Raw genomic sequence first — 72,089 nt, 5'->3', positions numbered from 1 at the left:
TATATCAATTCTACATATACAGTGGCAGTCATTCCCTTGGTGATTGGCACACCTAGTTTATTCTGTCAGTTCTGTATGTACTATGGCAGTCATCTTCTCAGTGATTGGCACATCTGATTAATTGTTGTTAGCAATTTTGTAAATATTATTTGAATTACTTATCAATTTTGCATGTCCTGGCACTTTATCAGTCATCGGTTGGTGATTGGCACATTGAAAACTATTTCCGCAGTTATTTCCTGAAAACTATGCTCACAGGTATCCTTGCAGTCCCTAACCAATTTAGGTTTTTTTGTATTAAGTAATTGTTTAACCAAATTTGGCAAATTTGTGTAATGGCAAGTATAAAGCCACCTCCATTTTTCCTAACTGAACACTGGGAACCTCCTATACACTGGGATCTGCGGCTTGATATGTTTTATGCTTATGCAGGTGTATTAGAATAGGATGAATGCACAGCGGAAAGATGACTATCTCTACTCTAACATAGATTAGGTGCCATAGGGGAAAGGGAATTTGAGAATGTACCTCTGTTAGAGTTCGCCAATCATATAGATGTGTATAAGTATGCTATTAAACAGGTGCAAAAGAGGTATGGTAGAAAAATGAATGTTGTCTTGGACTGATTAAAATGTTATTCAAGGGCACTAAAGGAGGATGAAACAATTGATGAGATTGCTGCAGCTTTTAGGGGATTGATTGTAATTTATGACGTGTATATGACTTAAGACCAGGTTTTAAGAGATCAGATACTGATGAAGACTAAATCTAAGAAAATACAAGAAAAATTATGGTCAAGTGGGGAAATGACAAGAAGGCAGCTGTGGATGTTGCTAGAAGTATCAGAAAAATCTGTAAAAGCTGTAAGAATGGAAAGTGAATGTTTTGTATCGGTGTCTGCGATTGGAGGGGCAAAAGAACCAAAAGGTAGAGGACAAATGTATAAACCAAAAAGTAGTGAAATAGCGTGCCCTGGAATCAGAGGGTTGTTGTTAAGTTATCATAAAAAATACATTTAGGATTGATTCTGGACTCAAATTGAAGTGAGTGTACTGCTCTCCAGGAAGATGCTACACGATTTGTCACATTTGTGGGCCATCAGAACTCGAAATTCACTACTCTTTGAAATTTTGACAGTTCACTGACCCCTCCATCTCATGGAACATGGTATGTTAGAATAATACTGTCTCATAACTTGGGAAAGTTTGAAATGAACATTCAGTCTGTTACATTATCTACAATGCTCACGTCTGCCAATGTCATGTGCTTACCGCTATTACTCTGTTCTAAAACAATTTATCATCTCTCACTCTCTGGCACAATACAATATCTGCAGCAGAAGGAATAACTCTGTTGTACCTAATGGCTCTGAAGCCGGGTGGCTCTCAAAAGGTTTTCTATTCAACCCTTCCCTCCCTAGCTAATGCAGTCAGCTTCATGATGTTACTCTTGATTATTGTCACTGTCTTCCTATAGCTAATGTTCTCTAATCACCTGTGGCTCTCAGCTTCAACAGCAGCAGCAAAGAAGTAGTGGCCCAAGGCAAAGGACACTGTGGTCGTCTCTGGTCTTCTCGCACTCTCCACTCCCTCGATCTCTCTGTTCCTCTCGAATGAACCCCCTGCTCTTTCCCTAGGACACCTTCTATAATTAGTATGATTGATACAATTGTTAATAAGGGTAAACATTTCTTGAGATGTTGCAGAACTGAACAATGCTTCTCTTGATCAAATGAAGGGGTTGGATACTCGTACTTTCTTTCACATGCATTTGTTTACTTCAGCAAAAACAATTTTACATACATGAGTATGACACTCACTCAATTCCCATTGTTTATTTAATGTTAATGTTTCAAATACAAACAGTCAGCGCATGCCAAAGCAGTTCAGTAGTTGCGTAAGGGTATAAGTAATACTAATTCTATTGTTTTAAGAAAAGATGTAGCATCTTAAAAGTCAAGAAAAGATTATAAAGAAACAATTTATTAGAAATATTTGCCAACCTTGCAAGTTTTGCATATCATGTAGCACAGGTTACATAACGTTCAGAGCATGCTTTTAACATTTAAGCAATAACAGCTTTTCTAGCTAGCAATTCATTCTCATGTTAGTCGTCATTATTATGATATTAATTTCCTATTGGGGGCCTAATCAAGGGCATTATTATGGTGCAGTGTGGGGTTGACCACAGTCTCTCTGCTGCTCTGGCAGAGTGGAGGGCCACTAGTCATATTCTAAATGGTCCAGTTTTCTTTAAATAATGCCTCTAAAAGTACAGCTATATCGAAAATAAAAAGTAGAATACTAACAATTGCATAAACCATTATTAGGAAGGTTTCTTTAAAGGGAAGAAGGAATGCAGATAATGCTGAGTGAGTGGCAGCTGAAAACGAACGAGTTGAAAGGAAGGAAAAGGAGATTGATGAAAAGTATCAATGGAGAGGAGGACCTAAAACAAACCTGTTTGCTTCCTTTACGACCCAAAATCTTGTCTCAGTTATGTTCATCTCCAGTTAGTTTTCTTTATTATATATATCTGATACCAAAAGTAAAGATTTTAGTTCAATGTAGATTAATTGCCTTCTCTGTGTGTTGCACAATTGTTATTTGTTTGGGGCCAAGGTTTAGTTTAGTTTAGTTTAGTTTATAAGATTTGTAAAGCGCATGGTGACCCGAAGGCATCCCAGCGCTAAAAGCAGCAACGCACAAATAGGAGGGGGGATCAATGCTAATTACAGAATAAAAAAGTTTTGAGCTTTTTCCTAAAGAGGTGCTGGGAGGATTCATTACGGAGCTCCAAAGGAAGGGTATTCCAAAGGTGGGAGGCCTTACTGGAAAAATAATTGTTGCCCCAGGCTCTCTTAGATCGAGAAATGTGTGCATACCTAAGAGAGGAGGAACGTAAGTTCCTAGAAGGAGTATGCAGGGAGATCCGTTTCCTTAGAGAGATGGGACCTTTACCATGTAGGGCCCTATGGACAATGCAGAGAGATTTAAAATGGATCCGTTCTTTGATGGGGAGCCAGTGGAGGGTGGAGATAGCCAATTTGGCGGATGAATATTTTGAGGAGTGAGTAAGAAGCCTGGCAGCTGCATTTTGCACTCTTTGCAGCTTCTTTACAACATAAAAAGGGGAGCTAAGGAACAGAGAGTTTCCGTAATCCAGACGGGAAAGAATTAAGGCTTGGATGAGAATTCTTCTGGCTGTAGGAGGAAGAAGAGAGAGAATCTTTCTGAACATGCGCATAAGACCAAAGCAGGTAGAAGAAACTTTACTGGCTTGAGAGTCCATAGTAAGCCTGGGGTCAAGCATCACACCTAGAGTTTTAACCTGAGATTTGGGGGGAGGAAGAGTACTGAAGGCATCTGAGAGCAAGGGAAGGGGAAGAGGGGGGGGACCGTTGCCCAAAACCAGGACTTCCGATTTTCTATCGTTAAATTTGAGTTTGGACTTGGTCATCCATTTGGCGATGTCACTCATACAGCGGGAGAGATTGGTCACCAGCGAGTCTCCAGAGCTGGAGAGGGATACCACTAACTGGGTGTCATCTGCATAGGTGACCAAGGACAGATTATGAGGGGCAACTACTCTAGCTAAAGGTGACAAGTAAACGTTAAAAAGAGTGGGGCTAAGGGACGAGCCCTGGGGGACTCCACATGCCAAGGGGAAAAGGCCAGAAAAGAAGGTCCGGTCCAAGACTTGGAAAGATCTGTCTCTAAGGAAGGAGGAAAACCAAGAGAGGGCGGAACCTCCGACTCCTACATCCGATAGTCTCCGACAGAGAAGATCATGGTCGACAGTGTCGAAAGCTGCACTTAGGTCAAGCAGGATGATGGCTACGTGAGACCCTAGGTCTAAGAGCTGGCGGGCCGTCTCAGTTACTTACTGTGCAAGGCTCTAAAGCCGATTTGGGTGGGATGAAGAAGTTCATTGCTTTCAAGATAGTTGGTTAGTTCAGTGTTGACATGTTTCTCAAGGATTTTTGCGGAGATAGGGAGGAGGGCAATAGGTCTGAAATTTTCCAATAAAGTGGGGTCAAGTTTGGGTTTCTTCAGAAGGGGCTTAACCACAGCATGTTTAAATGACTGGGGAAGGGAGCCCGAGGATAAGGAGCTGTTAAGAATTTTAGTGAGAGGAGGAGCAATGGTGCCTGCTACCTGCAAGAGAGCAGAGGGAGGGGCGGGGTCCAGAGGGGAGACGGATTTAATTTTGGACTGGAAATTAATGGTCACCTCCTCGGTGAGAGGGGGGAAGGAGGTTAGAGAGACTCCTACAGGAAGGGAGTCAGTGTCATTACAAATAGAGGGATCATTCATGTAGACGGGAAACCCAGAGTATATACTGATGACTTTGCCCTGAAAAAAGGATGCCAGTCGATCACTGTGGGAGACGGAGGCTTCCGTCATAGGGGTAGAAATGGGAGGGGAGGTAAGATCTCTAAAAATTTGAAAAATTTCTTTCTGAGGACATGAAGAACATTCTTTTTTTCCACCATAAAAGGTAGACTGGGCAGTTTTAATATTGTGGTGATAGGTTCTGACTGATTGCTTGTAGATCTCTCTGTTAGAGAGACTGTAGTTTTTACGCCACAGTCTCTCAAGTTTTTTACAGTTCTTTTTTAGTTCAAGCAGGTAAGGGGAGAACCAGGGTTTAGATTTGTGGGGTGAGGGAACCACTCTGGTTCTGATGGGTAGAACAACATCCAAGGAGGATGAGATCCATTTATCAAAAGAGTTTGCAGTTTCTGAGGCAGATGAGTGACCGGTTTTGCCATAAGTCAAGAGGGCCTTACGCCATTCTTCCGGGTCCAGTTTTGACCTTTTGCAATTTTCAGTCCACTATTCAGATCAGCCGTTACAGTTTACAATGAGCAAGGGGGATAGAATGCCCCCAGGAATGCATCCTACTTCAGTAGTGGATTTGTGTGAGTACAATCAGAAAGGGATATATTTTTACCATGTTTCTATAAGTTAATTTTGAGCATTAAAGCGTTGCACATAAAAATACAGATAGGGTGCCATGACCCTCTATCAACCCCACTGAAGGCTGACATATGGTCTATAAAACATGCCTAAAGAACGGTCTTGGTATGGGGAGACTGATACAATATTATAACAAGCACCCAAACTTTAACTAAGGTCTGTGGTTAGGAATGAAAACGTCTGATATTTGGGGAAAAAGGGCCCATGACTATTCAAGCCTCCTAAGTCTGCAAAATGATTGCATGTGTAAACCTTTGTCACAATATATAGGAGGGCAATTCATTAATAAATGTGAAGAATGGCAGGAGTTAGGTTTACGGGAGGGTATGAATGTACATTTAACATTAGATAAAAACACAAGTTGAAGCCATGCATTGTAGGAAGACCAGTGGTTCAGAGGTGCTGTAGGAGCAACATGTATTTTCAATTCTTATCTAAATGTTTTCAGTAATTTACAATTGTATCTACTGGGTTCATTTTATCTCTAGATTTGTACTTGACAAAAACAGTTAAAATACAGCCTCTCTGGGAGTTCCAGATCTGCAGCTGCCTCTGCAACTTCTCAATCAACTGATTGTTCGTAATAAAAAACATCAGGATTGTTTAATTTCACCTATGAATATGCTATATGAGGGTGAGCTATAACGCAGAATTAACTAATGTAGATAATATGGGGTGGTCACAGACTCTAACAGTCATGTTCAGATCTTCTCAAATGGAGAAGCTATCATGGTGTGTTTCAATCACCCAACTCCTTAGGCAAACCACAGTCTGTAGAACTTCAGGTAATGTGGTGAGCAGCACAAGAACAGGAGAACAATGGCATCATTGGCATGGCGCATTCTATTATTTCATTTTGCATTAATATATTGTATTTAAATTGGAAGGATTTGTAAAACAGTTACTTGTAGATGTAGTCTTTTGGAATCTAATTAAAAGCCTTTTGTAGGGATTCCAACGTGAAGCACATACCATTTGATTTAATACTCCTGCCACTTTGTAGTGTAAGCGTTGCGCTGGCTCGACTTCGGGCTCTCAGCAAATTAGACCAATACTTTTCCCTCGGCCAATCACGCCTTCATCCCCCAGAATATCTTTCTCTCTTGGGCAAAAGAGAGATTGTACCCAAAATATCCTCGTACATTATTGCTCATCGATATTGTCAGTATAAATGACCTTGGCGGAAGCTTTCAAATGATTGTTTGAAGTCTTGATCCTATCCTTTAAAGCAGGTCTTCTGGCAACCGTGTGCACTTCAGCTGCAGTTGTTGATAAACTAGCAGCCATATTCACAGTCTCTCCCATAATGCCATTTTAACAGGCCATCTGACTTTTGTTTGATGCTAGAAAGACATCTGTGATGGAGACCATTTTGGACATATTTATAGCATCCATGCTTAGTGGGTCATTGTGATCCAGGGGAAAAATCTGAATACACGTGGTGTTTACTCTGTCTCTTCTGGGTATGCACATTTTTACTGGCATTTGTACTCGATGATGGCAATGAGCACAACTATATTTTTAAGGGTATTCACTTGCAAATACAGCCACACAGAAAATGTTATACTATGATTTTCTGTTAAGTGTTTATTACATAGTACATCCCTCACCTTTTTCACAGTCTCTTTGTTTTGCCCGTTCTCTTACAGGGCCTAGAAATAGCTTATGTTGCTCAGATGGAAGGTTCTGTCTCATGAAGGTTCAATGCAGCCTATCACTCTTACTTTTACTATCAGTTATATCAAACCCTTGGAACTTGTACTTGCACTCACACTTGCCCTTGGTTTTATGATCAGCTTGTCTCTATCTCTGTAAGAATACTGTGCATTTCTGCTTCCATACCCCATCTACTCTCAGTATTTGGGTCTTACCTCCATGGATGTCTCCATAGGGAGTCCAGTCTTAAGACTTTCCATAAACACAAATAATCATCATAGTTTATGATATGCATGGCTGTGCAACTGGATCTAGTGCGCTAAATGCATAAGTTTTATCTGTTTTCCTGTTGACATTATAGGCCCCAGGCATATCTTAGTACTTTTTACAGTTTTGCTTCCATTTCCCTTGTATTTTCACTGATCCTGTACAAATGAAGGAGACACACAAAAATGGGTAGGGGTATACTGAGAATAGGTGAATACCCCATTTGGCAGGTCCTGGTAACAAGCAAGAAAACAATGGTGGTTTCAGAGATGATTGTGTGCTTCCTTTTGTCCTAAATGATTGTGTCTATATCTCATAACGTTTTCTTCCCAGTGTCTTTTTTTAATGATCTTTATTGTTTTTTCATATTTAATACCATGATTTACAGAGCAACTGTTTAGACGCAGGCTATTTAGGTTAAACTGTTCAAACATAACAACATAATAATACAATACCCCTTCCGTTCGACACTCTTCCCATACTTGTGCATGACTTTCCCCTATATCGGACTCAGAAACTGTAGGGCAATAATAGAATGACAACATTATTCTACATATTGGGTAAGGACAGTATTAGATGATTGAGCATCAGATCCCGTGGTGTGTGAGTTGTGAAGGTCAACTATCATAGCTCTCCAAGCCTGGAGGCCATCCTCTAGTTTCTTATCCCTGCAAACATGTGTCATGCTAACCTGTTGCCCATTCCAGGAAGTCTCTAAGCCAGTCGGTATATGTCAGGGAGGGCTGCTTTTATCCATTTTATGGCTTTACAGCGTTTTGCCAATGTGATGCCTATTAGGATGCATTTTCTACTAAGGCTTTTGCTTTTGGGGGAAGGGGTCAGTCCTAGTATCACTTGTCATATCTCCAAAGGTATCCTCCATCCAGAGGCCCTATTTAAGTTTTCGAGTACCAAATGCCAATAGGAAGAGAGATCTGCCCAATGCCAGACCATATGTAAGAAGTCAGCCATCAGTTGCTGACACCTGGGGCAATTATTGGAGCGAGTGGGATAGGTTACATTCAGAGTTTTGGGGGATAGATAAGTTTGATGTATATAATTGTACTGTATAAGTTGAAACCTAGTGTTAGAGCTAGTTGTACAAACCACCTCATGAGTGCGCAACCAGTCCCTCTCTGACTTGGGTTCAGGCATGACTATCTCCACCTAGTCTGAATAGGGAGAGTTGCAGTTGGCATGTCCTCTTGTAGTGCCCTGTACAGGTCGGATATCAAACAACCCCCTCCAGCCATTTCCAGCAACATCTCAAGAGTGGCAGATACGGGAAGGGCTTTGGGAAACATGAGCCAGATCCCTCTCGCCGTGGTAGAGAATTTTTGATATTGCAAGAATTTACTGCTGCTGAGTTGGAAAGTCTCTATCACATCGGGATATGTAATGAAATGTCCCCCTGGATATAAATGCCCTAGTGTGGAGCAACTTCCCTAGTGTGGAGCAACCCCCATCTCTCCATCGCTGGAGTGACATAGATTCTGTTATCTCATGAAGAGGCTGTAATAGCCATAGTGGCACGTCTGGTGAGTAGGGGGCTCGATGCAACAGCCTCTTTATAATATCTTCCCATATTGTGGCCACCTGGCGAATCAAGTAAGGTGTCCTGGGGGGACCCATAAGCCGAACATTAATAAGATCGGCAGAGCTCCGTCTGTATGAGTGCACCGGAAGAGGGTTTTCTCCCTACAATCTTCTGCATCCAGCCAATAAATGGCATGCTGTAAGTGAGCACTCCTGTCTTGTCACCCTCCGTGTATAGTCTTTGTCAATATGCAGTGATTTTGTGTTGAGAGAGGCCCACCCATCCAGGGCACAATTACAATCGTCGGGTAGGATAATATCAACTACCAAAAAGGGGGAGACAGCCCTTGCTAGGGTGAAGAGAAAATCCCCACAATCATTATTGGGGGCATAAATATTAATAAGACATATATCTCCCGACCATCTAGGGTCCCATACAGAATCACATATCGACCCTCTGGATCCAGGATATGGTTGCAATGGAGAAAGGGCACCCCTAGAGGCACCCATATCAATACCCCTCAGCCATAACCAGAATAGGTAGTACCGTATATCTGCCCTCTACAGCACTTTTGCAGGGTAGGGGTGCAACTTGCACAGGTATGGGCTTCTTGCAAAAATGCGATAGATGTTTTATAGTGATTTAAATATGCATGGACCCTTCTGTGTTTTTCTAATTGGGCTATGCAGCGAACATTCCATGTTATCAATTTAATGGTTGAATCTTCCATTTGCAACTGGTGATAAATTCTCCCCCACCCGCCGGTGATAGCTCATTTTGTCGTATGCGTCCCATCAGGATATCGTTTCTGAGGTAGCAGATGTGTGTGAAATGCACAAGAATAAACTACAACTTCCCCATTCAACAAACCCATCGAACCATGATAAACATCCAACTTCCCCACGCCACGGACAGCAGTGCCATACCTGCCCAGTTAACAACACGCTGATTGGAGGATGGCAACAGCCGCCCCATTACCCCAAATAACAAAAAATCAGATTAGATCACATTATAAAGAAACGTCACAATAATAATAATCCATGCAGTGCTAGAGGAGTGGTTATAAGAGAGAGTACGAGGTTCGACACCTTCAAGCCTCCTCCCCAAATCACACCAATCTGTCCTAGAGCATCCCTTCTGTTGAATATAATTATAGAATAGGCAGTTTTTTTTACAGTAATGCCACCCATCCATAACGACCTGCCCAGATCAATATGTTCTGCTAAACTATCAGCTCCCAGCAGAAAACAGAGTCTGCCATAGGCTCAATACTAATAATATCAGCCATTATGCCTCTGGACACAATACCACCTTACCATAGTCAATAGTTTGTGTGAGATTCTGAGCTCACTGGCCCATTCGTGTAGTTAGCCTGCATCTGTACTGTCACTAGCAGAGCCCAACATGCTGAGTCTCTGACAAAAGGACTCTCCCGTGTCCTGGATCACCTCCGGGGATCTAAGTGTTCCATCTGGACACACTATGATCCTGCCAGAATGATGAGTGTCCTCCCGGTTTTTCCTTTGCTTCCTCTTCTTCCAGGGCCGTGTGGATTGACACTGGGATGTAAAAGACTGTGGATTTGTATAATATCCCAAGTTCTGCAGGAGAGTATCACACCAGTCATTAGCCTCAGTTGGGTTGAAAAAGTACAGTGCCTACCCCTTATGTTGGCCCCTGAGTTTTGCAGGAAACAGGAGATCATATTTCAGATTAAGAGATTGCAGCATTTACCTGACTGCCGTGAACATTTTCCTTTGTTCTTGTACTCATTGTGTATAATCTGGGAATATCAAAATAGGGTGTCATTGATACAATGGAGGGTCCTGTGTCTGGATACATTGCAGAATAGCATCTCAGTCCCGTAACTTGAAGAGGCGGGCTATCATTGTATGTGGGGGTTTCCCGGCTTCGGCAGAGGGACCAGGGCCCTGTGGGCCCTCGCAATCGAGAAGAACGTGGACAGTCTTTTGGGCTCTAATATTGTTGTGATCCACTCTTTCAGGAAAAGTTCAGCTGATGGACCCTCCATTCTCTCTGGAACCCCAACAAAGTGGAGGTTGTTTCTTCTGGAGTGGCTTTCCAATTCAGCACGTTTATCCTGCAGTGACGTTTTTGCAGATCTACAACTGACACACGGAGGCGACCAACCTCCATTTGAAGTGCTGTGATATCCTGTTCCAGCATCCCCACTCGGACCCGATACCTTATGTAAATCTGCTCGGAGCAGATTGACCTCCACTGCTACTGTGTCAGTTTAGTGGATCACTTCAGTTTTGGAGCCCTGTATTGCCACCATGAGGTCTTTCAAGGAAGAAGGATCTTCCATTCCCTGTTCTAGAGCTTTTGAACCCTGGTCTCCCTACTTCTCTGTCTGTGTTAGGGGCTGTACTGGTTGGATGTAATTAATGATCTTGCTCATATGCAGTCACTTGGATCCCTTATAATTAACCATGGTGGCATCTGATCACCCCTCATCATGAAATTCTCCATATACGCACTATTGGGCATTTGCAGTGCGACTATTTTAAAGGGGTAGCGGTTAGTACGAATGATGCAGCTTACTTTTATAAGCTAATGTTGTTAGCTCTTGTGGCATGATCTTAGGTGTGTGATCTCAGGAGAGGGGTCCGCCTACTCTCACCGTATGGCAGCAATGTCTGTCTGTATGTGGTAATTCGTATTGCACTACAGTTCTGACCCAGGCAACTCGGAGTGTTTATAGGCTGTGTGTTGCCCAGGGACCCGCTGAGGTTGAGATCACCCAGCTGCCTCACCAGTTATGTTTCAGGACTATGAATATGTCTCCAAGGGTCGACTAAACATCAAAGGGTGGAAGTTCTCACCAGGATGCTGTGTTTATCTTTATTCTGATGTTGTCCTTTACAAGTGCAGGTTCAGTCTCCACACCTTGGGGCCTCGGCGCCCATCCCTCCTTGTCTCTCTTAGACAGTGCCTCACATGGTAGGCCCCCTTAGATGGTCTCCCCGTCAACTCACCTCAAGCTCTCCAGTTGTCCGGAGCTTCACAGGTCAGCACTCTGTCCTGCGTTCGGTCCGGATCCAACATCAACTTCTCTCCAGGGCCCCTGGACCTCCATCTATTGTTGTGGGAGTCGGGCACTGCCTCCGGTGTGAATGTCGAATCAGAGGTCGACCTGTGCACTTTCTCAAGCCCGGGGGCTCCGGTGCAGCTCATGGGATCTGGCCATCCCTCTCTCTGCCGGCCAGCACCCACTCAATTCACCGACGGGAGCTGCAGAGACCAGCGAAGCCGGCCCGCGGGAGCCCCAACGGCTCCAACCGCGGCCAGAGCCCAGACGACAGGGGCTGCCGCCAGCTCTCCAGATCATTGTGCACAGATTGATAGGCCACTATCCGCCACCCAGGCATTACTTCCAGCCGGGCCCTTGCACACCTCCTAGGCAGCAGGATATGCCTGAAGGATCCACAGGAGGGGAGGGCACAGGGATCTGGAATTTTCTGCCGTGAGGGGGGCCACACTCCTGGCCACAGACTCTAGTGCGGGTCACAGGAGGCACTCTGCCCATCTCCTTCCTCGCATAGGCCGCTCCCCCCACGAGGCAGGCACTCGTTCTCCGGGCTCACCGCTGTTTTGGGGTTTCAAGTGCATCTCTCAGCCTTTAGTTTTATTCCCGGGCCACTCAGGGATATGCTGGAGCCTTAGATGGGTGTAACACATAACAGGATCCTGTAGGATTAATTAAAACAGAGTGGGAGCTCCAGATGAAGCATCTACTCAGCCATCTTTCTGGTCCCGTCCCTTCACAGTGTCTTAAAATCCTTTGAATTAAAGCCCAGATTGGTTCTGAAACTATATTTACCTGTGTCAGGTCAAGTTAACGTAATGCATAAAGTACCGCAATGTCAATTACGAGAGAACTAGATACTTGGGACTCTCTAAGTGTGTGATTTGTGAATTTCCAGCTTACTCCATACTAAGATGTTTCTAAAAAGGACATGACACCTCACCCACATAAAGTGGCATGCTTCATCACAGGGATTGTTCTTGGTCTGGCACACAAAGGTTGTTTGGTGTAGTACTGTGTCAATACCTTGAAAAGTGTTTCTGCCCTTCTTGGGGCCTGGATAATGTACAAATGTATGCTGGTGGGTTGCGCAAGTCCTTAATACAATTACAAGGTTAAACATTTACATCAGACTTGGGACATTAGGGCATGGTATGTCTCTTTTATTTAGTCATATCAAGTCAAATGATTTGTATAAGGTATTTTGAGATGTCAGGAACCAGACAAACCAAACAAACCATATGACTTCAACCCTCAAAAAAACAGATACATATTCTTAAAGATATCTAGTCTATCCTCAAACCTATAGGGAGCTTATTCTACCACTAACCGCTCACCTCCTTGACCATTTTATCACACCAATTTTCAGCGTAACTCCTGGGATTTTTTTAAAAAGAATATTTTAATTGATATTTTCAACTTGACACCACACATTGCATACCACACATGCTGGGAGAGGTTCCCTCCTTGTCCCACTCTTCAGATGCAATCCATCCCTCACTACTAATTGCCAGAGATGGGGAGTTAACTCCCTGGTGTCTCTTAACAGCCAACAGACCCAAATAGTAAAAAATAATCCCTAGCACAAACATCTCTGATACAGTTAGTGTGCATTATAGTATGTGGCTGTAGGGGCATGGGTGGCTACCCCAGTGCCACTATCTCTGTCTGATGATCGAGACAGATGCAATACACCAAACTCTTGGGAGTTTTAGCAGTCCCTATTCTGAGATCTTGATATACTTCCTTGCACACAAAAGATCGATCTTTCACCGAATGGTGTTTCTTGCTGTAGGTGATGCTTTTAGTACAAGTTATTTCTCAACATGGTATAAGAAGCCAGTGGAATATTTGTATTGCCACCCTACTTATTGCAGCTATCTAAAAAGAATGTAAGAGCATTCATTTAAACAAAGTTTTGTTACTATGGAATTAATTCATGAATTGCTCTTTACCTGCATGGTAAAGCAGGGTGTTACATGTATGAACATTTATACTTATCTAGACAACCCACTGTGCTTCTTATTAGACAACAACATATCGACAAATACATTAAAACTTATAATAGGTTTGGCTATTAATGTCATACAAGTTCAAAACCTTGCTAATCAGCTGATTTAGAGTTTGCAGATGTGTTACTACATCATCAACATGAGAGATTTCCTGTCCGTTCTTATCACAAGTGGAGTTAATGATGGAGTAACTTGTCTGCCAAACTCTAAATCTGTTTCTAAAGGTCTTTAGAATCTGGACTGTTAAATCATTCAGTCATTATTCAGAGTGTAAACCAACCCAAGAAGAAGTGGCACTAGTATATATATTCAAACAATAAAAAAATAGTAAGGGCCATGGTTCAGCTGGGGTTATTAGCTACTTCTGTAATATATTTGTTTTCACACCTATTTTACTGAAATGTTGTTTAAATGCAGAGGTACTGACTACTCGTAATTACATGCAACAGCAATGATTACTGTGATTGCTGAGTGTGTCTTTTACACTTTTCCCCTGGGGAGTGTAAGGTTTCTTCTAGATGTGTATTTCTTTTCATTGCATATGAACAGGGGAAAAAATTAGATGACACTCTACTGTCATCAGATAACATTTCCAAGGATGTCTACTCTGCTCTCGGCTATCAGAGCTTATTTTTCTTGGATCATAATCATGAAAAAGAAATCTTTCCCCATTCAGGTCAGCAGTTTAGTACATTTGGCACTGACAGAGACAGGTCTGACGCCCTCCTAGATAAGACCAGATTTTCACTTGTCTTATTGTAAGAGGCACTAGCTGCTTGCCTTCAGACCTAGGAGGGTGTGAAGTGGCATTAATAGGTCACAGGTACACTGATACACTGACCCAACAGCCCATCTACTGTGGGATAAGTAGAGAAAGTAATTGTATGCAATGTCCTTTTGCTGGAATATGTAGCTGAGACCAAAAAAACACATTGCCCGAAATGGATGGAATGAGATTTTCTGTAATATAGGTTTTTAGTCAATGGACTGGACACATTTTACTCTTGCCTTTGTAATGATTACAACATGCAGTATGAATTTTCCCTCCTAAAAGCAGCTTAAGAAGCAGGTAGGTGAGTGGTTATCACAATCTTCTGAATTTTAGTGCAACCTTTCAACTTAATATGCAGCATCAGTGATTAACTTGAACCAGTAGTTGTAGGTGGTAAGCATCAGCACTTGTTTTTAGTGACCAGAATTTATTTGTAATCATCAGATTTTAATAAAGATCATGAGACATAAAGTCTGAAAAGATGTCATTGAGGAAGAAGTGGAAAATAGGAAAACAGTGACAGAGGGACAAAGCAGGGATGAAAAAGTACCTGCATGAGTGATATAAAGAGACATAGGGGGTCATTCCGACCCCGGCGGTCCTTTGGCGGGAGCACCGCCAACAGACTGGCGGTGCCCCGCAGGGCATTCTGACCGCAGTGGTTTGGCCGCGGTCAGAACAGGAAAACCGGCGGTCTCCCGCCGGTTTTCCGCTGCCCTGGGAATCCCCCGCCGCCATGGGGGATTCCGACCCCCTCACCGCCATCCTGTTCCTGGCGGTTCCGACCGCCAGGAACAGGATGGCGGTGAGGGGTGTCGTGGGGCCCCTGGGGGCCCCTGCAGTGCCCATGCCAATGGCTTGGGCACTGCAGGGGCCCCCGTAAGAGGGCCCCACTTTGTATTTCAGTGTCTGCTTTGCAGACACTGAAATACGCGTCGGGTGCCACTGCACCCGTCGCACATCCTCCCCTCTGCCGGCTCCATTCGGAGCCGGCATCCTCATGGAGGGGTGTTTCCCACTGGGCTGGCGGGCGGCCTTTTGGCGGTCGCCCGCCAGCCCAGTGGGAAACCCAGAATACCCGCGGCGGTTTTTGACCGCGCAGCGGTATTCTGGTGGTTCCCTCCAGGCGGGCGGCTCCCGCCGCCCGCCGGGGTCAGAATGACCCCCATAATCTATACGGTGCTCGAAGAAAGATGAGTGAGGTGTAATCAAAATTAGGCTACCTTCATACTCAACCACCTTAGCATTCTGCAGCATTGCTAGTGCCCCCCTAAAAATATGCTGGGGCCTACATCTATTTTTACAGATTATACACTAACTAGCACGCTAGTGATATGAGTGGCACAATACAATAATAGAAGATAATTTTAAAATGTGGAATTGTGGTGGATCCCTCGTGATCTGGACACCCTAATGTTCATAAAGCCTCTCCTGAAGAGGATCACACTAGGGTTTGTGGATATAGATGGAACCACATTTTTGAATAAAGGACATTATTAATAAAGATACAAGTTTCTATGCTGGATTTCCTTGGGACTTATATTAATGTGATGTCTTGTCAATAGTAGTAATTGAGTGCTTATTTTCAAATTATTTTTTTGCTGCATAAGGTAATGGGTTTTGTGGCTGATTTATGGAGGAAGGGCGGGGCAGAGGACTCGGCCCTTCAAAAGGAAGCAGACCCCTAACACAAACATCAAAGAGTCAGACCCTAATCACATTTAGTAACTGGAAATGGACAATAAGGAGGGGAGCTCAAGGCACCAAAAATTGTCAACTGTCAAGCAGCCAGTTGGGCTGGGCAAGGAAGAGAGGCTCTGCAATATTTCTACTTGTAAGCAGGACTGAGGACCAAAATTCTAAGTTTCCCAGCTGTGTGAGGAGGCATCACCCAGGGAAATCTAAAACTGAATGCTCATGGATCCTGGAGCAGCAGTGCCTGTCTACTTGCCAAGACCAGTGTGCCTGTGAAGATGAGGAGAGCACTGGAGACAGCAAAGTCCATTGTGGGATCCTGGCAAGTGGATCCTGTAGTGAGGTGCTGCTTCAATCAAATTGTCATCTGTATGTATGTAGTTTAAAGTCAGAGACCGCATATGTCAGAGGGGGCTGCAGTGAAGTTAGCTTTAGTTGCACTGATTTGGTTGTTTCCTGTTTGAAAGGTGAAATCAATGTCCTGCATGCCAGAGAGCACCAATGTGAAGATTACTGCCATCCTGAACAGGATGTAGCCTATGTGTGGAGTGAAGTTGGTGACCCCGTGGGTCAGAGGGGCCTGCTGTGAAGATTTCTTCTGTGCAGAGGGGGCCATAACCCATGTGCTGTATGAAGTGGGCAACCATGTACGTCAGAGGGGGCCACCAGAAAGGACAAGGACTGTTGCCTGGTCCAAGCAGAGAGGCTGCCATGGTGACTTGTGGGGCACAATCCTCCAACTGAGGATCAACCCCCCACTTGATGGAAGGATCAGAGGAACATACCATCTGACTGGAGGAAGAGAATTGGATGCCCAGCTGCTGCCCCTGCAAAGCTCTGAGCACTACTCATTAACAGAAGTTGCTGCAGCCCACCGCAATGTCCAACAGTGAAACTCTTTCAAAGTTTCTGGTTGGGTAACGCCTGCAGGAGTGTATTAGACTAGGGGTGGAAGGCCACTGTGAAACATGTTCTTCCACATAGCGCTTCAGGCTCTGGAACCCTTTTGACTTTTAAAAGAGTTGGAGTGGAACTCCTGAGACTCAGGCTACTAGTCAGGCTTAACCTGAATGTCACCTACAAAGAATGGGGAAAGGGTCCCAGGGACCTGACTATCGAACACTAGAGCCCTGAAATCAAGGTACTGTGTCAATTGCTTGTGTAAGCTGTCTTTCACTTTGCGCTTGTATATAAATGCTCTTTTTGTCATAAAAGAAAGTCTTTGTCTGGATAAGCATTTATTAATGCTACTGAACATGTTTTGAGTTGTGAGCTGTATTCATCTCCCTGCATCTACCTCTTCCCTAAGAAACCTTGAACTGCTTGGTCCATGCTACTACTGAGAGTAAAGCGCTGAAGGGGTACTTGTCACAGTTGCTCAGGACCCAAAGTAAGTTGGGCCCCGTTACATCAGGAGCAAAAGGCTTCAAACCCCATGGTTGATAACTTGCCTGCCCTGTGAAAGGGTTTCTGGCAACATCTTTCTGAAGTGGAATTTCTATTGCTATCCAGTTAACTATGTTGATGTCTATCTCCAAGGTTTAAATGTAGAATTATTATTTTATCTCTTACATTTTGATGTATTGTGTGATGTTAATATATCAATGTCCATGTGACCCACAGTGCTTTCTGACTGTAAATTGAACTTAATGAGGTACTCAAGCGAGCAGTGGGGGTAGTGACTTAGTTGTGGGTTCTCCACCTGTTCCAGGTCCTTCTGACAGCTGCTTTGGCACACTTTCTTTGTTCAGGATGCAAATAGTAACAGTGTCTTATCTTCTTTATTGTACTCTGCACCATGCCCACCAGGTTAATTTTCTCCAGGACCTCTTTTCAGATTTTTTTCCTTTGGGAGAATGGAACATTGAATGAGCTCTTCCCAAAAAGCTCATCGTTGTAACCCACACACTCTTCAATTAGCACCTCCAACTACTTCTCACTGAGGGTCATACTTATACTTTTTGGTGCAAAACTGCACTAACGCAGTTTTGCATCAAAAGGTTTTGCACCAGCGTGCACCATTCCTGAGCGTCAGTCAGACACCATATTTATGAGATGGTGCAAGCTGGCGCAAAGGGTAGGCTAATGTAAAACACAATTATGTTAGCAGGGTGGCGGTGGCGGTATGGGAGAAGGGAGGTTTGAACCAAAAAATGATGTTAGGCAGGTTAGAGTATCATTTTCTGATGCAAAACCATCCATACCACATGACTCCTGTCTTAGAAAAGACCACCACCCCAATGGCAAGCACAGGGAACCAGCACTCAGCGCCAGCACTCAGCGCCATGTAGGGGGGCCCATTTCAGGGCCCCCAATGGCACTTTAAAAAAAAAATACTTAACTGTACTTACCTGGGATGGGGGTACCCCATCATCCTCTGTCACTCTGGTGAGGGTGGGGGTGTCCCTGGGGCCTGGGGAGGGCACCTGTGGGCTTATTACATGCTGTTCCACCATGGAAATAGGCCCACAGGTCCCCTAAAGCCTGTCCTGACCCAGGTGTTAAATAATGGTGCAAAACAAGCTTTGCACCATTATTTGACACCTCCTCCCCCGTGAGTGATTTTGCACGGGGGATAAATATGGCGCTAAGACCATGGAGTCATTTTTTGCACGGGAACACCTCCCTTGCATCTCGTTGACGCAAGGTAGGTTTTCACATCCAAAAAATTACTTTAACCCCATAACTTTGGTGCTAGATAGTTCTAGCTCCAAAGTATAAATATGAACTTAGTTTTGCACCGAATTTGCATTGAAAAAATTATAGAAATTCAGCATAAAACAAGTATAAATATGCCCCTGAAGTTGATATTTTCTTTCTTTCTCCACTACTCTTCTCAGCCTCCTCTTGTGACATGGCTGCAAACAGATGAAATGCTATAAAATAAGAACCCGTAGTAGTTTGGTCTGCCTCCCTCTCTGTTGCAAAGGCCTCCACAGAAAGTGTGTTATATCACCTCCTCATTGTGATGTCATCAATCAGGACACAAATGTGACTTTCATAATTTGTGAATACATTCGTAATTTGGTACTGGGGAATTGGTAAATTGCGAATGCGACTCATACTGAAACACAAATAGAGGAAGTGACAGTTGAACAAATATTGAATACCGACTTCCAAAATACAATTCGAATTTTATCATTATTCACCAAATGGTAGTGTACATCTGGTGGTGAAAAGATCTGTTATCAGAGAAGCTAAGGTGTTAAAAATAAGTCGTTGTTTGGTGGTTACCCCATTACCCTGGTTTTTACTGGAACTGCTCTATATGTCTTTTGAAAGTTTTGGGAGCAGCATACTTTTAAGGCAGCGCATATTAATGGGTCTTTGTTATCAGGACCCTTTAACACTTTTCAAACATTGTATTAGTGCTGTAGGGTGCAGTTTCTTCAGGTTAAAGCTTTCATTGATGAGGTTTTATTTTTTAGTACAAACGTTAGCAGATAGGACTTTGCATCAACAAACATGGGTGGTAGCATGGATATCGCTATGGATATGCCAAGGTACCACACATGGAACACCCCATGCTGCCAAAGTAATGCAAAGCAGTGCAAATGCTACTCTGTGTTACTTTAAGGGAGATTTTCATTGCAAAAATATTTTGCACTCGAAAGTGAATAGAAAATCAACACTTTGTGCAGGTTTGTATCAGTTTTAACGACTTTGCATGGTGCGAAGAATTTATAAATGTCCCCCTTCACGTTTTGAGTCGCATTTAATGTAACCATATATTTCCATGCTCTGGTTATGTAGCAGCTGATTCACTCCTTTGGCTTTATTGTTAGCAGGCCGACCTATTGCTTAACAGTCTTCTTGCCAGAAAAAATATTTTACATAGTGTAATAGGAAGTGTAAAAGAATGAAAATGGACCTTGCTTGCCAAAATACTTTAAACGCTTACTTTGAGAGAAAATAAATTGCAAGGATTATATTTTTCAAATTTCGAAAGGAGCAACCATTAATGAGCCATATAAACAAACGTTTTAGATAGGTAAATGGAATAGTTTATGCCAGGTGCGGGTAAATAAGGTGAGTGTTAAAAATATAAGATATGCTTGTGCTGCGACTTACTAAAATGAAGCCATAGAAATGGATTTGAAAGCGAAATTACAATATTGAATTCCAATAATGCATGTGTGCATAGGTAGGGTAGGATTTCCGTGTACTATAGATCACTTCCAGATGTGACCTGGTAAAGACATTTTACTCTTAAAAGACATCTATTTAATTAACAGAACGACTTGTTTTCCATCGGGTCTGGAAACGTGTCAAACTACTAGAAAGTAAAACCATCATACTTCTCCTGAAAAAAAAATATTCTGCTGAAATAGTTTAATGTCAATTTGTAAGTGACACTGTAAGAAAATAGGCCAGCTAATGGCGTCTTCAAGCCTGGTCCAAAAGAAATTAGTACCAAACCCAAGCTTAACTTGTCATCCTGTTAGGAGACAGAAAATAACAATATTTTGGAAACATTGGTCCATCATAATCCAAACTGGCAATTTCATCTTGTCTGAAGATCTAATTTCTAAAATATTTCAGATTATATAAAACTCTTCACTTGGAATAAAAGAAGACACACTGTACTAGTATTGCATTTATATATAGAGAGCAGGATGTATTAAGAAAGTGGTTGCAAAAAGTGACTTTCACTTTCTACCCTGATCCCAAAGAGGCAGATGAATAATAAATAAGATACTATGTCGCACACCTCACGTATAGAAAATGCAGATATTATCCTGTCTGCAGTAAGTAGATGTTGGGTAAAATGATGCACTGCACTACAGGGAAAGGAACAGGCTTTATAAATTGTATTTGGCAAGTTTGCCATGGAGTATCCTATACGCCAAACATGAAATCAAATCATGCATTTAGTCCCACTTTAATCACTGGCCTCACCCACCACCATAAAGTATTTCCAAGAGATGAATTCACTGGATGGAAAGGAAAGAAAACTTGACTTACTTTACTACACTGTAAGGCTAGGCGGGTAGGTAGAACTTTTGATATTGAACAGAGGTGTGCCAATGATCATCAGTTTGTCATGTGACTATTTTGGTTTATTCAATCACTGTTGATGACAAAAGTTGAAATGGAAAAATCTGAACAGGCGGAAAATAAATATGCTATGGGAAACCGTGAAATATATTTCGGAATCACTTCACATGGCAATAAAATGCCAAGAATGTTTTTTTCAATTTGTTGGTAGGCTGGGATGGAGGAACTTACGAAAGAATAAAGGAGTGAAGTACTAAGAGGTGACTGAGAATATATGCTTGATCCAAACCTGATACCAGTTGTGTGGTCGCATTCTGTACTTTCATTAACATTGGCTACATCCAATTTAAATATTCTTGCAGGATTTGGTTTGGGGCTTGTAGAGGGTCTAGTGGTCCATTGTACCCAAGTCAGAATGAAGTGCATAGTTCCAGATTTTCTTAATGTTAGTGACATCAGTTCATTCACATCTTTGGTTCTAAGAAGACTTTTCAATCTCCTTTGACTCCTGTCGTTGGAACTTTGGTATTCCTGGGTTGGGCAAGAAGCAAAAACACTTCTTTAACGGGCTGCAGGCTGGGGAGGATGGGCAGGCTGATCAATTAGTAAAAAGCAGCATTTCCTTGTTTTAGCAGTCTGCTTTCATATTCAATTAAACTGTTCCCGAATTGTGAAGTGCTCTGAGCCTGCAGTGGGATTGTGATCCCCCGCCTGCAACTGCTTCTGTGGGGATTAACAATGGATTTGATGAGCTGGTGAACTAAGTCTAGTAAAAAGTAGATTAGTATATTATGAGACTCCTCGACTTGCAAACGTTCACACATGAGATGATGGAACTAAAGAAAAAATAATGAGAGAAGATTTGTAAGACAGACGGGTAGATAGAAAACAGAAGAAGAAGGGGAAATGTAGGTAGGAATAATAGGTGAAAGGAAGGAAAAATGAAAGGCAAAAGAGTCAAAGGGAGGAAGGGTGGAAAAAAGATTTAAAGGAAAGAAGAGTGAAAGTATGGAGCAAGTTGACGCCGTGAAGGAAGGATAGGGAAGTGGAAGAATTGATAAATGGAATGGTGAAAGGATGGATGGAAGGCTGAATGTGTTGGTGAAAGGAATATTGGGACAAAAGTGAAAGCATGGTCTAGTGGATGGAAGAGTGAAAGGATTGATCTATTACCAAAAAAGTTAATGAGCGGGTAACAGGATGAATGGATGGATGGATAAATAATGGAAAGAAGGATGAAAGGGGGCAGGTATGGATAAATTATTGGATGCCTAGAAGGGATGTTGTAAAGGAGAAATGGTGGCTGGATGTGATAACGCGTCCCTTCCTAGGTAATATACTTATTCTGGGACTTGTTTTAGGCCAATGAATCTTTTGACGCTGATTGGAGACACCTTAAGACGAGATAACTAATGAGCATGTCAATCAATAGATCAATAACCTCATCAATATTCACAATAGCAAATCAATCAAATTAGTTAATGACATCAATAAGAATCAAAACACACCATGACCTTTCAGTCATGAATAACCACACGAAATCTGTGAGAGTTATGATATTTATTCTCTATTGATTACACTCTACTAGCAAGTTTATTAGTCTCAAAACCAGAAAACACATTAACAATTCACAATATGGCAACTCGAATAAGATTTCATCAAAGCAAAGATCCTAAACATTAGAACAAAGCACAACGTCAACATGGATTAACTTTAGCAGAGTATCATTAGCGCATTATTCCACATAGCATCGATTCAGTCATTTGTCTATTTGAGTCCGTTTAGTGAACCCCTTAACTAACCTCGAATTAGCATTAGCATGTTGGGCTTTTTGCAAAACAATTTGACGACACAAATTTAGAAAACATCTAACTATGGTCTCTATCAAAAGGAAGCAGTTGGTACCTAGAAAGGAAGTGCAAACAGACAATTACAATTTCATTCTCATATCGTTACCCTCCATATTGGGTCAGCATACAGAGTCAGTCTTCGTCCTCAGGACATCAGTTGATTCGCCATCAGCCAGGTAACACAGCAAAGTTCAGCAAGACAAGCAATACGGGACACTTCCCTCATAAGGAGGAAAAGTATGAATCGGGCAGGACAAAGATAAGGATGGTTTGAAGAATCAAACAGCAAAAGTCTTTAAGACAGAGTGACAAAGTGGTTAGGTAATAGCAAAAGGCACGTAATGGCTGATTTCTCCTCGTGTCATGGGATTATATCAATCTTGTTGTACAGTCAACTAATTTCCAATTCGGTAACTTTTGGTGCATTATTATCTCCATTCAATAATCAGGTAGTCACCTCATTAGGATTGTCACTTTAGAACAGTTCTCACGTAGTTTATTGGCTCCTGTAATTGACGTCTCCAATGGGTAGAATGTCAGGTACGAACTTCATTCTCGCAGTCCCAGTCAGTAGCTCCATTGTCTTTACTAGTTCAGGGGACCTTGTACCTGTTGCAAGTTTACACTGTTGCATTCAGCAAGAATGTCTCCTTGAGCAAGTTGCGTCTCATGAGAAAGAATTTACCACGGTTACACACATCTTCTAGCTTCTGGAAAAGTACGGCTACATGTCCTTCAGCAAGTCAGCACATTGCACGTTAGAAAAACACATTTAATATAAGACCGGCAGCTAGGCATGACTCATGCTAACTAAGGCCTAGTTATTAATTTTTTGCGACATCTTAACATATAACTCTTGATGCTAGTACAAAATCATACATTAGTACATTAATAATTCATCATTAGTCAATTTCATTTATCATCGTATACATTGGTGGCCACTCCCCATGGGCACATTTCAAACATGCTTTTAGTAAAAGCACAGCAATACAATTTATATACGGCATCATTAGGCATTAATTTGCAAACATTTCATGTTAATTTTGATTATAATAACTACACTCCAACACTGGATGGTGGGATGGAATGATGGACAGCCAGACAGATGGATGGTCCCAGGGATGTGGATGAACTCATGGGTGGGTGGATAGGACAAAATAATGGACTCATGGAGGTGTCTAAAGATGGAAGAATGAATTAATGAAAGGGTGTTTGGATGGAAGGGTGAATGGATAGATCACTTGATTATAAGTTTAAAGGATGAAGGGATGGATAAAACGTGGCAGAAGAATGAGTAAAAGGGTGACTGGGTGAATGGATGGATGGATGGATAGGGTGGATGGATGGATGGATGGTTGGATGGATGGATGGATGGACGGGTGGGTGAATGGATGGATGGGTGGATAGATGGATAGATGAGAGGGCAGATGAATGCAATGATGGATGAATGGGATTGTGTAGGTTTGCAAGAGAGAAAGGATACAAGGAAGGCTGAAAGAAAGGAAGAGTGAAAGGAATGAAAGAAACAAATGAATGGGTGGATTAACAGAACGGTGAAAGGATGGGCAAAGGGAAGGGAAAAAATGATTAAGCATAAAGTGAAATGGAAGGAGGAGTGACAGGATGGACTGAAGTAAGGGTGTAAGGATGTTTGGGTGGGAGAAAGATTAGATGGCTGTATGTCACCATGCATGGGTGGGTTGATGAAAGAAGGGTGAAATGATGGATGGATGGGTGGGTGAGTGATTGGGTAGATGTATGGGGGATTGGGTGGATGGATTGATGGTCAGCGAGGGGATGTGACCGGTGGATTGATTGATGTATGCAAAGGTGAAGAAATGGAATGGATGGATCAATAGATAGATGGATGGGTGAAACAATGGTTGGGTGATTGAATGGATACATAAAAGTATGGCAAATAGGTGGATTTTTAAAATCGGGATAGATTATTGAAAAATGGTTGGATGACTGCAAAGATGGAGGAGTGTGGGTGATTGCAATACAGAAAGGATGGATGGATGGAAGAAGCATGGATGGATGATGGACAGATGGATGAGAAAAACTGATGGGTATTGTAATGTTCTAGCTACTTTCCTGGAGGCTAGTGCTAATAGAGTAATAATAATAATAATAATAATAATAATAATAATAATATTATAATAATAGCTAGTAGTGATAACAGCTGTTAAAAAATATTTTATTTGGTAGATTTGCAAAGATATACAATGATAGGCTCCAAAAAAGATAAAGGAAAATTTATATATATGTCATCATCATATTTAATCATAATTACCGGTACATTAAAATAGCAGGGTCTCGAAAATTTTTACAAGGTTTCAGATAGTCTTTTTGGAAACATGTAACATAGGTATGCAACAATTGCTCTTATTATTACCTCGAAATTTTTGAAAGCTCAAATCTCAAATGTATCCCCATATGTCTCTAAACTTCCAAATCGCACTTGTTCTATGTGCATAAAGTTGTTCTTTATACTGTACTAGTTTTATTTTACGTTCCCAGAGTTCGTAAGCTGGGGGTGTTTCTGATTTCCATAATTGAAGTATTAATGATTTAGCTATTAATGAAGAAATAAAGATGATCTGCTTAGACCGGATAAATACATTTGAGCAATTCGGGATCCCAACAAGAGCTCGTAAAGAGTATGGGGATAGGGAGACCTGAAGTTTGAGGCTCAGCCTCTGCAAAATTCTTCCCAAAAACACTGCTAGTTCTAGTTACGTAAAACAGACATGTAATCAGTCGCCCGAGCTGTGCTTACATCTAGGGCATTCCCCCGAGGCTGATTGAAATGCTTTCTTGTTCCGAGCTCGTGTATAGTAGAACATCCCTTTTGCAAAACAAGAGATCTTTTTAGCATTTGCTCCCCTCATAGGTTTATAAGAAAATATATTGTACTGTCTCCAAAGTTGTGGATCTATCATACACTCTCTTGAAGTATTGATCTTTTTTTTTAGAATATATTTTTATTAACATTTTGCTATTACAACGTTACATATTTATTCATTTCACATGCACTTTTATATCTGCTTCTTATTTTGTACTTTTTCGCTTATTGCTCAATCTTTATTAACAGTCGTTTTATTTCTCTTTATTCAACCAGTTACTCTTTTACTTATTCAATCACTTTTCTTTGTTACAGCTCTTTGTTCTGCATAAGCAATAGTCAAGCAACAGGTTTAAACCCCTTCTTCCTTGTAACTTGGAATAATGATATAGAGGGTTAGGTGCCACCCAATTGGGTGTGGGAGGAAGGAGGAAGAGGCGGGAATAAAAAAGAACAGGCCACACAGGGCCAACCATGCGGCTATGTGCAAATGATTTTTATAGTTGTTGAACTGAAGGTGCTATGTCAGATCCACTTTTTATTTTAATTTTAAGCAGGGGGTAATATCGACCCAGGGCGCAGGGACGCGCCGTGTAGGCGGAGGGGCACGCACACTGCCTATCATGTTCGATGGCGAGGTGGGGATCCACGGCCCAGCTGTCTTCAGGCCTCTACACTTAATGAAAGCCACGTGGGGGTCGGGTTTGTTCTGGGCGCCTATCTATGTGCTACAATCGCCTGGCTCCGACCTCGGCGTGGGTTGGGAGTCGCTGGTTTCTCTTGCTGGGTTCACCAATCTCCTAGTTATACTCTCCCAATTCGTCACTAAGTTCTCCCACCCCGGAGCTATGGGAACCCGGCGGATACTCCTGGCTTCTTCTGCTTTTAGGACCTGTAATTCAGCTCTAGCCCACGTTAATGTATCATTCTCCCAGACAGTCAGTAAAGGACAACCCGCAGCTTTCCAGCCCCTCGAGATTAGTCTCTTATATAGTGCCAGGGTGAGGTCCAAAAAGCGCCCCTTCACTTTTCCACGGAGTGCCGTTGGTCCAAGGCCCAGCAAGCACATCTCGGGGCTGGGTCTTAACTCAACCTCAAGCAATTCAGTTAAGGTAGTCAACATTTCCTTCCAGCCAGTCTGGATCACCGGGCAAGTCCAAACCATGTGGTCGAAATTCGCCCCACCCCCCCCGCATCTCGGGCAGGTCGCTGGAGATCCACCGTATATACGGAACAGCCTGTGGGGTGTGAGGTATGTTCTATGCAGGTAATTATATTGAAGGTACCTTAAGCGTGTATTACGGGACACCATCCGGGGGTAAGCCAGTATCTTTTTCCACTCTGAGTCTGTGAGTTCTCGACCAACCGTGCCCTCCCAGCCTCCTCTCAGTGAACGTAGGGGGTCTAAAGCTGCCTCAACCTGGGACCGATATATCTTGGTGATGAGACGTGTTTCCTCACCTAATGTCATCAGTGAGTGCAAGACCCCGTGTGTGTCAGGTTCCGCATTTGCCGTGTCCCAGTGAGCCCTAAGGGTATGTACCAGTCTCCCGTACAGTAGAAACTGTCCACCGGGAACACCCTCTTCCATCAAGTCATCAAATCCCCTCAGGACTCCCTCTTTGAAAAGTCCTCCCACTACTTCTATTCCCGCTGCTAGCCAATGACTGAGTCCCATACTTCCCGGCCCCCTCCCCCTGGGTTCTATAGCAAGTACTGCCAGCGGCAGAGCTGGAGAATACGGGTGACCAACTCCTACTCTTTTCGTGCATCTTTTCCAACATCCTATTGCCACTTTTATCATTATGTTGTTCCCAGGGAGAGTTATCTTCCTGTTTGCCATGTTTGCCGCAATCCACGCCGTATCAATCACTCCCTGGGCCGTATATAAATCCAATTGGCCCCGACCCGTAAGCCACCCGGCTATCCACTGCAATTGGGATGCAAGGTAATATGCCTCAAAGTCAGGTGCCCCCAGGCCTCCCGCTTGGGGAGGCCTGCAGATGGTCACGAGAGTGGTACGTCTTCGCCCACTATCCCAAATTAGTTCTCTAAGCAATGTGTTCAGATCACGGAACCATGCCCGGGGTATTAGCAGCGGTAAATTGGCAAAGTAATAGAGCAGTCGGGGAGCATGATCATTTTGGATAGCGCCACTCTAGCCATCACTGACAATTTTAAAGAGCGCCAGAATGTTACTGATGATCTCAGCTTGAAGTACTGATCTTAATCATTACTTTGGGAACTATTTTTTCATACAGTTGTTGCAGAAAAATTCAATCCCAATTTTCCACCCCTAATTGACTCCTTACATAAAGGGCTTGAGTGATAGTGGAAGCAAAAGCATCTATCAGTGTTTTGGTTGATTTAAAGAAATTATAAATTTCCTGAAAGGACAAGATTAAGGATTCGGGATGCCTGGATTGCTATCTCTGAGCTGCTCCCATGTGTTGAATTTCTCAGCCACTAAAAAGTCCTCAAACCTGGAAAAACCCAGGGCATATTTATTTTTCTTGTGCCCTCTGGCACCCCCTCAACTGCCACCATGTTTGCGCCATATTTAAAATACGGCACACCACGGCGCAGGGTATGGGGCAATAGTGTCATTTGTTTACGCTATTGATGTACTCTGCAGCGTACATACGGGCCCATTGTATTCAATGGCATGAACACTTTTAACACCTGCTCTGAGCAGGCGTTAAAAGTGCAGAAACCAAAACGATGCAAAGAAATCTGTTAGATTTCCTTGTACCATTTTTGGCCCCCCTAAGAAGGGAATCCCCCCTTTGCATACATTATGCCTGCTGCAGGCATACTGTAGTGCAAAGTGTTACAAAGTGGCACAATCAATGCATTGTACCACTTTGTGAATATAGTGCAGTGTTTTTGGCCTTTTTATGCCACATTAGCGTTTATAAAATGAAGCTAATGTGGCGTTAGAATGGGGTTAGGGGCTCTTAAATATGCCTGCTTGTTTTTCCCATTCGCTAATGTTGTTTAGCCGCCCCCCCGGCAGACCCAACGCCTCAGAGTCTTATCACAGAATCAAGGAGTGAAAGTGAGAAAAATGGTACTTATCTTGGAGCTCAACATTCCTTGACCACACTGCTTGGGGAAACATATAGCTGGTGCGCTTTCAGAGTCTTGGTACTTTGAGAACATTAGGGAGCTGAATATTTTCCTCCAATATTATCTGTTTGAAATAAAAGTTGGGATCCAGTTTATGCGATAGAGCTGCTCTTATAACCCAGCCTAGGTAGGCAACCTCATAATGTTTCTTGATATATGATAATGCAAGACCACCATCCTCTATTGTTAGCTGAACCATTTCGAGTTTGGTGCGGTGTTTTTTATTTGCCCAAATTAACTGGTGCAGCATGTGATCGATCAACCTGAGTAATTTTGATGATAATGTTGCAGAATATAAATAGAAATAGAGGGAAAATCATCATTTTGATAAGTGCCACATGACTTATGACTGTTAGTGGGAAAGACTGCCAATTGTGAAGAAGGTCTTTTTTTTAAGGGGAGACAAATAATTAAGTAGATAAAGATCTGCAGACTCATGCGAGACATAAATACCCAGGTATCTAATAGGACCAGAGACCCAACAGTGTGCCTGCATGTCAGTTGGCAAAATGAATTCAGTGCTATTGAACAGAAGTACCTTTGACTTTGAATGTTTGACTCTATAGCCCCCTAGATCTGTCAATACATTGGTCTTTCCAAAAGCCCTTTCCACATTCTGTGCCTTTGCTGCTTGATAGAAAATCATGTTGTCTGCAAATAGTTTCAGTTTTGGTGCTGCGTGCATGAGTATTTTTATGGAGGTGTCTTGTTGCAGCGCAGCTGCCAGAGGTTCAATAAAAAGTTCAAAAAGCACAGGGAGAGGGGACATCCCTGACAGGTCCTTCAGCATATTGCCACAGTCCTGGCAAAGCAATCATTAACTAGGATCTAAGAAGCGGCCTGGATAAGCCTGCCTATTTTTTGGGGAAAGTTGAACCTGTAAAAAATTAGAAAAACCACTTCCCATTGAACTAAGTCAAAAGCTTTTTCTATATCTAGCATGATGACTGTACATTGATCAATTTTTTTGAAAAATAGTCTTTAGCCTGTAACAGAAAGTTAGTATTGGTTGATAAAGTTCTTCCAGGGAGAAACTCACACTAGTCCCAGTGAACCAAACCTTGGCCCAAAGGAGTAATTCCGGCAACCAAGATCTTTGTAAATAGCTTGTAATCGTGGCTCAGGAAACTAATAGGATGATAGGAATCCGACTCTTCAGCAGGTTTACCCGTCTTGAAAAAGCTAACAATTACTGCTCTAGTCAAAGAGCTAGGTACCTTGCCCCCATTAAGTATGTCTTTAAACAAAGTAACTAGAAATCCAGCGATCTGCTCTATGAATGCTTTATATAGCTCAGGACCATTATTATGCTTTTTTTAACTGACCAAGCCAGAAACCTGCCAACATGCTCATTTTCTTCATAGTACCGCTGGCAAAATGTGTTCTGATTAACTATTTCCTGGGGCAAAAAGTACTTCTTATTATATCTGCTGAGGCCTGGTTACGGGCAATCTGATGAGCTTGTACCACTTGGTCCAGCTCCTGCTGCAGGATTATGGTTTTCTCTGTTCTTAATTTAGTTATTTGAGCTTTGTAAGAAATTACTTCCTCCCTCACAGATGCCTTGCATGCTTCACATATTACAAAAATACAGGCTGATTCTAGATTCTTCTCCAGGAACTCAGTTACAGAAACCTGCAGAACCACTATCCAACCTTCAACTGTCAAGAGTGACTTCTCAAGAGTCCACCGTGTTTGTTCTATCTGTAAAACAGGAATATGTATAAATCAATCAAGGGCACTGAGTGGTCTGAGAAAGGATTGGTCAATATACAAGCACCGCCCCTAGCCCATTGACGGGAAGTTAAGATAAAATCAATCCTATAGACCGAATTGAATCTTTTAAAAAAACAGGTAAATTCTTGAGTCTTAGGATGGTCTGCCCTCCGGGGTCTACTATATAAGCCACACTACAACAAATAGAACCCAGTGTATCAGACCATTACTCTTATGACTCCATTTTGCATCTCCTAAGAACGTCTTGTGCTAATGAGAGGATGCTCCACTGTCTAGCGCATTGTGTGCAAGTAAATTATATTCCATAATAATAAGATATGAAGGATGTATTGATGATTATAATTCACATTTTCATTTGTGGTTTGCTAGGAAAGGTATGCCATCTGATAACACAATAAACTACTCATGATACTCTAATGCAGATCTGTAAGGCATAATTTATTAATCTCAGAAAGATGGATGGTTGAGTCAATCATATTGGTGACTGGTAAAACCTACTGTGTATTCAGAAGTCTGAGCTGTAAATAGATGGTAAATAGATGATTCATGGAACCATCTTAAGAGCAGGAGCTGTAATTTTATGTTTGCGGCACAAAACCACAGATTGTGTGTTTTTGGCATTTAACCATGGAATAGAATGCACATATTTTCTTACTAGAAAATTCATCATAAGGGCACTTCTATCATACTACCTTTACTACTAGATTTAGTTTGAGTTTTTATAGTTTCTCAGAGAAGTATTTGTGTAATGGCATAGTTCAACTTGAAATATGTTTCTGATGAGAACTTTGCTCTTAGTGCTCTGGCAGCATTTAAAAACACACCTCTTTTGCCAACTACAAAAAATATTGTGATACAAAAATATCTTTAGTTAAATGTTGAAATATCTGCTCTTTCAACACACTGGGCCTGATTACAAGTGTAGATGAAATTAATCGCACCTGTAGATAATGATGACATGGGGGTCGCTATTTATCGTGTGCAATAAATAGCACCTATTGCGAGTTTTCAGGGAACAACATGCAGATTTTGTTTAACACAGCCAAATCCACATCATAGGGTAAATACTGTAATATTTTCCCGGTTATTTATTTTGGTTTCACATGGTTACACTTTACCGGGCAACCTAAATCAGGCCCACTATAGAGGCCATTGATTGGTAGCTTGGTTTCCTCTTTGTGCTGCATGGTTTGTTGAAGAAGAACATAGATCTGGCATAGCATGATATCGTGGCCTAACTGTGCTGCATCCATTTTGGCAGACTGTATAAAAGAAGTGTGAGCAGCTGCAGTCAACCTGTGAGAGCTTCACCTGTTATTATTTTCAGCTCAAAGTGTTTTTTTGCAGTATTGTGCTGGTCCTTGAAAGTTTCTATTGTTGTACAGTCCTTCTATAATTCCCTACACTTTCATTAATTTTTACCACCTGCTTTTCACTGGTAGTATTTTAAAGTGGTATTTTCCACTAGTTTTTAATGACCTCTCATACTTGTAATTGGGTGTAATTTACATCATGCAGTTATTTTTCACAAGTTGTAAATAGTGGATGTTTTAAATAGCGCATTTGTAAATACTGCATGTGAACTATAGGCATGGGGCTGATTACGAGTTTGGGTATTATTTATCATACATGATAAGTAACAGTACTATGGGGTGCACTATTTCTTGTGTGCAACAACTAACAACTATTACAAGTTTTGGGAAACAACATCCAGATATTGATGCTGAACTCACTAAAATAAATCTGTTTTTATTTAATTTATATAATTTTCAGGTCTCAAAATATCCTATGAACCATGTTACACACCAACACAAAAAGAGAAACATTTTTTAACCTATATAGATTTCACCTTTTTGAAAGAAAACATTATAAGTGAATGCACACACTGGAAATACACGGAATATTACTTTCATGGTTGCTATGGGACAGCGCCCACTATAACTGACACCACTGAAAACTTACAAGAACACAACCATCCATCTTCAGTGGCAGGGAAAGAAAGTGAAACTATATAAGCAATAAATCAGCCCTATAGCTCCTCGTGGGACTGTTATTAAACAACAGGCTCCCAGAATACCTTTTTATTTTATTTGGTAAATGCCAAAGAAGAACAGAGGGGCAAGACTTACCTGCATCCAAAATCTTTGCTGATATAGACATTGCCACTTTGCTTTCATCTACAGCAGAGATGTATCTTATATGACCACACCCTTAGTGAACAATGCATAGTAGCATTCATGTCTAGCAATTCATCTTCTTGGCATTCACCCAATGCCCATTTGGCTAGTCAAATGTATACTGTACATGGCCAATATTACCAAAACATTTACCATGATTATCAATACTTTCTTCACATATTCGACCAAAAAGGCAAGAAACATTCTCAGCAAGCATAGTAATAGATTTCCAGCATGCAACGAAACACACAGCTAGCAAAACATACCAAGAAAAAAACTAAGTAAGCGATGCTGGATCCATTTTAATCAGCACATTTGTTGTCATCTTTAAAAGTCATCACTTGTGGGGCTGATTCATGAAATAATTTTTTGTCAGACTCTTACCTGTTTGAAGGGGTGAAATAGGCACAATGAAGATTATCTGCTTCCTTGCAGGTCAAGAAGATCAAATAATAAAGACTAGGCCTGACCTACCAGGAAGAAGGGATTAAAGTTGATGGAACCAAATTGCCACTTGCTACTTCTGAGCTGCCTTGACTTTTCCCAACTCCTATAAGATAATGACAAACTGTTATTACGGCATACTTCCGTATGGTCTTCTGAGGGCACTCTGATGTGCTGAGAGCCCCCTCTGTCTGAGTTGAGATCCCCAGATCCCTCCTGGGTCCAGGCAGCTCCTCTTTGACACAAACCGCATACATGCTTGAACCAAGGCTTGTTGGCAGAATCTAGCGATGCAAACAGTCTGCATTCAACAACTTGACACAGGACATCTCTTGCACTAAGCAAGAACCCGCAGCTATCTTCTTTGGTGCATTTCTGTACTTTTGTGCTAACCAGAGAATCCACTTTTGCACCTTCTTCCAGGTTGGCAGGGGCTCCTGTTCTTCCTAGACTCTTCTTCGACTTCTGGACTTGGTCTTCTCTCTCCACATGTCTTCAGGTCCAGGAATCCATTGTTTGTTGCTTGCAGTCTTGCTTGGTTTTTGAATAAATCTTCATCACGACTTGTAGTGTATCCTGAGGAAACTTGCTGTACTTTACTCCTGCTTTCCTGGGTTCTGGGGTACTTTACTTATCTTTGGTGTTCTCTTATATTCCCAGTGCCCCTCTACACACTACACTTGCCTAGGGGGCAATTCGACATTCGCATTCTACTATTTTAGTATATGGTTTGTGTTGCCCCTAGGCCCATTGCAACCTATTGTATTTTCTACTGTTTGCACTATTCTATGACTGTTTACTTAGCTGATTTTGGTTACTACTGTATATTTTGTGTATAATACTTACCTCCAGAAGGAGAATTGCCTCTAAGATATTTTTGGCCTTGTGTCACTAAAATAAAGTACCTTTATGTTTGGTAACACTGAGTATTGTCTTTTATTGAAAAAGTACTGTGTAACGAGAGTGGTATTGCAGGAGCTTTGCATGTCTCCTAGCTCAGCCTTGGCTGCTCTGCTACAGCTACCCCTAGACAGTGTAAGCTGCTAGAACACTGTCTACATTTCACTAATAAGGGATAACTGGACCTGCAATACGGTGTAAGTACCTTAGGTACCCACTACAAACCAGCCTCCTACACCATCTTTGAATGCACTTTGGCTTATTTCAATGAATGCTGTTCTTTGATAAACATCTTGAATGCAGTCATCCACACCCACATTCATGGTGGCAATTGTTGAATAGGAATTGTTAAAATTAAACAAGACTATTCAAATGTGCCTACCATGCATGTCCTCAGATGGTTAGCTTGAAATGGCCTCAAAAGGTTGTAAGATTGTGGCCCTCCAAAATTCCTGTGGGCAGCAAAACACTGTTTGAAAAAAGAATTTGGGACAATAGGATGCTGGCTGCAGAGGTGGAAAGACTAGAGATGGGAACTGAGGGGGGAGAGAAAGAGACACGGAAATTAGTCCCTGCAAGGTCAGACATCAGCAGTGGGATGATACCTCATCCTATCAGACCACTGTGAGGAAAACAAATCATGGAAAAACTATTTTAAGGAAAAACGAATACATTTAAAGCGATAGATCATTTTAAGGAAACTTCCAAAATCACACCCTTGAGTGAAGATTAGGGATACTGAAAGTGTTTTGGGTTTAGAAATGGTTAATGTTTAGGCATGATGAGGGTTTTTTAAGATTTAGGGATGGGTGGAGTTTAGGGATGATGAGCGCTTTAGGGATCAGACATGGGTGGTGTTTAGGGTGATGAGGGGTTTTTAGGGTTCACTGATAAGTGGAGTTAGGAATGGTGATGGACTTTTAAGGTTCGGGGATTGGTGGAATTTTGGGGTGGTAAATGGTTTTTGGTGTTTGAGAATGGGTGGAATTTAGGGTGGTGTGGAGTTTTAATGGTTTGGGGATAGGCAGAGTCTATATGTAGAAATGGTTCAGGATGCTGGAGTTCACAGGTGGTGAGTGGTTTTAAGGGTACAGAATGGGTGGATTTTGGGGGTGGTGAGGGTTTAGGAATTAGTGGAGTTTAGGGGTGGTGCAGGATTTTAAGGGATTGGCTATGGTTGGGGGTTAGGTGTAGTTTTTTTTTTAGGATTCAGGAAGGGGTGAAGTTTAACTGTACTGAGGGAGTTTTAGGTTGAGAGATGGGTTGAGTTTAGGAGTAGAAAAGGCTTTAAGGGATCATGGATGGGTGGAGTTTAAGGGTAAGAGGTGGCTGTAATTTGTGAATGGGGAGGCATTTTTATGGGACAGAGATGGATGGTGTGTAGGGGTGGAATAGGAGCAACAAATTAAAAACATCCAAAGTAATTGCTATAGTAACATCATGTCCTCTGACATAAAGGATTGAAACCAATACCTTCAACAAAATGATTCTGAAAGTAAGACCTGCAACTATTTCATTTACAACAAATAAGTATGCAGAAGCCAGTTTAAAAACAAAATCTATGATTTAGTTTCTATGAAATGGTAAATGTCATTCATCCTGAATATTTCCAGTAATTGGTTTAAATTAACCTGTTTCTCAGTAATGATATTCCATTAAATCGATTTTCTACAATATCACATACCAATTGCTAAATCTGGAATAACACAGAGCATTCTTAGACTGCAGAGCTCCAGAATATTTCATCACTTACTCCAGTGTAAAGTGGGTTACATGGCAGGCTGCATCATTCTCCAGTCAGTCTGTGCTAGGCTATGGCACATGTATTTCAAGACTAGGCATTGTTATCCATTGTGGACTGGGTGCCTTATTCACTACGTACTACCAGTGAGGTTTTAGGCTAAGTTCACCTACAGTTAGTTGACATTCCTTATATCTGTGTTGCCTAAAACACCCACATCGACCTGCTACTGAGTAAAGGGCTGGTTGACAAATTCTACCGAAATAAATATGTGTAGCATTTGTAAATGGGATACGCAGAGTATGGTAAATAGATTATCATATTTATTTGGCAGGGATATCTCAACTGAGTGAAATGAATGTTCTGTAAACAACTGAAGTATTTTCTTTAACTCTGGAGAGGTAATAACATATTTGTGAGAGCAATGTTTTAGTGATATATGTACTTGTGCATTGCTTGGCAGTGAGAACAATGAAGTGTTTAGTGCATACACTTTGTAACCAATCATGTTTCATAACAATTACCTTCTCATCATTATGTACAGTAATCACAAGCTAGATAATTGCGGCTAATGCTTTCTAAGGGGAATTCCCAAGTCTCCAAAGCTCTTTCAATATTGTTGATCTTTCAGAACAGATTTATTTAAGAAGTATTTGTAATTATTAAACATTCCTTGAACCGTGAAGTCAGGTATAGTTTCTCAGAAGTTATTAAGTGATTGTTTCTCATCACAAAGAGACAATGTTATCATAGCAGCCTGTGCCTTTCATCACCTTCTTAGAGTTAATTGCTACATCAAAGCTGGAGGGATATTTGGTTTCTAATGCATGTGCTCAATTCCTTCCACTCCAGTATTTCTGCACAGCCTCTTTTATTGATAGCGTCCACGCTGACTTTATTCTCATCTTTAAAAATAAAATAAATACCTCACTAATTAAAACTTCAAATTATTCTTTGCCATAGGAGCTTAAAAAGAGAAAAGGGCAGTTTGATTTATTTAAAGCGAACATGTATACATACGTTCTTTAGAAGGCTAAAATCTGGTATGTAATTATTGATCCTTGATATATGTTATTTCTGACAAAATAAGCATCTTAAGACCTCTTGTTGATTAATTATTGTACAATGCATCGATCTCTCTTTGTATGTATGGCATATTCACAGGTGATAGGTTTCTTTTCCACTTTAATAAATGAGAAGTAAATGTACAAATCATCACTCCATTACGTTTAATACATTTTACACATCATAAATCTATTGCATTATAGCAAACATATTGAACAAATCATAAAAATGCGCACAAAGGTCAAGGTGTATGCCAACTAAATATTAGCATACTGTAGTGTAACGGGTTTAAATGTATGACAAACAACAGACAAATCACAGTGAGAAGTAATTCGTAACAATAGATTGCCTCAATAATGGAGATTTAAATACTTATTCCAGGTCGACTTTTATGGTATTTTCCATGCAGGAAAAAACTTGTAGGAATGCGGAAAGTGACTTTTTTCTAACAAAGTGAAATATGGCACGTTAGCTAAACTGTCAATGGGCAACTTAGAAGGTGATTCCTAGGAGTACTGTCTCCATTGGGAATCCACTGTAACAATGGGGGCTTCGAGCATTTTAGTTAGGCGCTTCACCTAGTCAAAGAAGGCAAACTGTCCTGGTGAAACTCTAGGTGAAAAAGGTGGAAAACATATAGACATTTGTGCATAAACACTGATTTCTACATGTTATTATAAAAAATGTAGGGACACATTTATAAAGATATCACCCAGTGCAGTACAACAAGTAAAGTTGCTGCACTACACTATACTGCATTGCGATAACAGAAGAGAGCAGATCGGACCCATATCTACTAAGATGTGCCGATGTCCTGGTCTCTCCCTGGGTTGGCACACTACTGGGGGCAATGACCCAACACACACACCTTAAGGCCAAAGTGCAAAGGTATCTACACTGGGGTTAGTATAGTTTATTACAGAAAAAAAGTCCCTTCCTGTACTTTCAGACATTTCCCTCTATGTATGTGTGCCGTAGCATGGAGTACACATACAATGAGGGAAACATTAAGAGAAATAGAAACATTTCTCCTTATAACGCCTGCCTCAGGAATACACAGGATTTTGGCACAAATCTCTGTCTACACTTCTTCATAGATAGGGATTTGGTCCAAAACCCAAGGGTGGTTGCATGGGAACACCCTTGCACCATCCATGGAATGCCCCCTTGATGCAAAGGAACACAAGGCAGCCCAATGCGCTGCAGTGTATTACTTTGGGGTAAGGTCCAACTCAAATTGGATTAGATTATAAACCTCACCAGTAGTCTTCACGTCTGGTTTGTTTTAAACCTGATGCAGAGCCTTGGTAAATCAGGGCCACTACATGGAGGATTTCAGAGGTGCTCTTAAAAGGCCTAGCTTGAAGCACACCGCAGTGAGTTTGGTATTCCATCTTCAGGAATAGACCGCATATTAATCTCTTGGGATCCAAAGGTCAACATCATAGTTGCTGATTTTTTTAATAACTTTTGGACAACTATGACTTTTCTCCTGGGCCTTGTGTTTTTAATTCTTACATGTACTTTATAGGTTTCCCACTACTGTATTGTAGAGTACACTTTACTTTGTAGTCTACCAAATGTAGTTGAATACAATAATACACTCATATATGCCAAGCCTTTTCTGCCATTTTAACCAATATTTTTGGAACATCTTCAATGTCCTGAATAGGTTGATGGTCAACCTTCTTATAAGCAAGCTATTCTATAACTTGTTTTTGCTCAATATTTTCTGATGGAACCTTATTTCTTTTTGTTAACTACACCAAGATTCACTTGTAGAATCAAAAGTAGAACTATGTATTGGCACATAATAACCAGGGAAGAGAGAGGAAAGAAAATCTCCAATTTTGATTCCACCAGCAAGTCCAGTCCTATTCAATGACAGAACGGCAAAGACATAGTAGGAAATTCAAACACAGTCCTTCATGGTTAAAAAGTAGTTAGGCATCACCACCACTCAAAAAGCGCTGTAAGAACCCATCAATTCTTGCAAATTTTTGATCAGTCACCAATCTCTTCTGGATAAGCATTTACATTAAAAGATGAACTGCCAATAATTTAAGCTCATTCCATAACAAAGCCTTCTAGTGTGTCACCAATCTCACTTAAGAACTGGTTTCAGCACAGAATCAGCAACCTTAAACATTTTAGTGATGTACTTCAGAGTGGGGACGGATTTGAGATGACCTACTAACAGTATCCATAAGAATAAACCATGAAAAGAAGGCTCTTCTCAATTCTTGACTACCACGTGCACTTCAAAGGCACTGTCACAAAGTTGTTTGCATCTTTGGCTAATGACAGAAAGCTTCTGATAAGAATTGGCAATCACACATCAAGATCAGCTAAATTGAACTGAGTACTCACTTGAGGCTCAATTTGAGCTCCAACCCTACTCAAAGTCTACATGGAACCACTTCTAGGAAAAAGTCTGGAGTCAATTTGCACCTATATGTCGAGAGGCAGGGATCTCTAAATTGGATGTGTCACCCTGTGCCAGAGTGGTGAAGACCCTGAATCCCACACCTCTGGCAGACCATGGATCATTCACTATTTTTAACCCTAGATGCACAGTGTTCTCCTTGGTGCTGTCCCAAATACATATACATTTAGCCTCAATCCTCCTTCATATCACTCTTGGATTTCAGCAATCTGTCTCAAACGAACCCCATACACAGTAAACATAACACTGTTCTATTTCCAGCACCTCATGCATGAGTTGCTCCTGCTGCAAATAATATTCTCTCTAATGCATTTTCCAGCTCACTGGGCATAATCCTGAACAACACCAATTACATAAACTGAAAATATATTAGATGTGTGTTCCCATCTATGAATTTGCATACACGCACCTCCTTCTTGTGCATGAATATTGATGTTTAAATAAGGTTGCCCCACAAAGCCTTAAGCCCAGACATTTGTTTAAAACATTTCATACATTGGATGTGTGCTGTATAGTGCAGTACATATCTAATGTGGGGAATGTAAACAGAAAAAAAATAAACACATTTCTTTTACTTGGTGCTTGCCTCCAGGTATTATTATTGTTATTGTTTGTTGCAAAGCCCAGTCTAAAAAAATTTGTAGACAGAGCTATGTGTCAAAAACCATGGGTGATTGCCCTGGAACTCACACATTCTCCCATGGAATGCCCCCTTGACACAGCATAGCATAAAGCAGGACAAATTGCTATTTATACTAAAAAACGTTTTGAGCTGAAAATAAACAGCATATCAAGACTTTCACCACTTTGTGTGGTTTTGCAGTGTATAAGGTCACTCAGATATTTTAACTTATCCCAGCTCATGGTTGACACCAGTGAAATGGTATTGCTCACGTGGATCTATTTCACCCATGTTAATTTTTGGGTACTTTACAGTGCTGTAGTGCAAATTGACACTGCACAATCCATCCAGTGCAAGCATGATCATGCTAATAATTGCCCACCTGTGCACAATCGGAGTAAATTTATCCAGCTTATCCCTTTAGGGTCATTCTAATAATTGAAAAAAGATGGCAGTATGGAATGGGTCTGCTTGCTCTGTCCCAGCACAAATTCCATTCCCTGCATAGTCATATTCAGGAACTTTACATATGCCCAGCTCTTGAAAATTAATAATAAGTCCAGTAGCACACCGATCAGCTATACAAGAAGCTAGGCATGAAACCCATAGCACCATATGTGAATTACGAACATATTGGCTGGTTTATCTACTGAGTCATTCCTTGTTATAGATTTGTCCATGACTGGTAACCTACTTCGTTGTGTCAAAGCCAAAAAAACATTTTTTTTGCTAAAAGTGATGTAGTCTTTCAGCAATCACAATTGCTTTGCTGTTTAAGCCTGCTATATTAAAGAATAAGAGGGAACAAATAGGGTACTATATATTATCACAGAAGTAAAACGTATTCCAAAGGATAATACAGGAAGGTATAATTAGCAAAAGATTAACAAACAGTATACAAGCATAAACCCACTACATAAAAAAAGAATGGATTTAACATGTACCATAAAATATGCAATTTTTATACCTTATATTTCTAGGAAAAGAAGAGATAAAGATAAAAGTAGCAAGGGGAAAAAGAGAGAAAGAGAAAAGGAAAAGAATAGAAACATAGAAGACAAAATTATATACTAAAATGACCTTTACCAGAAACAGTGATTAGCTAGAGAAAAAACATATAAAACAACCAATTAGAAGCTATAATATGTCATAAACTAGTAGTTCATTGTGGTTGGAAGTCAAATGTTTGTTTTGAAACCGAGCAGATTAATGACATAAATACGTGGTGAAAGGAGACCAGAAGGAGTGTTGTCGAAAAAGTTGACTTGTGGATTTTGCTAATGCTCTGTTGAGTGTGTGGTGATGACAAAGTAAATTCCACCACCCACTAAATGAAATGTTAGTGCATCCTTCCAGTTCGGAGTGATGATTTAAAATGCTAAAGCAATAAGCAAATTAAAATGCCAAAGCAACAAGCAAATCAACCAATCAGCTCATTTTATGAACACTGTTAGAAATGGGGTCTTCGGTTGACAGTCAGGTTACCCCCTGTTCAAGCAAGGACCCTCACTCTAGTCAAGGTAAAAGAGAATCACCCTCAGCTAACCCCTGCTTACCCCCTTGGGAGCTTGGCACGAGCAGTAGGCTTAACTTCAGAGTGCTAGGTGTAAAGTATTTGTACCAACACACACAGTAACTTTATGAAATCACTACAAATTGACACAACTCAGGTTTAGAAAAATAGGAAATATTTATCTAAACAAAACAAGACCAAAATGACAAAAACGACAAAAATCCACAGTACACAAGTCAAGTTGTCAATTAAAAAGCAAAGAGTCTTCATGTCGTTTTAAACACACAATAACACTGTTAGCGTGAAAATGTACCTTGGTTGCGTCAAAAATAACCAAGCATGGGTGAGTGTGCGGTCAAAAAGAGTTTGCGATACGTCGATTTCACTCATGAGTGAGACCTTGTGTCGTCGGAAATCCAGCCGCATGATGATCCGAAAACCACGCAGCGCGGGTTGCAATCTCACCAGCCTCCGTCAGCAATGCTGCACGTCGTTTCTCCAGCTCTGTGCGTCGTTCTTTGGCTCGCATTGCAGGTGAGCGTCGATTTTCAGCCACAAAGGCAGCAGCACATTGATTTTTCAGCTGCTGATCGGAGTCACATCGGTCTTTTCCCCGTATGGCTTCCTGTGCGTGGATTTCTTCTTCTTAGGCTGACAGCTTCTCCTTTCAGGGTCCCAGGAACTGGATGGGCACCACTTGGCAGAGTAGGAGTCTCTCCAGAGACTCCAGGTGCTGGCAGAGAGAAATCTTTGCTGTCCCTGAGACTTCAAACAACAGGAGGCAAGCTCTAAATCAAGCCCTTGGAGATCTTCACAGAATGGAAGGCACACAAATTCCAGTCTTTGCCTTCTTATTCTGGCAGAAGCAGCAACTGCAGGATAGCTCCACAAAGCACAGTCACAGACAGGGCAGCTCTTCTTCCTCAGCCCTTCTTATATCCAATTTCTCCTTTGAAGTAGGCCTACTTCAAAGCAAAGTCTCTCTTGAATGTGAAATCCTGCCTTGCCCAGGCCAGGCCCCAGGCATTCACCATGGGGTTGGAGACTGCATTGTGTGAGGGCAGGCACAGTCCTTTCAGGTGTGAGTAACCACTCCTCCCCTCCCTCCTAGCACAGATGGCTCATCAGGAAATGCAGACTACGCCCCAGCTCCATTTGTGTCACTGTCTAGTGTAAGGTGCAACCAGCCTAACTGTCAAACTGACCCAGACAGGGAATCCACAAACAGGTAGAGTCACAGAAATGGTTTAAGCAATAAAATACTCACTTTCTAAAAGTGGAATTTTCAAACACACAACCTTAAAACCAACTTTACTAAAATATATATTTTTTTATTGTGAGCTCAGAGACCCCAAACCCCACATGTCCATCCGCTCCCAAAGAGAATCTACACTTTAATCAGATTTAAAGGTAGCCCCCATGTTAACCTATGAGAGGGACAGACCTTGCAACAGTGAAAAACAAATTTAGCAATATTTCACTGTCAGGACATATAAAACACATTATTACTATATGTCCTGCCTTAGCCATACACTGCACCCTGCCCTTGGGGCTACCTAGGGCCTACCTAAGGGGTAGTTAAAAACTGCACACACAGACACTGCAGTGGCAGGTCTGAGACATGATTTCAGGGCTACTTATGTGGGTGGCACAACCAGTGCTGCAGGCCCACTAGTAGCATTTGATTTACAGGCCCAGGGCACCTCTAGTGCACTGTACTAGGGACTTATTAGTAAATCAAATATGTCAATCATGGATAAGATAATTACATACACATTTTGTAAAGGAGCACTTGCACTTAAGCACTGGTTAGCAGTGGTAGAGTTCCCAGAGTGACAAAAACAGCAAAAAAAGAGGCCAGCACACATCAACAACCTGGGAGGCAAAAATTTAAGGGAGACCATGCCAAGAATGATAAGTCTAACAAATACCAATTCAAACAAGCAAAGAACTTCCCATAAAAATGATAGTAATTTCAAAAGGAAAGTCAGTATTAAATATAAATACAATTGTATAACATATCAAAAAGAAGCAATGGCTGGACACTGAAAAAAAGAATACAAACAAGTACCTGGTGTTTTAGAGCAGGACCAACAGAGGTTAGATATGTTTGGATAATATTTGGAGAGAGAGGGAGGAGTCATATAAAGTCTATGATAGAAATAGTCAATAGTTTGTGAGGTACTGGCATTACAGGATGTATGATGAATTTTTTAACATATACGGTTCCATGTTTGAACAGAGAAAGAGCAATAAAGATCAGACTCCTATGTAAGTTCTATTTTATGTTTGGGACGATTTGGGAGCTGATACTGAAGATATTTGTGTAAGAGAGAGGCTTAAATAGCAGTAGAAGGAGGAAGTTGCAAGGGAGTTGAAGAAGGAGTGAGGGTAGGGTTCTGCATTAGGATAGATAATTGTTGCAAAAAGAAGGGTTCTTATAGACTGATATTTTAGCATGTGAGAAGCAGAAAGATTACATTTAGATTGAACTTCAGTTGAGGAGAGAGGTTGCATGTTCTGAAGTAATTGCTTGATTTGTAAGATTCCTTTACCTACCCATTCTTTCCAAAAGAGAGTACGACTGGATAACTTAATATTCTTACATCACAATATTTTGTTTCTACATGATGGTCTGTATCAGGTCAGAACACTGGACAGGGGTATCCTTGTCAACCATCATTATGCAATTATGTATGTAATGGACACTTTTTGCAGTTATTTCTTTCATCCTGTCAACTAATGATTTTGCTAATGAAAATAACAGTTATATTAGTTATTCAAAACAATGACAGACTAGCAGGAGGAACAATCATATTTACACAGAGCATCACTAGAAGCCTAAGCAACAGTTCTTTCATCACATTAAATCAGAGCCTAGCTTTCAGAAACATATCACAATTTAATTTGCCTGCACATTAATTTAAACAGGTAACTATTTAGTGCCTCTAATTCCATATTTATTAGAAAATGAGACAGTGACAATTTTAATTGAAACTTCTAGTAGTGGTGGTGTGATTGGATTTCTCGCCATCATCATTGTAATTGCAATATTTCAATTTCAGAGGAGTTTAATACCAAATCCAGAGATGTTTCAAACAGACGTTCAAACTAAAACACTTAGGGGCATATTTATACTCCGTCTGCGCCAAATGTGCGTCAAAAGGTTTGACGCACATTCAGCGCAAACGTTGCCCCGTATTTTAACTTTGAGGCCCGCAGACGACAAAGTCCACTGTGTGCGTCATTTTTTGGATGCGGCAACCTGCCTTGCGTTAATGATATGCAAGGTAGGCATTCCTGTCCAAAAATGACTTAAATGGCCGTGCGTCGTATTTATGCTTTCGGGGGAGAATGACGCACAGCCGGGAGGTGGAGCCGGAAAATGACGCACAGCCTGATTTGTGTCAAAAATTAACGCCTGGGTCAGGGCAGGTGTTAAAATGGGGCAAACACACCTGTATTTAACCAGAACACACAGAAGCAACAGCAGAGAAGCAGAGCAGCAAAAGGGAGACATGGAGGTGCTTCTCATCCAGCGAGCACGCAAACGCAGAGCCCAGCAGCTACAGCAGCAGCTACCACAACACCAGCAGGGACCCCAAAGGCAGCGCAGAAGGCAGGAGAGGATATTCCGCCCCAGAACAACCCTTCATGGCCTCAGGGAACACAACATCATCCAAAGGTACAGGTTGAACTGGCAGACCATTCAGCAGCTGCTGCGAAACATTGAACCGCAGTTGGCACCCACTTTGCTGACACCCCGCACCATCCCAACAGAAACCAAGCTGCTTGCCGTACTTCACATGCTGGCAAATGGCTCTTTTCAAACAACTGGTGCCCTGGTTTCCGGAATATCACAACCATCATTCTCTGCCTTTTCGCCCAAAGTACTGGATGCCATCATTGGACTTACACCACATCTGCTTCCCTAACACACTGCAGAAGCAGCAGGAAACACAACAGGGGTTCTACCTCATTAGTGGCTTCCCACACGTCCTTGGTGCAATCGACTGCACACATGTACTCCTTGTGCCACCTGCTGCAACTGAACGCCTCTACCGCAACAGGAAGCATACACACTCTATCAATGTGCAGGCCATAGTCGATCACCAAGGATTGATCACCAACATCGTGGCTAAATATCCTGGGAGTGTCCATGACTCATTCTTCTTCCGTCACTGCACCATCAATGAACACTTCCAGGATGGACGGTATGGCAATGGACTACTTGTTGGTAAGTACAAAAACCTACTTATATACACAGTGCACAGCAACCCTCTAGGAAACACAACACATACACCACAACAGCAACATGTGAACAGGAACACACTGAGGTTGTGACATCGCTAGCCATGTTTCTTAGATCACCATTGAACCTGTCACACATCGGAAATTAGTGTACAGTCTAATGTGAAAACGTCAAAGATCACAATGTTTGGAGTGGGTTGCCTAAATGTCACCTTGCAAATTGTAAGTGTCCCAATGGCGTTTACATTAATCCATTGCATATGTCTAAAGGTATGGGATGTCAAGGGTACATTGATATGAACGTGTTAACAACACTGTCAAAATGAATCTGTGTATGGAACTATCATCTCACTCCCAGTGAAGACACACGGACACTTGTATCACAAGTCGCAATGCTAGGGAGGGCACACTGTACTGCAAATCCCAAAACATACTGCTGACAAACGGTCAGCAGCCAAACACTCGTTCAGCCAAGGAAACAACACAATGCAGATGGTACATCCTACAAGCCTAGGATGCGACATAATAACACAAAAGAGTCACAGACAACACAAGCCAACTACTGCCATGAAAGTTGTTTTCAATGGGGCTAGCTACATCAACATGATCCCATTCATTTTCTCTTGCAGCTCATCAGGGGTATGGAATCCAGCCATGGATAATGACACCTATTGGCATCCGAGTACTGCAGCAGAGCGTGCCTACAATGACGCACATAGGAGGACATGCACCATAGTCGAGAGGACCTTCGCATCCTCAAGTCAAGGTTTCCGGTGCATCGACATCACTGGTGGTAGCCTCCTATATTCCCCAGAGATGGTCTGTAAGATCATCCTAACATGTGCTATTCTGCACAACATTTGCATCAAAAGGAACATTCCCCTCCAGAGCCACACATGCCTGAAGAGGAGGAAGAGGAGGATGCTGGCCTGCAACATGAGAGGGAACTACAGAACACGGCCGCTGGTATACGCAGGCGGAAACATATTGTGAACAAATTGTTTTAAATATAATCACCATCACCACTTTAATGAACTTATTTAAATAAACACCCATAATAATAACCTTATCATCGTCTGGCTAATCATTTTTGCACACCTTCATCTCTAACTATCAGAATAAGAGTGTTGCCTCATGGAGCATTGCTGATATACTGATTAGGACACTGAAAATCCCAGAGCTAATGTGATGTGTAACATACAATGGTCACATACACACACACTGTAAATGATATGTATCATGTACATTTCTCCTTTGAAGGCCAATAGCAAACAGTAGGCACATTTCAGTCATCTACTGCACAGTTGATATGTCACATTACCCAGAGACAGATTTGTTGTGTAAGTGCTATTTATTGAAAAGTGCTGTAGTGCTATCTGTACATTGTCCATGATTGTGAGTCCATTAGAGTGACATCTTACATTGTGATCCTACACAAGGGGTTACCGAAATGCTATTGACATGCTGGGGTGATGTTTCAGACAGTGCAGAGGGACAGGATTTGCCAATGAGTAGGAGAGAGACAATCACTGGGCAGGCTGACAAGATATACACTGGTAAGCAGAACAGTCATTAAGTAGAGTTGTTGCAAGACTGGCATGTTACAATGCGCAGGACCTTGGTAATTGTTGGCCATGTGGCAGGGACTAGTGCTTCCGGGTACTTTTCCGTGTGAAGGTGATCTGTTCCATGTCTTCTTCTTCTGATGTGTGTGTTGCCTCCTCTGTTCCTGGTGGTGGTGGTTGTGAAGGGGCAACACACACCGCAGAGTTAGAAGACGTGGATTCAGACATCCCGGTCGCTGCTACCTGTGAAGGTCTTAAGGGCAGTACTGCTGCAAGGAGGATCTGCTGGTTCTTGAGAATAGCAGCCACATCACAATGGTAGGCAGCCAGGTCGCCCTGAGGGGTTCAATGTTGCATTTGTGCACGCGTTGACAGGATTGCTGTTGTAGGTGTTGGGTCAACTGTATTACAGCTGTGCTGATTTCCTTCTGGGTTTTTTGCTTTTCCTGCAAGATAGATGTTAGGGCTTGCATAGCTGCTGCCTGATCTGCAGATGACATCATGCACGAACGCACCCCCTCTAGGCTGGCTGCCATAGTTTGCATCCCCACCCGCACCTCTTTGGCCAGCTCCCGCTGTACCCCAACTACAGTTCTCTCAAAGCTGGTGCCTGTGTCGTCTGAGTCCTCAGCTGTATTGGAGCTGGCAGGTCTTACAATTGGGGTGGTGGGTGGATCTTCTGCAATGGCTGCTTGTTCTGTGCTCTTCCTTGTGATTGAAGGTGGGGTCTGGAGGGGTTCAAAGACCTTTTGGATAGTCTCCTGGGGAATGTTTATCAGCTCGTCATCCATGTCATCAGGGTAATCTGGGACAGGCATATCCGCAGGAGATCCATCTTCCTCTGCAATGAAACAGGGTACAATTAGTGTGTCTGTGTTGTGGCATGAGTGATGTGACATGCCTGCCTTGTGATGAATTCACATTGTGATCTTGTTTCATGTTTATTGCTCCATTCTTTCAGATGGGCATTCTCCCAGGCCTATGGCCCACCTGCATGTCACATGTATGTTATTAAGTTATTAGACTTGTCGGCATCATCTCTTCTAGGTGTTGGTTTTGGCCAAATAGTGAATTGCCACCTTCTTGTCCTACTCAACCCTCCGTCTACATCCATTCTCATGGTGAGACCTTGCACTGGCTGTGGGTTTTCTGATGGCACTGGCAGCACACTTAACAATCTGGACCTGCCCCAATCTCTGATCTTTCACATCCACTTAAATGTATTTGACATGTAGCATATCCTATGCATAGCAATGTTATGACACAAAATGGATGTCAGCATTGGTAATGTGTACAGCTGATGTTGGGAATGAGTGGTACATTGGATTGCCCTGATAATAAATCAGTGTCCTATTTCCTCCTCTGACTGTGCAGGTGTATGTCAGTGACCAGTTACATGTGCCCCCCCAATGCTTTTGTCTGAGCAGTATGACATTTGGGATGTTACACTGTGACCCAGGCACAGGATGGACCCTGACATATGCAGCATGGGTATGTCCTTAGTGCTATGTAGCTCCTATTTTTGTTGACATTGGCTGATGTTTGCAACAACTATGTGAATTGACATTTGACAGTACTGGGACCTTTGTCTTTTCTCAGGGGATTGTTGAAGTTGTCATCCTCAACCCTCTAATTTAGGTGTGTATGATCCATGTGTAGGTTACTGCCATTGGCTACTTGAGCTGCACACAGAGCGGAAGTAGTAGTGGCAACTGTTGTCGCAGTTACATTCCAGTTGTCGGTATGGCTAGAGGTTGTTAAGAGGGTCCTAAATAATGTGGGGGGTATGGTGGCTGACGTGTGCCGGGATGTCAGTTTGACGTTGTGGCCTTCCCTCCTGGCGTGGATTTCCCTTTGCTCCATCGTTGGCATGGCAGCATGCCCCCATGGGACTGTTGTTGGTGTAGTGTAATGGTGTGCCCCAGCTTCTGTCTGTACAGGCCATGCCGTGCCCTTTACCCATGCCACTCAATGTATATGATGACTTACATGCAATGTGAAGTAGGTATTCCCCCCCCGGCTGCAGTTGACATTGGTGCATTTTAATTCCCCATGCGACTTACCCTGCATGTGTGTTGTCTCCTGGTAGTCTGCGCTGTCCTGTCCTTGAATCCCTGTGATGATCTCCTCAGGGATGACGGCTGCGACCATCTCCTCCATGTGGTCCAGGGCATCCTGGTGTGCTGGACTCCCACTTCCAGTCTGCAGTGCTGCCTTCCTGTTCCTGGCCATCTTTTTCTTGGTCCTGCGCTTGCAGTCATGCCAGCGTTTCTTGCACTCAATGACTGTTCTGCGTACTTCTGCCACACTGTTAATCTTGTCAACAATTTGTTGCCATATAGCCTCTCTCCTACTGATTGGCAACTTTGAGGTGACAAACAGTTGGTCCTGGTGTTCGTCACCTCTTTAATCAGAATTTCCTGCTCCTCTGCACTGAAGCGACACTTTCTTTTCTTCTTATAAGTGTCCTGGTTCTTGTGTGGGTCCTCCTGGCTGGTTCCTGGTCTGTTGTCATCTTCCTGGGGTCTGTAGTGGCATCTGGGATCCATTTTGGCTCTCCTCTCGTGAAATGGCATTGTTCGCGTTTTTTTTTTATGCTATTGCATCAAAAAACGGCGCATATCCGGTTTGCAGGGTCGTAAATCAACCCACAGTCATTTCCGCTGCGTTAACCTCGTCTTGCTTTACGCTGCGGTGTGCGTCAAAATAAATGACTCACACCTGTGGTTTGCGCCGCCGTGCATCAAAGTATAAATTCGACGCCCGCACAGCGCACCAAAATGGCGTTAACCAGCGGTAATATTTTTTACGCAAAACTGCACCGGTGCAGTTTTGCGTCAAAAAGTATAAATATGGCCCTTAGCCCCTCATTACAACCTTGGCGGGCGGCGTAGGTCGCCCACCAAGGTTGGACCGCCGAGCGGCCACCTATGCGGCCGAAAACCTGGCGGCCGCATTACAACATCCCCGCTGGGCCGGCGGGGATGTCGGCCGTAAAATTGGAGCCGGCTCTTAATGCAGCTGCACCCGTCGCACTTTTCACTGTCTGCTGTGCAGACAGTGAAAAGCAGGGTGGGGCTGTGCCTGGGGGGCCCTGCACTGCTCATGCCAAGTGCATGAGCAGAGCAGGGGCCCCCCCGGGGCCCGTCAACTCCCCTTCCTACCAGCCTTTCCATGGCGGTCTCTACCGCCATGGACAGGCTGGCGGGAAGGGGAGTTATAATCCCAAGGGCAGCGCTGCCCTGGTGGATTATAACCACCGGGACAACGATGGCGGGAAACCACCGGTCTCGGTGGTGTGACCGCAGAGCTACCGCCGCGGTCATAATATGTCAAATTGTACCGCCAGCCTGTTGGCAGTACAATCGCCAAAACAACTGAGGCGGTCTTTGACTGCCAGGGTTGTAATGAGGCCCTTAGTAGTTTTAGTAATGTTTACTTTTTAAAAACTACATTTAAGATATTCTGTAGAATGTAGAATTTAACATATTAAGATTCAACTTTGACTCCTTGTCGAGTTCAATCCTGTTAGTCAAAAGAGATAACTGCCTAAAAAAGGTAATGTTAAAAACAATTATGACGGAGCTCACACATAGTGCCTTCATCAAATGGTCTAGAGCATTTTGATTGACAGTCCCAACTCTTCCTGATATTTCACAGACTTAAGTGATGCGTTTATTGTCAAGTTAAGCCTCTGTTGGGAGAGTTCAAGAGAGCCAGAAGTCAGATTAGATGAGTTCACTTTTAGAGGATACAGAGAACATTTCTCATCTTTCTGAAGCATAATGTACTAGTACATCTGAGTAGTTCCTACAAACTATAGATTGAGTCACTTGGAAGTTTCTTGGAACTTATCAAGAGCAGAAAAATGGGTGGAAAAATGATTTGCAGCATCCAGTATCAATGAAGCCAGATCATTTTTAGAGGTGTCAATTTCTATAAATGTTATAGTGGGTGCAGATTTAACTTTCCTTGTATTACTGTGCAGCCCTGCAAGGACTGTAAGAATAAAAGTGAATACATGAAAAAATTAAATGCTATTTTCTTGGGCATCATCATGATTTAATTTGGAAATACACATATGAATTTCTCTAAAAGTACATGTAAAAATCAGTTTACAAATACATAATAAAGGACTGTATTTACAATGTCACTATGAACTGGTAATGGAGTAATATATTAAATGCATGTTTTCTTCCGTTCTGAACAACATAGTACAATTACTGGGGTAGACTCCTAAATGTTTTTTTTTTCACCATTTTCATCAAATAACCATAATTCTATTATTAACACTTATCCGAACCTCCTCCTTTTAGTAACCATGTTCCAAAATCGAAACTTAACTCTACCCTCTAAGTCTTTGTTTAGCCCTTAATAATTCTTCCCTAGTTCAATAAATTCCATAATGCTTTTTTGTTCATTATCTATGTTATCAATGTTAATATTTTATTCACAGCATCCTTAAAATGTAATTTTCTATTTTCCATCACTATAGGTTTCTACGTTTATGCTTTTTCATATTCACGAAACCTGTGCCTGCACCGTGAAGATCAGAACCTTACCTGCAAGTCAATCATTCATGCTTTCTGTATTTAAGAGCCTGACCTGAACTACAGGTATTGACTCTCTAGGGCACATTTACAAGCCCCCTGGACCGCCTTAGCGTTGTTTTTTTGATGCTAAAGTGGCCTTTTCACCGCAACATATTTACAAAGTGGTGCAATGCAAGCATTGCACCACTTTGAAACTTCTTGCGCCACATTATGCCTGCATCAGGCATAATGTATGGAAAGGTGACACCCGCCCGATGGGAGGACTGAAAAAAGTGGCACAGAGAAAATTACAACATTTCACTGTTCGCTTTTTTCCATAATTTTTAACGCCTGCTCGGAGCAGGCATTAAAATGACACACAAAAACAAAGAGGAAGAAGGAGGTTGTGGGGCTGGGCCACAAAGGTCACTAAACAGGTCACCTTTAACGACAGCACAACATGGGACATTAGAGACTTCTCCAATTGTAACACTCAGTGAGCAGTATACATGATCACTTGTCCATGCAACCTATATTATGTGGGATGACCACCTGCAAGGTTAAGACTCTCATCTGCGATCACCATAGTAACCTGAGATGTGGACGGGCTACGACTAAAATGTCCACTCATTTCAAAGAGAAAGCACACACAATGGAGGATTACCAGTAGTTTATCCAAGAACACCACAAAGAGATTAATTGTGAGTCTACACTGTTAAAAACACAACAATGGGTTTATAAATTGCGCACACACCAATTTGGCCTCAATGAGAACATACCTTGGAGCCAGCTGATGAAGTATTAACATCAAATTAATCATTATTCGGATATACATCTCCTGAAATGAATAGTCCACCTAGGCAGCACAGAAGGTCCTATGTCCATCTCATTCCTTTACATTCCATAGTGTCACAAAGAGCAAACCCTCAACAATAAATATTAGCCACTCACATATACGTCACAACCACAGTAAGAAGGGAACAAGTAACCCTTTGTTAAACACAAGAAAGAAACTTCCAAATAATGATCAAAATGATATGGGAATCCCCAGTTCTGTCTCTGTATGCCCATGAAACCCCAATGACCTTCGGGCAATTACAGGCACCCCCAACGGATACCTACTTTTAGGGTCCTAGTGGACCCTCCTTCCTTCCACGGGAGGCTGCCATCCCGGGGAAGTTAGAGGTCTGGTGCTGCACGCTTTAGCATGCCGAGATGCAAGAGCTGCTGCACATTTAAACTCAGCTCCCATGTGAGCATTTAAGTTTCACACCCCTGGGAGGTGAGCATTAGGTACAGAGTGGGAATGACGCTTTGAGGGAGTAAGTGCCTTGTGAACATTGTTTACATGGCACTACAGATACGTTAAGATGAATTGATTGTAAAACTTTGCCAAATCTTTACAGTGTGACTGCAAGCACACACCCCTCCTGGAGGAGCTACGATATGAGAATCTAAGTACTACAGAGTAGGTTACGCCTGCACCATGTGGGTGCTGTTTCATGTGTTCCACATGTTTACATGTTTAAAGGTTTTAAATGTAGTATTGTAGGAGGCTGTCCTGGTATGTAGTTGTACCAAGGGGTACTTACACTCTGCACCAGGTCCAGTTATCCCTTATTAGTGTAGAAGAGGTGTCTAGCAGCTTAGGCTGATAGAAAATGGTAGCTTAGCAGAGCAGCTTAGGCTGAACTAGGAGACGTGTGAAACTCCTACTATACCACTGGTGTCATATGCACAATGTCATAAGAAAACACAATACACAGATATACTTATGACAATATGCCAAAGTATCTCAGTGAGTACCCACAGTATGAGGATAGCAAATATACACAAGATATATGTACACAATACCAAAATATGCAGTAATAGCAATAGAAAACAGTGCAAACAATGTATAGTCACAATAGAATGCAATGGGAGCACATAGGGATAGGGGCAACACAAACCATATACTCTAGAAATGGAATGCGAATCACGAATGGACCCCAAACCTATGTGAGCTCATAGAGGGTCGCTGGGACTGTAAGAAAACAGTGAGGGTTAGAAAAATAGCCCACCCCAAGACCCTGAAAAGTGGGTGCAAAGTGCACCTAAGTTCCCCGGAGCGCACAGAAGTTGTGATAGGGGAATTCCACAAGAAAGACCAACACCAGCAATGCAACAACGATGGATTTCCAGACGAGAGTACCTGTGGAACAAGGGGACCAAGTCCAAAAGTCACGATCAAGTCGGGAGTGGGCAGATGCCCAGGAAATGCCAGCTGTGGGTGCAAAGAAGCTGCCACCGGATGGTAGAAGCTGTGGATTCTGCAAGAACGAATAGGGCTAGAAACTTCCCCTTTGGAGGATGGATGTCCCACGTTGTGAAGAAGCTTGCAGAGGTGCTTTTGTGCAGAAAGACCGCAAACAAGCCTTGCTAGCTGCAAGGGTTGCGGTTAGGGTTTTTGGATGCTGCTGTGGCCCAGGAGGGACCAGAATGACGCCAATTGCGTGAGGAGACAGAGGGGGCGCCCAGCAAGACAAAGAGCCCACTCAGAAGCAGGCAGCACCCACAGAAGTGCTGGAACAGGCACTACAATGAAGAGTGAACCTGAGCTCACCCGAAGTCACAAAAGAAGGTCCCACAACGCCGGAGGACAACTCAGGAGTTTGTGCACTGCAGGTTAGAGTGTGGGGGACCCAGCCTTGGCTGTGCACAAAGGAAATCCTGGAAGAGTGCACAGGAGCCGGAGCAGCTGCAAATCACGCGGTACCCAGCAATGCAGTCTGGCGTGGGGAGGCAAGGACTTACCTCCACCAAACTTGGACTGAAGAGTCACTGGACTGTGGGAGTCACTTGGACAGAGTTGCTGAGTTCCAGGGACCACGCTCGTCGTGCTGAGAGGGGACCCAGAGGACCGGTGATGCAGTCTTTTGGTGCCTGCGGTTGCAGGGGGAAGATTCCGTCGACCCACGGGAGATTTCTTCGGAGCTTCTAGTGCAGAGAGGAGGCAGACTACCCCCACAGCATGTACCACCAGGAAAACAGTCGAGAAGGTGGCAGGATCAGCGTTACAAGGTCGCAGTAGTCGTCTTTGCTACTTTGTTGCAGTTTTGCAGGCTTCCAGCGCGGTCAGCAGTCAATTCCTTGGCAGAAGGTGAAAAGAGAGATGCAGAGGAACTCTGATGAGCTCTTGCATTCGTTATCTAAAGAAGTTCCCAAAGCAGAGACCCTAAATAGCCAGAAAAGGAGGTTTGGCTACCTAGGAAGGAGGATAGGCTAGCAACACAGGTAAGAGCCTATCAGAAGGAGTCTCTGACATCACCTGCTGGCCCTGGCCACTCAGAGCAGTCCAGTGTGCCAGCAGCACCTCTGTTTCCAAGATGGCAGAGGTCTGGAGCACACTGGAGGTTCTAGAGTATATGGTTTGTGTTGCCCCTATCCCTATGTGCTCCCATTGCATTCTATTGTGACTATACATTGTTTGCACTGTTTTCTATTGCTATTACTGCATATTTTGGTATTGTGTACATATATATTGTGTATATTTGCTATTCTCATACTGAGGGTACTCACTGAGATACTTTGGCATATTGTCATAAAAATTAAGTACCTTTATTTTTAGTATATCTGTGTTTTGTGTTTTGTGTTTTCTTATGATATTGTGCATATGACACCAGTGGTATAGTAGGAGCTTCACACGTCTCCTAGTTCAGCCTAAGCTGCTCTGCTAAGCTACCATTTTCTATCAGCCTAAGCTGCTAGACAACTCTTCTACACTAATAAGGGATAACTGGACCTGGTGCAGAGTGTAAGTACCCCTTGGTACCACTACAAACCAGGCCAGCCTCCTACATTAGAGAGACCATAACCACTGAGGTTCTGGTTAGCAGAGCCTCAGTGAGACAGTTAGGCATCACACAGGGAACACATACATATAGGTCATAAACTTATGAGCACTGGGGTCCTGGCTAGCAGGGTCCCAGTGACACATAACAAACATACTGAAAACATAGGGTTTTCACTATGAGCACTGGGCCCTGGATAGCAGAATCCCAGTGAGACAGTGAAAACACCTGACATATACTCACAAACAGGCCAAAAGTGGGGGTAACAAGGCTAGAAAGAGGCTACTTTCTCACAAGTATGACTTGTACTGTTGATTGTGAAAGTACTTTAGTCTCTCAGTCCTGAAACCCATGAGTGACATTTCCCACGAGTGGGGTGCAGTTTGCAAATAGGTGGCACCACAGCCAGAAACAACATATATACCGGCCCATTACAAATGGGGGCTATGATAACTATCCCTCGCTTATATTTCCATAGGTATCAATGACGGACACCATAAACAATAGTTTTCATCTTATGACATAACATTAGTAGGGTGAATTGCACCATATCACTTAGAAGGCAATTTGTAAAGTATTTGTGCAATAAATCATGCAATAACACAGTAGAACACCTAAAAAATACACCACACAGTGTTTAGAAAAATATATAATATCTATCTGACAAGATACAGGTCAAATCGATTAAGATGCAATAAGTATACGTTGAGATATCACTGAAAAATTGATATAAAGTGTCTTTAGTCTTTAAAAAGCATTAAATGTCTCTTGCAAGCAGAAAGTACCTGGTTTGCGCTCAAAATCTCCGCAAAGAACCGCAGAGGAGGAGATGCGTGGAAAACAGGGAGGTGTGCGTCGATTTATCTGGCTGTACATGGCGATGCGTTGTTTATCTTTCACGCAGGGAAGGCTTTGCGTCGATTTCCAGTGCTCGGTCTTAGATCCTCTTCAGGTTGTGGGGTTGTCAGATGCCCCGGGGACGATGCGTTGAAATCTGGTGCTGACAGGATGAAGTCACAGGGTCTGCGTCGATCCGGTGGGCATTGCGTGGAAATTTCCTTCAGCACAGCAGGCGCTGCATCAATTCCTCTCTGGATGTCGGGCTGTGTCGTTCCAACTCGCCTGTGCGTCGATCCAGTGGGCCGCGCGTTGAATTTCTGGTTGCTATGCTGGCACTGCGTCAGTCTTCTCATTGAAAAGTCAGGCTGTGTTGTTCCGCTTCAGCGTGCAGTGAATTTTGTACCTCAATGCATGCTGTGCGTCATTACTAGCATGCTGTGCGTCGATTTTCACCACACAAAGAGTTCTTCTCTCAGAGATGAAGTCTTTTTGGTCCTGAGACTTCAGGGAACAGGAGGCAAGCTCTATCCAAGCCCTTGGAGAGCACTTCTCAGCACAGCCAGAGAGCACCAAGGCAGCAGGGCAACAGCATGGCAGCAGTCCTTCACAGAAAGCAGTCAGGTGAGTCCTTTGGGCAACCAGGCAGGTTGCAGGTTCTGGTTTAGGTTCTCTTCTCCAGGAAGTGTCTGAGTTGGTAGGGGTAGAGGCCCTGTTTAAATACCCAAATGTGCCTTTGAAGTGGGGGAGACTTCAAAAAGTGGCTTACAAGTGCATAAGGTCCCCTTTCAGTTCAATCCTGTCTGCCAGGGTCCCAGTAGGGGGTGTGGCAGTTCTTTGTGTGAGGGCAGCCTACTGTCCTTTGACATGCAAGTGTCAGGCCCTCCACACTCCCAGCCCAGGAAGACCCATTCAAAATGCAGATGTATGTAAGTGAGGCTGAGCATCCTGTGTTTGGGGTTTGTCTGAGTGAATGCGCAAGTGAGCTGTCAACTGAACCTAGCCTGACCTGGATTCTAAGGCACAGAGCATTTGAGTGCAGGAAATGCTCACTTTCTAAAAGTGGATTTCTAAAATAGTAATATTAAAACCAACTTCACCAGTCAGCAGGATTTTGTATTATCATTCCGCACATACTGAATATGATCTCCCTACTCCTTTCAGATCAGCAGCTACCACTCAGACAGTATATGAAAGGAGCAGGCCTCACAGTAATGCAAAAACGAATTTAGGAGTTTTACACTACCAGGACATGTAAACTATACAGGTACGACTTGCATTTTGTCTACACAGAACCCTGCCCTATGGGTTACCTAGGGCCTACCTCAGGGGTGACTTATATGTAAAAAAGGGGTGTTTTAGGCTTGGCAACTACTTTTAAATGTGAAGTCAAATTGGCAGGGAAACCACACACAGAGGCCTTGCAATGGTAGGCCTGAGACATGGTTAAAGGGCTACTTAAGTGGGTGGCACAAGCAGTGCTGCAGGTGCACTAGTAGCATTTAATCTACAGGCCCTGGGCACATATTGTGCACTGTACTAGGGACTTATAAGTAAATTAAATGAGCCAATTGGGTATGATCCAATGTCATCATGTTTAACGGAGAGAGCACATGCACTTTAGCACTGGTTAGCAGTGGTAAAGTGCGGCGAGTCCTAAAACCAGCAAAAACAGTATCCAAAAAGTGGAGGGAGGCAGGCAAAAAAGTTAGGGGTGACCGCCCTAAGGCTGTCAGGTCTAACACTATGGATTGCAGTGTGGCTTAATGATGCCACATACTTGAACAAGGAGATCATAAAAGATCATAAAGGATTCCCTCTCTTGTGACCACAGTTACACTGCTCCTTGGCTCAGGTATATCAGATCTAATGTGGCTGTTCACTGATCATTTCAGTGATAAGGCAGGGGTTATTACAATCTTCACAAAGACTAGATTAGCCAAACGAGAGCCTGCAGCACTCTGAAAACACATTGTTGAAAAGTATGTTCTGATGCAGAGTACTCCAGTCTTAAAACCCTATTTGAAAAACGCCACTGATAGTAGGACACAGATCCTATTACCTAGACCTAAACTGGGGATGATCAGAAGCCAGCTGTGTTTTCCTTTGGGTACATTTTGTTCGTAACCAGTGTGTCTCTACCCTTGTAATGAAGTCTCTCCAAAGCCTTTGCTTCGTTTTATTTTTTTTGTTAATTCTACTTACCCTTTTTTTGTTCAAGGTTTTTATTTCTGATTTTAAAGAAGCAAGGATTTATTAAGCGCCAACCTGCCATGCTTTACTCATCAATGCTTCCTGATTCTAATGTTTCCCTGCATGTTGTTTTTTTTTCTTAAATCTGCTGTCCGCTTTCACACTAGTCTTCTTTTATAATTCTGATTGGTAACATTGGATTGAGGACTAATGGATTTTTTATCTTTGGTGCCGACCCAAAACTTGGGGCCAGATTTAAAGAAAAGTGGCGCAGCACCGTCACGCTGCATCACTTTAGAAATGCAGGGATGCGCAGTATTTAGGGAATACGGTGCACCCCTGCATTTCCCCCTGCGTTGGCACTAACTTTAGTGGCCAGCGTCAACGCAGCCATCCTTGCATCATCGTGCAAGGATGTCTGTGGTGAGGGGTGTGATTGTTTATGTGCAGGAAGGTGTCTCTTCCTGCACATAAACAATCACTAATGGTGCTTTGGCACTTCTGTATGTGCTGCACAATGCAGTAGACGCAGAAGTGCCAAAGCGTCATTTTCAAATGATTGTTTATGTGCAGGAAGGGACACCTTCCCTCACATAAACAATAATTTCTGGCATTTTGCTTTTTCTATGCGTGCAGCAGAATGTAGAGTGCAGTAAGCATAGAAAAAGCAAAAAATGAGGAGGAATAAAAGTATTCCTCCTCGTTGTGCACTGCTAACGCCACCCCTTGCCTCATGTTTACGAAATTTCATAAATCTGAGGCAGCGTCGAAATGCACTGGGTTTTGCTGTGGCACGTCCACAGCAACACCCATTGCACACCCCTTCCACGCACAGTGCTGCATGGGATGGGCCGTATTTACAAAGTGGCTTAACGCCACCTTGTAAATATGGCGCTGTGCTTAGCGCCACAGAAGCGTCAAAAAAAGTGATGTGCCTGTGGCGCTAGGGGCCTATAAATACTGCCCTAGGTTGTTTGACCCAGGTGATTCTCTTATGACTGCTCTTATGCCCGTGTAAAGAATTGTAGAACTTGTAAATATGTAGTGATATAAACTATTGTTTTTATCTTGTTTATGGTGGTCGAAACTAGACTATATTTGCTTTTATCAATGTGCACTTCAGCTACTTTTTTGGAAAGCTCTTAATGTAATTTATTGTATTTGTTTTTACTGAGATTGCTTTTTGGTGTATCTTTTATTGTTAACATGTACTAAACCAAATAAAGATTAGGACTTGGACCTGGACACCTGGCAATTTGTGTAACCCAGCCCTCATATTTTTTTTTCTGATGGACATATATAATGGAAAGTCCAAAACTATATATCACAACTGGATCAGTAAAAAAACATTTAAAACTGGAGAAATGCAGTGCCTATCCTCACTTTTGTTTACTCTATCCAGCCATCAGCTACTGCAAATGAACATCTTATGTTCGAAAGGTTTAATCTCAGTGGCTTCAGTTAGAGTTTTCAGTTTAAAGATTAAAGAACCTCATCTAGGAGCATGAAGACTGTTATTCTTCTTTTAAATTGTAAATCATGATAAACATGCGAAAATTTCAAAACATTACGCAAAATGAAAGTCAACATTCAGCGCTTTATTTTCCTATATTTTGGAAGCAAGAATGCATTTTGCAGTAAGACATGGAGCAAAAACACAAGTGCATCTCTCATCTTCTAGTTGTTCATAAGTGAAAGGTTTTATATTACATCAACTGCATAATAACTGAATTTTGGAAATTTTGCATAACAAGCATAACACAAAATGCGATAAATTATGCAAGATTAAGCCTGTAACGAAAATGTTGCCTGTGCCTGGCAGGATTTTGATTGGCAATTGTACATACTTGGACAGAAAAACTGCTTTATCAGCAGATTTATCCATTCCCAAGTAGGTGGGGAGAGTGAAATGGAAAGTGAAAGTGCTGGAATGGGGAAGGTAGCTATGAATGGTTTTGAGCTCACCCACACTGTAGTTATATATGGATGTTCACAAAACACCTAGGGTGTAGGCCTTTTACCATTAGCCTCCTGTGTATTTTATGCAAAAAACATAGCCACATTTCTAGAGTTGTACAAAGAGGAATTTCTCCCAGGAAAAATAAGTTTCCCTATATAAAAAAATATGAAAAATTAACTAAAATGCAAATCATGCATTTACACCAACCTTAAGCAGTTAGATTTTGCATGGGGGAAGTCTGCCTGGTATGTGGGTAGAATACTCAAGAATATAGCTTGGATTCTACAACTGCAGTAGATTTTCAGGCCATCAAAATAGTGATGTGGGAATACAACACAAAATCACAAATCCAAGATGGGAATAGACATAAATGTATTTTATGACGGGCTTGGAAATACCCCATCCATATGTCTGGTTCCAAATTCTAAAATGACTGATTTCCCATGCCTTGGTAATTTCAATAGTTGGGAATATCATTGTATGAGCAATGGGGGATCACCACAGTTTGAGAGATTACCACAGTAATTCATTTATATGACTCTTCCCTGATTAATTGTCATAAAGACTAAAAATTTGGGATGTCTTATTATCTCTAAATCCCGATTCCGTTGAAATAGGAATTACATATTTCATAGTGAGAGTCAAATGGCTAATCCAGTTGGAGGCCAATTCCTACTACTAAAGTTGGCCTTTGGGTTGGATTCCTAGACGTTTTGTGAATCTGCCTAGGGAAGTATCTATCATTAGTGCCGCAGGTGCAAAGACACAGGGGTTTAGGGGCGTTAGGTCCCACAGCACCCCTGTTATAGCTTTTACAACCCTACTAACAGGTCGTGGGGACGTTTTCTTTTATTAAAGCCAATTACACCCTTGTTACACCAATAAATCAGTCATTCATGGTCCTGCAAGAGGTATCTAACCATGTATCCTTCCTACACAAGTTTTTGCATGCTTACCCAAGAGAGCACCTATTAAGAGCTGCAAAAACAATAGGATTGGTGTAACTTTTCAGTTCTTATACCTCTGAGTCTGCAGACCTTTTTTCAAGTTCACATAAACTTGCTAGTCATGTTATACAGTGCACACATCACCAAAGAGAGTCAGACAAGTGCTGCAAAAAATATATTTATTCAGAAAGATTATATAATTCTTAATGCATGAATATTTGACCAGTCAAAATATACAGACAATAAAGAATGTTTTTGCAAAATTATAATTCAAATAATGTGATGCAGACGTGGAATGGAACCATATGTTCCTTGAATCACTAGAGAACTTAAATGCATGTGGCGTGTGGCAAACCGTTTTGAAATAAAGTCTATTTTATGTTTTACCTAGTTTGACTATAATAATCCCTGCCTGCCTTTAGGTCTACAAAATATTTTTCACAGTTTCTTAGCAGGTGGACAGATCAAATCCTAAATGTTTCACACATGCTCACGGTGAAAATTTCCTGTAAATCTCCAGTTTTGCACTGCAGCATTCTTCTTTAACACCTTTAAGCATTGTTTTCGGATATTTCTCCAGACGTTGTTCAGGAAAAAAGAATTCATTTAGATTATAGCTGGATTTGAGTAGCATGGTGACGGGGAACACCCTTTGCACTGAAGTAATTATATTTCCTTTAAATATCTTTTTGACAGTAACATATTTTTCCATTCAATTTAGCTTTCATCTTCAATAACTGATGCAATGTAATGAAAACGAGGAGTGAGTGCTAGAAACATGTTTCAGTTTAACACATTTGTGTCCACACGGCAGACTCCTAAATGTCCGCTAGGGGGTGTCAGAAAGATGTTTTCCATCGTGTCTAAAGGGCTAGGGACACAACACACTTTTTCCAGTTCTAGGACATTTCAGATTCAAACCTGCAAAGTGTAAAGGATCCTACAACTAATCAGGTGGGGCTCCTCCATTGGAACGGAGGAGCGTCGTCCCACATCAATGACCACCCCCCAAAAGCCCCAGAGATGAAAAATAGAAAGGTGATCTATTACCCTTTTATCTTTCACCCCCTCGTCCTGAACAAAGTTTTGGGGCAGGGAGGGGCGGGTCCTGATGAGGGGCATCAGGGAGGAGTGGTGGGTACAGGGCTGCCTGTGCCCTGTTTATGGTGCGCATGTCTCTTTGGCCGGCTGTCTTGCGACGACCAGCCTGACATGCCCACTTTAAACCTCTCAACCCAGCTATCTTAAGGCAACTGAGTTGAGAGCAAGTGCACGCCTCTAATGCACAGGGAAGCGCTGAGAGAAGCCGCTCCTTCCAATCAGGGCACTGCTCTCATGCTGGTTTACAGCATGTGAGCAGCGCCAGGATTGGTAAAGGGAGTTTGCTTTGGCCCGCACTACATCCAGGCAGAAGACATCTGGCGCGATAAGGTAATTGTTTCTTGATTATTATTATTTTTATGTATGCCCATCTACCTATTGACCGCGCCCCACTCCTCCGTGGATGCCAGGCGCCACTGCCACTAATGTCATGTAGCTGCTTCTATGTTGGCAATGGCTAACTGGTGCATATATACCATACATAAAGTCAAACATTGTTGACATTTTTTAAGTTCAAAATGTGAACTATTTGCACAGTAATTTATTGAATGATGGTGCAGACTGTCAAGACTCAATGATGGGTGCAAATGTAGACAGGCACTATAAAATACAATTCTGGGTGATGGTGCAGATATCAAAATTACTGAACAATAGAAAACAATCTGAGTACGTACTGAGGATTAGTGAGTAATGGTGCAAATCAGTACAATTTCAGAATTAGTGAGTGATGGTGAAAACCTCAGCATTCAGTCAACACTTCTGGTTGATAGCAGAAATCTGTGCACAAACTCAAGATTTCTGAGTGATGGCACAAGTCTAAACAGGCTTTAAGGGCCAGAAGTATGACCATTTCATTTTGCAAGGCTCTAATTGTGACTTTTTGTGAGTCACAATTAGAGACTCGCAAAGTGAAACGAAAAAATGTGTCTCAGGCACATTTAGCAATTCCCAATGGGGACACAAAGTCCGACCTCATCAATATTCATGAGGTAGGTTGCATTTTGAGACCCCATAGGGAATGGCCACACTCACAGGGATGGTGGCCTGCTGGGCTCACCAGACAACCATGTCTGTGACTGCTTTTCAATAAAGGAGTTTTTTTTTAAATACAGCCCGTTTTCCATAAAGGAAAATGCAATGCATTTCAAAAAGAAAAATGAAAAGTTTTATTTTTATTTTTTCAGATTAGGAAGTGGTCTGTGGCCCGCTCTGAAAAAATATTTTTGCATGCATTCACAAAGGGGATCACTTCCTGTTTGCGAATGAGTTAACACCAATTTGAAAATGGATTTTAGCTGCGATTGTTTTGTGACCCTATTAACGATCATAAAACAATCATATATAACACTGGGACTCGCAGTTAGGAAGGGACACACTTGGGATGCGCCTTCCTAATTGCGATTCGTAATCCCTATTTTGAAAGTTATTGACTACGTACCGACTTGCAAAATAGGGATGGTACATCATACCTTGCATTTTTGTGGTCGCAACTGGTGACTTTCTCCTTTTGTGACCACAAAAAGGCATCGTACATCGGACCTAAGGGTTACTGAGCCATAGTGCAAAGAACTTGTTTGGCTGCAGAAGAAGAGAATGACAAGAGCACCTATCCGCCTATTTGTTCTTCCATCAACTCGCTCATCTATTCACACACTCACCCTCCATCGATGCACACAATGATCAAACCACCCACTCGCTCTCGCACTCATCTGCCAAACCGTCCATCCATTTATGCACTCATTCATTCCATGGTCACTGACCAGTTATTCATCTAGCTAAGCCCTCACTGGTCAGCTATCCATATAGTCATCCATTTTTCCATGCATTCACTAGTTCATGTATTTATCCGTCCATACACTAATTCACTCATCCATTTAGTTAACTATCCATTCATGCACCCATTGACTCATTCTGAAGCTAAGCCTCCCAAGTAAATGACCACACAAACACGCAAATGAAGAACCATGTATTAGAAAAAAAGTATGTTAATTTACTCATTTTATTTGATCGCTTTTCGAAGGTTGCTAAATCCAGCTGTAGTTTTTCAAAAGCAAGTGACCTTGTTTTAATTTATTTCAAAATCTAAGTCTTGGTGGCTGCGCACTGTTAACTGTAAGGCACAACTGACGCTGTCCCCTAATGCAATTTTAAAATGTTTTCTTAACCGGCTTGAATCTAGGCCTCTAATTCTTGAAGTTGGAGGTGTAACACCGAAGAAGATCAAAGAAAATTAAATGAATAACTTTCAAGAGAAAGGGAAAGAGAACAGGAAAACGTTTCACAAATTAAACAATGCGTTTTTTTTGCAATAGCAATTTCACAACGCACCGAGGGATGTAATTTTAAAAATTAGAGAGACCACTGAGAATTTTAATTTTCAGATTTTTCCTTTCTATTAGATTACTCATGTTGGTGGAATTTGTGCACATCTGTTTTACCAGGGCAATATTTGTATAATGTTAGATTGGATTTATTTGTTTCTCTTTTCATCTGAGCATGACATGATAAATGTTAGGTGGGGTTGTAATTTCTAATACATTGTCATGTGTTTTTTTCCCTCCTTTGTTACTTATTCTGAGCTCTCCACTAACAAAATAAACGTGCACTTTATCGGCCAGCAACTTATACTTTTTTATATCGGTTCATCAGAAGCCAGAACTGGACACTCCATCACGTTGAGCAGTTGCCTGGCTTATTTCCCTGGAATACATTCCCAATGCAAGCACCCTAGAAAAAATAAATACAACTGATGATGCTGGCTGAGGATATGACAAGGTGCCCATTATATTATTCTAGTCTAGTGGTATATCCCTGATATGTTTTACCATTTAAAAATGTAAGTTAATTTGGTTAGTAAAAATTATAAAATTGAATATAATTTCTACAATAATAAGAGAAAAAATCCAAAGGGCCCGATTCATGAACGACATTTTCGAATTTGTAAAATAGTACTTCAGTAGCACTATTTACGTACTACATTCACAAAACTACAGGTGGAGATCTGTGCCTCCTCCTGTACTGTCTTTTTGTATGGAATGATGTGAAAATTCGGAATATTTACAAATCCTCGCCGGCCCGTAGACATCTTTGTACTTCAGCAGACCCACAGGTGTACGGCCTTCCTGAAGCCAGAGTGGGTGATGTCTTTAATTGCACCCTTCCTCTTGGGTAAAATTATTCTCCTCTTCATGGTTCAGAGGAACGTCCTGCAGAGAAACACAGAGCAGCAGTTTGAAATGCTGCTATAAGTTGACTTACAGAGCTGTTTTCGTGCAAGCTATAGCTCTGAACGTTTCACCAAGCACTGGAGAAAGAATGTAGTTTTCTTTTTGGTGCACACGGCCACGGTTTGCGGGGGATCCACTCTTTGAAAGTAAATGTCAGGGCCATGGATGATGGTCTGTAATCCCTCTAGACAGCTCTAAGGGTGAGCTCCCATGGGACCCCTTCCCCTTTGTGATTGTCACTGAAACATTTTTTCAGAGCAGGCAGTAGTCCTACGGAACAAAAACAAAAACATTTTTAGGGTCGAGCCTGCGTTGCATGCGCTCGCGCATGCGTATCTCAGCGAGACCCTTTAGTATTTAGAAAAGGGCTCGGAGCCCGGTCAACTTCACGTCAGTGTTTTTATTGGTTCGTGGGCTTGCCTAATAAAATCTGCTTACTTTCATTAGTCGAAGGCACGCATACGTCATGCCTTTTCCGGTAGCTAGCCCTCCTCGAGCTCAGCGACCAAGTACAGATAACATGCGAGGCTCGCTGTTTTCCATCGGGCTCGTGGACTTCTTTTTCTCTAATTTACGAGCGCGATGTCGCTTGGCAGAAGTCGAGCACTTTACATAGTTAATTTCACTTTTTCAGGTTATGTACATAAATGCACTTTTGCCCTATAGGTGAGAAGTCGGGTTAGGAGTTTACAACACGATCAGCTCTAACATGAGCAAACGCGAGACCCGTTGCATTGTAAATGCTTGTTTGTTTTTGTAATGCATCTCGTTTTCCTTTAAGGAAAACGGTCCTGCATTACAAAAAAAAAAATGTTTTATTTAAAAGCAGTCACAGACATGGTGGTCTGCTGTCTCCAGCAGGCCACCATTGCTGTGAGGGCCGCCATTCCCAAGGGGGTCGCAAATTGTGACCTACCTCATGAATAATCATGAGATGGGCATTTGCAACCTCCTTGCGAATTGCTATTAGTGTCAATGACACTATACTACATTCGGATTTGCGACTCACAAATTGCGAGTCGCCCTGACTCGCAATTTGCGAGTCGCAATTCCGAACTTTCCTACACGTAGCCCCTAATGTTTTGTACTCTCTCACATTATCCAGTTTAGACAAGAAACACAAAATGTATGATGGGCAGAATGCTTGAATTAACCTCAGCTATTGGTAATTACTGTGACCCTCATTCAAGTATTCTTATCTTACAAAACAGCTAGACAGGGCCCATGTTTATGTAAATCAGCCTTGGTCTTGCTCAAAAAGTAACAATCCGAACTGCCAGACCAAATCATCCCCCCTCAGCCCACATCACAAGGGTTGAAAACCAAGGCTCCTGTACCAAACAAATGCTTTTTATTTAAGTAGGAAGTGGCCTCAGCATTCAACATTGACCTCCCTTTTGGGGCAGGGCCATGACTTGCTTTCTTTGGTAGCTGCCTGCAGTGGCACGGATGAGTTGAAAATTACAGTCTGCAATGTAACCCAGAGTAAAATCATACTTTATTTCGACCATAGGTCATAAAAGTTTAAACATAAAATAGTAGAAAAATAAAGTGCATCCGTTATGATTGTGCTTTGCAAAGCACCACGCTGACTTAAAATAGAGTTTAGAAGAAAAATAGCTTCTCTAAGGCCATTGACACTGGCAATAAAAGGTCAATCATAGGCCGTGCCCTGCTATAGTCCACCCTTATTCCCAGTGCAGAACTTTACATTTAGGTGCCAAGGTTTCTAAAACATCTGCATCACAATGTTAAAAAAGTACAAGTATTTAAAAGTCGACAGAACAATAAAAAGTGATTACAAATTCAAATTACCAATAATACCATCATCAAGGTAAAAACAAATAGTCCGACCCAGGATCTAAAATACTAAGTTGGTGTTATAAAGTGATACAATTTCATAACAATTTAAATAACATACTTTGGCAAAAGGAGCCTATTACCTGCACAGTCATATAAGCAAAGAAATTGGGGGGGAGGATTTACCAAAAAATGAAAACCCTTAATTTAAGCACGATCAAATCATTAGAGACACATGCAGTGTTCTAGAAAGCACATGTCATAACTTAAAACAGATATCGGGTTCATGTTAAAATGGCCGAATACCAAACGGGTACATAAAAATAACACTTTGCAGCTAACACTGGTAATGAAATAGCAGAAACACAAAATGATTACCCGCATATTGTCTAAACAAAATCTGTTCCAAAGCCCTGTCCAAACCACATGGTCAAATAGTTATTTATCCATAATACCGCCTAAACACTGTAACCTGGTACTGTAATAGCCCAATGGTGAATGGACCAAACTGCTGACAAGTATTTAGTAACTGCATTTACTACTATTGTGGACAGGTCATATTTGCAAATTCTGTGAGCATTAGCACGATCGTATAAAAACAGAGCCTTGCACAATGGGATAATCAATTTTTCCCTGGGACTTTTATATAGGGGACAGAAGAAAAGCACATGTTCAGTTGACTCCACGCATAAATTGCAATTTATGCATTTATTGACCTCAGAACTGTTCTGCGACCATCGGGCAGTGAAAATGTTAACTGGGTAAATACTGTATCTAAACTGGAGGAATAAGGCGCGAGCACGTGCAGATATTGGGAGATGAAGGAATTGCTCAGGCCCCAGAGTATTTATCAGTGCCTTAAATGAATTCAGGTATTTCAAACATCACTTTTTGTGTTTACTAAGTGAGTCTCTCTAAGTAGGAGAGATACCCAAGATGTAGGTCCCAAGCATGGTGTTTTATGATTCAAGTTGCATATGACTAACAAAGCGCGGCAAGGCTGAACGAGGACTTGGGTTAGTTTTGTTCCTATGTAGAAGGATATGACCTAGGAGTGTAGTGTTGACTTTCCCTTTTGAAGTGGGACCAAAACTAGGGGGCATATTTATACTCTGTTTGTGCCAGATTTGCATAATTTTCTTTATGCAAAGCCAGCGCAAACTTAACTCCATATTTATATTTTGATACTAGACATGTCTAGTGCCAAAATAAAGGAGTTAAAGTCATTTTTTTCAAGCGGAAAACTACCTTGTGTAAATGAGATGCAAGGTAGGCGTTCCCGGGCAAAAAATGACTCCAAGGCCCTAGCGCCATATTTACCCTCCGGTGCAAAAAGCACTCACGGGAGGAGGAGGGCCTTAAATAATGGAGCTAAGCCTGCTTAAAAGACATTATTTAACATCTGGGTATGGGCAAGTGTTAGGGGACCTGTGGGCCTTTTCTCATGGTCAGAAACCATGGAAACAGCCCACAGGTGCCCTTCCATGCCCCAGGGACACCCCCACCCACCCACACCCACATATGGATGACACCTAAGGATGAGGGCACCCATCCCAGGTAAGACCAGGTAAGTATTTTAATTCTTTTTTCAAAGTGCCATGGGGGGCCTAACTTGGGCCCCCCTACATGACACTGTGCCCAAAGGCCATGGACCATGGACATAAGTCCCCTGGGCATGGCCACTAGGCTGGGGGGCATGTCTCCTGTCTTAACTGAGACAGGAATCATGTCCATGGGGTTTTAATGTCAAAACATGACACTAGTCTGGGCAGAGCTAGTACGAATTATATATACAGGCGAGATAGATCTATGAAGTGATATAAATCCTAAGCGAGGAAATTAATTACGCACTCAAAGACACTTATTGTCTATTTTATTTTCCACATTGATGGTCTGTCCTTTTAGGCTTTTCTCTATCAACAATCTCCCCATGTTAGTGAGTTCTGACAAAGATTATAGAAAAAAAACGTTCTATATAACTGGTCACACCATTATTATGATTACATAAACATATAACATTAACAAACGAAATTAAAGGAAATTATGGAAAAAAGTTCTTTGCACTGGAGTCATTCTTTGTATATGCTGCTGCTCTAAAAGTATAGACCAACAATGTTGAAAATAAAATAGACAATAAGGGGGTCATTCTGACCCCCGCGGGCGGCGGTCGCCGCCCACGTGGAGGGAGCCGCCATATGGCCGCTCCGCGGTCGAAAGACCGCGGAGGCCATTCTGGCTTTCCCACTGGGCCAGCCCAGCGGGAAACCCCTCCCCACGAGGAAGCCGGCTCCGAATGGAGCCGGCGGAGTGGGTATGTGCGACGGGTGCAGTGGCACCCGTCGCGTATTTCAGTGTCTGCATAGCAGACACTGAACTACAAAGTGGGGCCCTCTTACGGGGGCCCCGCGGCACCCCCTACCGCCATCCTATTCCTGGCGGGAGACCCGCCAGGAACAGGATGGCGGTAGGGGGTGTCAGAATCCCCATGGCGGCGGAGCGCGCTCCGCCGCCATGGGGGATTCACAAGGGCAGCGGAAAACCGGCGGGAGACCGCCGGTTTTCCTTGTCTGACCGCGGCCAAACCGCCGCGGTCAGAATGCCCTGCGGGGCACCGCCAGCCTGTTGGCGGTGCTCCCGCATCCCCGGCCCCGGCGGTAAGGAACCGCCGGGGTCAGAATCAGGGCCTAAGTGTCTTCGATGAGTAATTAATTTCCTCGCTTAGGATTTATATCACTTCATAGATCTATCTCGCCTGTATATACAATTCGTACTAGCAGTTCTAGCACAAGTACAGTGGAGTTACTGGGCTCCCCCTCCTTGGTTACACAAGTCTGGGCAGAGGCATTTTTTTTGCCTCTGCCGGTACTAGCCTCATCCTCTGATCCTAAACCCTCTGTCCCCCTACGCCTCCTGCACCTGGATAGCGTTGTTTTCTATGACGCTAGCCGGACCTTACCAGCGGCTAGCATCATACCATAAATATGACCCCCGGCTGGCATCTTGGTATGGCTCTAGCCGACGGTAATTTTTTTGGCGCTGAACTGCGTTAGCGCAGTTCAGCTTCAAAAAGTATAAATATGGGCCTAATTAATTTCTGGTTGATTCTCCACGTGATGGCTCAGACATTTTGAAAAGCCATGGAGTGGAATGATGAAGTCCAGAATGATTACCAGTGGCTGGAATTAATTCAAGCATGACAACCGTATTTTCTTGTGCTGTCTGATTCTCTAATTTTGAGTTAATGTTCACTGTAATAGGTAATCTGACCATAGGAGGTAATAGTGGGTTAAGGTTATTTTCCAGGACCATTTCTGCAATATCAAAATTGCTCCTTCATTGGTGACATTTGCCCCTTCACAGTCATATAAAGGAGAATTTAGAACTTTGGCTTTGTGGCATTTATTTTGAATTTTAACTTATGCTTTTGCTGAAAACTACATTTGTCTGATTCTTCGTGCTTTGCAATGTTGTTTCAATTTGGAAAAGTGTTTATTTTAATTGTATAACTTTACATTAGCCTCTTCGAGAAAACCTCAGAATGTTTTGAAAAGTTTAATACCATATCCGTAAGAACATGCATCCCAAAAACATAAAACATACATCAATCAGGGACAGATGTCAGCTGGACCATGAGCTTTTTATATTGGAAGTCAAATGTCAATTTATAAAGTAGAGTTTTAAGATAATCCCTGAAAAAAAGTTAATCAGTGCCACCCAAATATGGGTCCATTACATTCTTGAGTTTGGTACCTCATTCTAAAAAGGTTATCCATCAGTGTTTATCAGTTTCCATTCAGTTCTGCTGAGTGGTAGCCTGACACTGATGTTTTTTCATGCCAGACATCGTTCTACAGTAGGCCTTTTCATTTTAATTACACTGCTGTAATCTGAGTAATGTGGGAAATTTCAAGTTACTCTTTGACGCGTAATTACCAATAATAATGCAACTATGCCTGCTTGCATAATTAAGTGTAATTTGGACAATAAATCTTACTGCAAGCACACATATATTGAGGGTGCGCAGCTGCTCACACTGCTGTTTATGTTCTGTTGCATTTAGCACTATTAACCTGGTGCAAAATGTATCCGCAAATCATTTTTGGACATGATGCATTTTGCTCTAGGAAACTAGTGCTAAATGCCAGGAATACGTTGGGGGAAATCCTACCCCAAGAGAACACCTAGCGAGTGTGGGTGACTGCTATTTTTGCTCTGTCACATTTTACACTGTTGTTTAGGGCAACCATACAGCCTCCCGTACATTTTGGACATGAGGGGACCTATTTAAGGTATTAAAACAGCACTAAATGCAGAAATGCTTTCCTCACACAATTCTGTTTAATTGCGCTATACCGATTTACGCAAGTTACGCCCATCATTATGCTACACTTCTGTAAGGGCCTTGCCAT

Source organism: Pleurodeles waltl, chromosome 11 (assembly GCF_031143425.1).
Source record: "Pleurodeles waltl isolate 20211129_DDA chromosome 11, aPleWal1.hap1.20221129, whole genome shotgun sequence".
NCBI lineage: Eukaryota > Metazoa > Chordata > Amphibia > Caudata > Salamandridae > Pleurodeles > Pleurodeles waltl.
Note: the sequence above shows the minus strand (reverse complement) of the source record.